Raw genomic sequence first — 72,089 nt, forward strand, 5'->3', positions numbered from 1 at the left:
ACAAGCAATTGCATCATGCTGGTATTCACAAACAACATATAGCTATTTACAAAATTCCAGATAGCTGGGCTGGCTGTGTCTCCTTTTGTTACATTTCTATATAAATCATATTAATATTCTCAAGTGACATTTAATTATTTACAAAATTCCAGCTAGCTGGGTTGGCAGTATTTCCCCTTGTGTCACACAGTGTATCACCAAAATTCAAAGTGGTGAAGTTCATTTGGTATCCCAGGCTGAGCTTCTGATCCTCTAGATAAGAGCTCAGCCAAGTAAGCTAAAACTGTTCTGTTTACTGTCTTTTACTAATGCAGTTTATTTCAATAAATAACTGATTGGTTTGGAAAAATGTGCAGTTAAAATACTGCAAAAATTGGCTATTTGTATTGTACCTTACCTGTAATTTTTTCAGTACTTCATAGGTTCATAGGTGTGTACTAGGCTAATGGCCCTGGAGCCTTTACAAGCCTAGCCCATAGGATTACACTGGCATCATGCCACCCGACCTTAGTTCCTAGTGCCTCTGTTGAGTAGAACCACTGGAGTGATCCCCGGGGTGAATTTTCTATTTCCCATCCACTCATCAAGATTTCTGTTGAAGAGGGCCAGTGAGGTGCTCTGCTTGACATGTATGGGAAGTCTATGCCATAGCATGGGCAGTCTCTGGGTTATGAACCTGTCCCTCCAGCATGTTCTGTCGATTATGGTAATGAGGTTGCAATCTCTGGAGTGTGTGGTGAGGAGGGATTGGGATTTCTTTAGATGTAGCATTTCAGACAGAGCTGGGTCAGACATGGCTTTGTAAGTCAAGCAGAGATCACCTCTAAGTAGGCGATATGAGACAGAGAATAGTTGGAGTTTTTTTAGTTTGTCCATATAGGACAAGTGTTTAAGGCCTAGGATCCTCTTTGTGAGGTACTTTTGCAGCCTCTACAGTTGTTGCAGGTGTGTGAGGTCCATGTCAAATGGGGCATTGTACTCGATGATTGGCCTAATGAGGGAAGAGTAGAGGGAGACAATGACATCTTTCTTCCTGGATGTAAAATCCTTAGTAATGAGATTTGCCACATAGAAGGACTGTCTGACCACAGTGGCAATGTGGTGGCCAAAAGAGAGGTTGCTGTCAACCTGTGTTTCCAGATCTCTTATAACTTCTTCTGTGTTAAGTGGACTACCATCAATGTGGTAATTCGAGGGAACCAGGTTTTTCCCATGGGGGATGATGACACATTTTTTGGCATTGAGCTTAAGGCCATGGTTCTGACACCAGTCGTTGGTCTCATTGAGTTCTTTCTGTAGGATGTCAACATCACTTGGGGAGTTAATAATAGATCCCAACTTGCAATTGTCTGTGAACTTTGTCAGCCAGAGTCCCTTTGTGTTGGCCTGGACTTCAGAGAAGTAGATACCAAACAGGAGAGGACCCAGAATCGAACCCTGTGGGACTCCATACTTCACTAGTTGGCAGTCTGACTTGGAGTCAGCTACTTTCATACTGTGGGTTCTATCTGTGAGCCAGTTTGCAACCCACCTAGTGATATAGGGGTTGATGCCTAGCTTAGTGAGTTTTTCTATGATTTCTGAGTGAGGAATGGTATCAAAGGCCTTGGCCAGCTCAAGGTAGGCTGTATGAACCACCTTGCCTTCATCCACAGCTCTGGTGACTGACTCAATGAAGTCGACCAAGTTGAGCAGGCATGATCTACCCTGCGCAAAACCAAACTGTGTAGGATCCAGAGTTTGGAGATTCCCTATATCCTTGTTTATTAGGCCCATGATGATGCGTTCCATAACTTTGCATATCAGACTCATCATGCTAATGGGACGATAATTCCCGGGATCTGTAGTCACTCCTCCTTTGTGGAGAGGGATGACTGTAGCAGTGCACCATTTGTTAGGGACAAAGCCTGAGGTGAGGTTGTGATTGAACAGGGCACACAGATGAGGTGCTGGTTCACTCTGTAGTTCATGTAGAACACAGCCAGGGATATTGCCAGGACCCATAGAAGCTGTATTCTTGGCCTTGGTATATTGGCAATATCTGCTGGCTCAGTATAGGAGGTACCATTGTGCAGTAGCTCATAGCAGATCTGGGCATTGCTGTGGAGATTCTTTACATAACTTTAGAAGGCCTTGTGGTTGTCTTTACTATCTGCTGCAATTCTGTTTTCATAGCTAGCTTTAGAGGATTTGATGAGGGATCTCAACCTTTTGTTGAGGCTGATAATGGAGTTTTTCCAATCTTGGGACTTCACCTTATTCCACATCAGATTCTTCCTTCTGTTGTAGAGTTTGTTTATGGCAGGTGACCACCAGATTGGCTTCCTTTTTTTGAGGAGAGCGTCTTGGTTCTATTGGGTATGGCGAGATCCATGCATTTGTGTACGTGTTCATACAGTGCACTGGTGTATCGGCAGTCATGCAAGTATTCTGCATTTGCATGGGTACCATGAAGTTAGCCACCTCTGTTTTTAGGAGCCCAAAGTTAGCTTTGGGGAAGTTTTTCCATGGTGGTTACCTTTGTGGGGTGGGGGTGGGGGGTAGGAAGTATGTGGATTTCCAAGGTGATTAATTTGTGGTCGGCTCTAACCAGGGAGGAGCTGACTATTGGTATAAAGCAACGGTCGCCCATGTTAGTAATGGCCAGGTCAAGGATGTTGCTACCTCTAATGGGGGTAAGAATGAGCTGGTCCAGGGCATTGGAATTAATGAATTCCAGAAAGTATTGGGCAAGTGTATTGGTACATGAGTAGTTTTCCCAGTTAATGGAGGGGTAGTTGTAGTCACCCAGTATGTGAGTGTTAGGTTGGACCCTAATATTATCCAGGGTGCTTAGGAACATAGAGTTTGAGTCTAGGGACATGGTTGGGGACCTATAGCAGGCTACGACCTGAATCACTGTCTTACCCAATGTTAGCTGCACCTGAAGTATCTCAGATGCATTATGTTGGGCTACCAGTCTAGAGGTGTGTGCATCCTTTATGAATATGGAAACACCACTGCCTTTGGAGCTTCAGTCCAAGTTCTGGGGCCGAAAAGTCTGGAATGAGTTATAGCCTGGTAGTGCAGGCAAGGGAGCCCACAGGATTTTTTGCAGGGGGGTGCAAACCCAAAGCCCCACCCTTGCAGCCCCACCCCCTCTGTCCACCCCCCACCACACCCCCACCTCACCCATGCAGCCCCCACCCCCACCCCACCCATGCAGTCATTCCAGTGTCCCATTACTTGGATATTTCTCCCCATTTGTCATAGACACTGTTCAAATCTCTCAGTGTGCATACTCTGTTTTATGCTTTACTTCTACAATGATTACACATATTTGGATTTCATTAAAAGCTTTTATTTCAAATTTTATAGCGCAAACACTGATAGACATTTACTAAACCTAAACAAAGCAATAGTCTTACAATGAAAACAATCTTAGCATTAAAACTTCTCTACCTTTGAAACCCACATTCACCAAAACAGCATTGAAACCCACATTCAAAGAAATTGCATCTGGCCAGTGGCAGGGTAAGATTACCTTTGGGCTGTTTTCAAATCATAGGCTCCTTGCACAACTTTTTAGAACCATGCAAAAGTTCTTTGACTCACCTTCCTGACTGTATTAATTATACTATATAATAATTGAATTATATCCCTTGTATAATACAGCACCACTTGTTAGAGCATGTTTTAAATTTATAGTTCTGAACATTTTTTATTTAAGCAATGAAACAAATTATATGAACCAATAATGACAACCTGCCCAATTCAGAACATTTCAACCATAAAGAGCCACTCAAACTTCTGTCATACAATCCACCAATATCAATCAATATGCAGAATCTCTGCAGAAGTAAAAGTCATCTGAATAATTCCACATTAAAGAGATCTGAAACCAATGACGAGGTTGTTGCTAGAAAACAACTTTATATTTCAGTGTTTCATTTACAAATTCAGTGCCTGTTGCCCTTGAAGAATAAATTGCCTATGTTACATTAAAAGAAATAGTAAGCTGGCATATTGCAACAGAGAATGGGTGGCAAGCTGAAAAACAGGTTCATAGTTATTAGGTGTCTCATCCGAAGGAGGACATACTAAGGACTGCAGTACCATACCCCCTTAAAATGCAAATTTACATGCTGTAGGAATATAACCTACAGCTCTTAGCATCAAGATGCAAGTACGCTACCTGCTGTACTAACACTGCTTTAAAATTCTATACCACAATAATGATGCCATTTGCTAAACAAAACAGTTGCACATTTTAAGCAGACTTAGCATGAGCAGCGTAACATTTGCTTCCCTTGAAGCTCAAAATTCCTTAAAAATGCACTTGAAAAAAAAACTCCACCTGCTAGATATAACTAGGGCATTTTTTCTCTCTCTCTTTCACTCTGTCTGTTTGTCTCTCTCTCTCACTCACACACACACGCACACACACACACACACACACACACACACACACACACACACCCCAAACTAGGTACACATTTAGAAAATTGCTAGAGCAGGATTTGTGTTAGAATATATTTTCTGAAGGATATCAAGTCTGAAACTCAAATGCATGTCATTTATTTAGTAACTTTAATCCTTAGCTCATCCCAGTGATTTGTCAAAAACAGAATTTTTATGAGGAACAGACCAAAAATATAATGCAAAAATCTGGACATTCTGTGAAAATCTGTACAGTTGAGAGGTATGAGTCACACACATTCGTCCCCCTACCTCCTTAAAGTGGATAGAACAACATGTTTTGCATTAGTATGCATTTTCTGAACGATATGAAGTCTAAAGCTCAAATGTCTGCTATTATTTTCTGAGGTCAGTCCTCAATGATTTGCCAGAAAAACACAATTTTATGAGAAAGAAACTGAAAATATGAGGCAAAAATCTGGATAACTGCACAAAATGTTACAAGCACAAACATTTAAAACATTGTACCACACATTAATGAAATGTATAACACTGAATCCAAAGGCTACAGAATACACTGCAGCTGAACTAAATCAATCACCATTGCATAAAGGTGGAAAATCAACTGAACTGTCCAACTACCATCCTATTGCAATCTTATCACCCTTGTTCAAAATATTCAAGAGATGCATTCACTCCCAGTTGCTAAACTATCTCTTAACTAATTTATTTATTTATTATTTATTTATTTATTTAAATTTGTTGACCGGGAGTGTCCGACTGGACGTGGGTCCATTTTCAGTGGAGGCCCGGGGAGAAAAGCTCCACAGTAAAATAAACAGACAGTAGTTACATTGGATTACATAGTGATTAACAATTTAACATAGAAATTACTTACAACATATTTACAGATGAAGAACATAGTACATCAGTAGACAACTAGAATCTTTATCTGTGAAGTACATAACAGGCATTAACAAATGTAACAATGAGAAGTTCCTGCTGTATAATAAGTACTAGGCTTATGAGCATCTGAGCTTGCTATCATCAAGGTAGTTAGTGAAGGTGAAAGAAAGGCAGTAGTTGGATGGGGTGGATGATATTAGAGTGGGAGTTGCAAGGGCGTAGCCAGCATGTTTTTAGGTGCGCTTTAAATAAAGTTTTAAAGTTGGTGCATGATGGTACGGAGGTAATTGTGGGTGGGAGTGAGTTCCATAATTTGGCTATGGCGCAAGAGAATAGTGCTTCACCAGCAGAGTTAATGGCTTTAGTGATCTGCAAGTGATTTTTGTTGCTGGATCTTAGTGGTCTGGTGGTGCGATAGGGTTGGAGTAGATTCTGGAGGGATGGGACATTTAGTGGATGGTTTACTAGTTTGTGGGCGAGTGAGAGTTGATACCACTGAAGGAGGTGAGGGAGTTCAAGCCAGCCCAGTTCAGCAAGTGAGAGACAGTGGTGACTATGGTAGGATGCCCCTGTGGTGAATTTTGCGATTTTGTTGTAGCAGGTTTCTAGCTTGTTTAGATCACATTGCCTTAGGTTGGTATATACTGGAGAGGCATAAAGTAGGGTGGAGATAAGGTGGGAATTTGCTATTGAAATCTTTGCTGCTTTGGTGAGAAATTGTTTATTTCTGTATAATGCTCCTAGTTTTTTGTGGACTTTTTTATGGTTATGGATATGTGAATGTCAAATTTTAGTTTATTGTCTATTTCCACTCCTAGCAATGTGGTGTGTTCAGTTGGGTATATAGTGGTGTTGTCTTTTGCTGTGATGTTAAAGTGAGAGTTGTTTTGAGTATGTTTGATGGGTTGGAAGATGAGTAGTTTAGTTTTGTTTGGGTTGAGTATTAATTGGGCATCGGATAACCATGTTTCAACAGAGGAAAAGGCTTCCTGTGTGACTTTTTGCAGTTTGGGTAGGGACTGGGCTGAGTAGATGATGGTAGAGTCATCTGCGTATTGGATGAGTGTGCCATGTTTGGTGGCAGAGGCTAGATTATTGGTGTAAACAGAGAAATGTAGGGGTCCAAGGATGGATCCTTGGGGAACCCCTATGGAGACAGGTAGTTGGGGAGATATGTCATTCTGCCATACAATGGATTGTTGGCGGTCAGACAGGTAACTCTGAAACCAGTTGGTGACTGATTGTGAGAAGGATAGGTTATTGAGGACAGAGATAAGTTGTTTGTGTGGGACCATGTCAAATGCTTTAGATAGGTCTAGGAAAGTAGCAGAGGAGAGATAGCCATTGTTTTTATGCTGAAGGATAGTGTTTGTAAAGGAGAGTAAGGCAGTGGTGGTGCTATGGTTTGGTCGGAAACCATGCTGAGTACTGGAAAGGAGGTTGTTAGTAAGGAGATAGTGTGAGACCTGAGAGTGTATGCATCTCTCTAGTATTTTGGAGAGTGGAGAGAGAATAGCTATGGGACGGTAATTGGTTAGTTCTGCAGAGGGTCCGCCTTTGTGGAGGGGAATTATATGTGAGACTTTCCACAATGTGGGAACGGAACTTTCTGACAGAGATCGGTTGATCAAGATGGATACTGGGTAGGCCAGAGCATCAGCTGCGATTTGTAGGTATTCACTTGGGAGGTTGTCTGCTGCTAATTTGGTGGGTTTAAGTTTAGTTAAGAGTATTTTATGTTGGAGGTAGGTACAGGAGAAAAAGAGAAAGCAGTGGGGAGATTACTAGTTGAAGGTGTGGGTTGGAGGGGAGGGGGGTTGTGTTGTTTAGCTAGTGATAGTATGGTTTGGGTGAAGTGTGTGTTGAATGAGGTAGCAATATTTTCTGAGGAGTGAGGGATGTTAGGAGGAGTGGTACTGACTTTACCTGGGTGGAGTATGGAGTTTATGAAGGACCAGAATTGTTTGGGGCTGTGTTGTGAGGAGTCTAGGGCAGACTGGTAGTATTGGAATTTGTCCCATTTTATTAGCTTTTTGACTCTATTGCGTAGTTCTAGGAATTTTTGTCTAGCTGCGGGGGTTTTGGTTTTGCGCCAGTGCTCCCAGGCTTTATCCCTGTTTTTCATTTCTGACTTAGTGGTTTTCTGTAGCCATGGGGAGGGTTGTGCTTTGGTTCTGGAAAATCTTATGGGGGCATGGTAATTAAGGATGTTCAGGAAGGTAGTATTAAAAGATTCAACTGTGTCATCTAGATTGAGGTACTTTAGAGCATGCCAGTTACATTCTTTGAGGGATGAGATGAATGTGAGTGGGTTAAAGTTTATTTTGTTACGTATTTGACGACAGATGACAGGTTAGCTTAGTACAGGTAGTTTTTGAGTAGGAATGTTGGGGAGTGATCACTGAGGCTATCTGATAAGCAGCCTGTTATATATGACTGGGGGTTCTTACTGACTAGTATCCAATCCAGGGTAGAGTGCTTGCTGGAGTTTTTATTTATCCTTGTTGGTGACTGGACTAGTTGGGTGAAGCCATGAAGGTGTACATGATGGGTTGGATTGTTGCCAGAACAGGATTGCCAGTCAATATTGAAATCACCTAAGATGATAGTTTCTTGGGGGAGATGGTGGGTAGAACAGCTGAGGAGGTTTTCTAGTGGAGGGATGTTTTGGCCAGGTGGGAAGTAGCATCCAATTATGTTGATGGTTTTGTTTCGGTTAATTTTGAGGTTGGTATATATTATTTCTTCATTGCCTATTTGTGGAGCTGATGATTTTAAGATCTGGATGTTTAGATGTTGTTTAAATATTATAGCTACACCACCTCCTTTTTTGTTTAGGCGGTCTACTCTTAGTATGCCGTAACCTGTAGGGAGTATTTGCTCACTGGGAGTGTGAGGTTTTAGCCAGGTTTCTGTCAGGATGACTATATCTGGGGAGTATAAGTCTATGGTGGCATGGAGTTCATGGACTTTGTTGGATATACTTCTAATATTTAGGCTTAGTAGAAGGAAGTCACTTGGCTTTCTATTGGCTGTAATATGGGAGAAGTTGTGATTTCTAGTCTGATTATGAGGATTGGGGGTGGAGATGGTAGGGCCAGGGTTGGGGTGGATGTCTCCACTTATGGCTAGTTTTGATATGCATGAGTTTATTAGTTTTCTCAGTTTTTGAATGTGTTTGTTTATAAGGGAAATTTTATGATTGTTCTCTGTGGGTAATGGGTATGGTGGGAGGGTTACTATGTTAAGTTGTAGGGATGCTTTATGTTTGAGTAATATAGTTGGTAGAATATGTGGGGGGTGCATAGGGATGGTTCTTGAGCTGGTGGGAGGGGAGCTGAGTATGGGTGAGACATGGGTGGTGGTGTGAGTAGTAGTACAGTGGTTGTGGTTGAGTGGGGAATGATGGAGCTTTGGTAGGATGTAAGATATGCAAGGAGAGTGCATGTAGTGAGCAAAGGAAAGGTATGCTTGTACATGTCAGTTGAGGAGGTGTGATAGTAGAGGGAATATGGAGGAGGTAGTGTTGGGTTAGCGCTGTGGTTGGATATTGGAAAGATGGGAGGGGTTTGAGTGCAATAAAGGTGGGACCACTGGGGGCAGGAGGGAATAGGGGGCAGGGTGGGGAGCAAAGCGGGTAGAGACCCTGTTAGGTTCTTGTATGAGGGGCTGGAAACAATCACAAAGCAAGACAAGTATGTGTTAAGAACAATCACAATTGACCAAGGACTGCTCTGAAACTGTAAGTCTTGTCTTAATTTCTGAGGTGGAAAACCAGGATAACCTTGTATCAGTAGGCTACTGTGGTATAGTTTAAATAAACAAACACACAGTATTGATCAGTTATGGATACTATTTGCTAACAGAAGGGAATAAGAGAAAGTGGAAGATGTGTGTGGTGGTGGTGGTGGTGGGGGGGGGCTGCTTACAGCCAAAGCACAGTGCTCTCCAGGGGAAAATGAAGATTGGCTCAAACAGTTAGACACATACTCAAAGTTAACTGTAGCTGTTTGCAGACAGTTCAGACCCGGACTGCACTTTTCTTATAGGAATGTTAAAGGTGGTACCGCAGTTGAATACTTAAGAGTGGTGTTAGGTCTAGAAAAGAAGAGTACAGAGAGGAGTAAGCACTTTTGAGATGGTAAATATATATTATAAAGATTATAAAAAACACACTGAGCAAATAGCTACCACATGCAATGTCCAGAACCACTACTTTGTATATGCAGATACTGAGCCAATTGGAAGAACATTAGAAAACAAAAAACAGACAGTTATGCAGCCACAGATAAAAATATAGCGAGCAGCAATCTGTCGTGGTTCTCTAATGTGATTCTATCCACCAGTAACAGCACAAACTTATAGAAATAATTTAGACACTAGTATGAGCTGTCTACACACAACACTGTTACATGAATAACTTTAGTGAACAAGGTGCAGCTATGCAAATAGACCATACATACTATTATACTAGTAACAACTTCGTGCATGCCATAGTAACATAAAAAAATAAAGCATACAACATATTAGATGTCTAACACAATTCAACATAAACATATACAGTTGTAAAATGTCTAATACAATTCAACATAAATAGGCATTTACAGTTGTAAAACACTTACTGGAGAGACACTGAGCCTTCATGGGGCCTGTAGCAGAGTGGATTGTAGTTTTACAAATGGTGCCTGCCACAGGTAATATTTATTAACTCTGGGATTGTCTTAAGGTAATAAACAGGGAAGGGGAGGGGAGAACAAGGGTGTGAAGAGGCAGTTCTTTGTACTGCTGCTAATGAGCCAATGAAGATTTGCTCAAACAGTTAGACACATACTCAAAGTTAACTGTAGCTGTTTGCAGACAGTTCAGACCCGGACTGCACTTTTCTTATAGGAATGTTAAAGGTGGTACCGCAGTTGAATACTTAAGAGTGGTGTTAGGTTCAAAGTTAACTGTAGCTGTTTGCAGACAGTTCAGACCCGGACTGCACTTTTCTTATAGGAATGTTAAAGGTGGTACCGCAGTTGAATACCTAAGAGTGGTGTTAGGTTCAAAGTTAACTGTAGCTGTTTGCAGACAGTTCAGAGCCGGACTGCACTTTTCTTATAGGAATGTTAAAGGTGGTACCGCAGTTGAATACTTGAGTGGTGTTAGGTTCAAAGTTAACTGTAGCTGTTTGCAGACAATTCAGACCCGGACTGCACTTTTCTTATAGGAATGTTAAAGGTGGTACCGCAGTTGAATACTTGAGTGGTGTTAGGTTCAAAGTTAACTGTAGCTGTTTGCAGACAGTTCAGACCGGACTGCACTTTTCTTATAGGAATGTTAAAGGTGGTACCACAGTTGAATACTTAAGAGTGGTGTTAGGTTCAAAGTTAACTGTAGCTGTTTGCAGACAGTTCAGACCCGGACTGCACTTTTCTTATAGGAATGTTAAAGGTGGTACCGCAGTTGAATACTTAAGAGTGGTGTTAGGTTCAAAGTTAACTGTAGCTGTTTGCAGACAGTTCAAACCCGGACTGCACTTTTCTTATAGGAATGTTAAAGGTGGTACCTCAGTTGAATACTTAAGAGTGGTGTTAGGTTCAAAGTTAACTGTAGCTGTTTGCAGACAGTTCAGACCCGGACTGCACTTTTCTTATAGGAATGTTAAAGGTGGTACCGCAGTTGAATACCTAAGAGTGGTGTTAGGTTCAAAGTTAACTGTAGCTGTTTGCAGACAGTTCAGACCCGGACTGCACTTTTCTTATAGGAATGTTAAAGGTGGTACCGCAGTTGAATACTTGAGTGGTGTTAGGTTCAAAGTTAACTGTAGCTGTTTGCAGACAGTTCAGACCCGGACTGCACTTTTCTTATAGGAATGTTAAAGGTGGTACCGCAGTTGAATACTTAAGAGTGGTGTTAGGTTCAAAGTTAACTGTAGCTGTTTGCAGACAGTTCAGACCCGGACTGCACTTTTCTTATAGGAATCTTAAAGGTGGTACCGCAGTTGAATACTTAAGAGTGGTGTTAGGTTCAAAGTTAACTGTAGCTGTTTGCAGACAGTTCAGACCCGGACTGCACTTTTCTTATAGGAATGTTAAAGGTGGTACCGCAGTTGAATACTTAAGAGTGGTGTTAGGTTGGAGAGACACTGAAAAGTCACGGCCACAGACCAAGGTATTGTGAAGAAGTCTTTTTAATTTGACAATAAAATCCACAGATTCGTCTACAAACAGTATAAACTTCAAATCAAGCGCTTTCACCCAGGTCCTCCCGGGCTTTATCAAGATAAAGCCCGGGAGGTCCTGGGTGAAAGCGCTTGATTTGAAGTTTACACTGTTTGTAGATGAATCTGTGGATTTTATTGTCAAATTAAAAAGACTTCTTCACAATACCTTGGTCTGTGGCCGTGACTTTTCCTGTTTTTACCTAGTCGGGTTATTGTGCTTGGATTTATTTTTTGACTTGGAGAGACACTGAGCCTTCATGGGGCCTGTAGCAGAGTGGATTGTAGTTTTTCATGTTTGACATTCAGCATGGATTCTGACGAAAACATAGTACTACTACTGCCCTGATGTCCTTCACTAACACTGTTTATCAACATAGAAATGACTGCAAATTTGTATTCTCTATCTTTCTTGACTTATCCAAAGCTTTCACTACTGTCTCTCATAGTAAGCTTGTCACAGCGCTTTCTGATCTAAAACTTAGCCAGTCCTCACTTGCATGGTTCCAGGATTATCTGACAGGATGTCAGCAGGCAGGGAAATGGCAACACAATCTTTCTCCACTTCTACCAGTCACTCGGAGTACCACAGGGCTCTATCCTGGGTCCCCTCCTCTTCACCTTTTTTTACTAACAATCTCCATACCTCTACTCTGCTGCATCCTTTGTCCGGTGTGCAAATGACTCTGCTCTAAGATGTGCTGCCCCCACACTACAACTTCAAATAGCTACCCAGCAGTCATTCTCTTCTATTGAATCTTGGCTAACTACTGTTCAGCTCATTCTTAATCCCAATAAAACTAAACTTATGCTTTTTTCCCACAAGAATGCCTGACTCAACCTTCAAAATCTCATCAGCAAACAATACAAATATTATTCCAATATCCAACACTAAACTTCTCGGTGTGATTATTGATAGCCACTTCAGATTCGACAATCAAATAGACCAGTCAATAAAGAAAGTCCACAAAAAACTCAGACTTTTATACCAGAATAAACAATTTTTAGCAAGTGACACAAAAAAACACCATTGCTAGAACTCACCTTGTCTCTACCCTACTCTACGCATCTCCTATTTTCACCAATCTAAGGAAATCAGAAATAACTAAACTCGACACCTGCTACAATAAAATCGCAAAGTTTGCCACTGATTCTATGCATAAGTCTCATCACTGCCTGGCATTAAGACAACTCAGTTGGTTAGAACTGCCTAACCTGTTAGCCTACAACCAGCTGACAACAGCCTGTCAATTATTCTACCATCTAGACAAAACCCCTAGCCTTCACAATATTTTCCAACCCTACTCAGCTTAATGAGTCCTTCATTCCACAAACAAATCACTGTTAAAGAACTCTACAGCTAACAACACAGCTGGAGAATCCATGTACTCTAACTACATAGCTAAATTATGGAACTCTCTGCCCCTCAACATAAAAAACACAACGAGCACTGTCAAATTCAAAAGGTTCCTTAAAACCCATCTACCTAATACATGGATATGCTCTTGTGCTAACCCTGGATAATAACAAACTATCTTTAAATACTAGGTTCCCTAGGAACAGTACTACAAAACTGTTGTAATTTTTTTTAGCTCTGTTGTTTTAAACTGCTTTTCAACCTTAATTGAAGTCTGGTAATATCTGCTGTAAAGAAAATGATGTATAAATCTCTGCAAACTGTAAAAATGTTGTACTGTCTCAATTTAATAATCTGCTCTACTATATGTTCTATATCATTGTGCATAGGCATCCATTTTTTGTATGTATATATACACTGTCTCTGTTATATTACTGCAGCTTTGCATAATCTCTGGATTTATTCATGTGGAGCTTTTCTCCCTGGACTTCCACTGAAAAAGGACAGCTTGTCCAGTTGGACTTTCCCAGTAAACAAATGTAAAATAAAATAAAATAAATTTGCAGTGCTCTTGCACGTCACTACATGACTCCACCAATGGCAATAATGAATTACTAACATTTCTGTTCCTTTTTGGCTTCTTGCCAGTTTGTATGTTTTCTTACCAACTGGGAATGTGCATCCTAATGCCAGCATATTCCAGAGATCCCAGCAATGCTATATTGGTTTCTTTAATTAGTTCTACTTTTAATATTTCATTATTTTTGAATGTGTGGTTTGCACTGTGATCACTGGAATACATTGATGTTAGAAGATTAATTAAAAAAACAAAAAAAAAACAGATATTCAAACCCTGCACAGTAGAAATATTGTGAATATGTGCAGTATAAATAACGACAGGCTGTTTTGTATATTATATTAAAACTGTATAAGAATCAATTATTTTTAAAATAATCAAGATGTCACACATGGTAACCTTTAAAGCTACAGATGTAGCAATCTACCCCCATAAGGAAGAAGAGTTGTGAGAACTGTGTGATATTGCCTATCTTAGATGTCCAAACCAAACTCTGATGGTACCAAGCTCTATCTGGGTGAATACAGCTTCCATTAGGCTTTCCTGTACATCTGTAGCAACTATTTTAACAGTATGGCATAGTGTGAGACAAAAGTGGATACTACAGCACTTAAATAAATAATTGTTCTTGTCATGGGTTATTTCTGTACTGCAGTGAAATATATTCTTCATTTACATTGTGTACAAAATATTCTGTTTCCTTTGAAATGACAATCTTTAATCTAAAATCATTTCACTGTAGATTATGAAATTCAGCAAAATGATTGGCTATTGAGGTATCATAATAATTGTGTTTACTGTCATGCAGATACTGCATTATTTCAGGGTGGAGATTTCTACCTGTCTCACCAATATAAAAGTAACAGAAGAGCATGACTGAACCAAGCTTAAGTGATGCTAGTGAATTACCAGAATACTTAAACAAAGACTTAAATTCAGCTCCAGTTTTCATTCGCACAGCCTCGGTGCTAACAGAGAATAAGCCATGAAAAAAAAATCATTCAACTTTGCAAACATTACTTTGTCACTGGTTTCATGCTTTTAGCTCTTGTGCCTGAAATGTAGAATCAAGCTAATATGATTTTATAAACTGAGCTTTCTCACACAGTACAAGCTGTGATACTACTGCTAATGTGTCTAACTAAAACACATTGCACCCTCTCAGACTTGTCACATCCTCAGCAGTGTTATTTTATATAAAGAAAAAGTAAACCCTTTAATTTGATGCACTTAAGATATAAATTAATGATTCTTTTACAGCACTGTATCTCTGGACATATGTGTTGATCAACAGGAGGAGGGCCGGGTTTAGCAAAATTGTTAAGGTCTTTACCTCACAGGTACAACATACAGGGTTTGGTTCTGACCTCGGGTTATTAGCTAGGCTTAAAACTGTGCTTTAGAGCAGTTAGCCTAGTATTCACCTATGAAGCTTGTTAGAGCAGATACTACTACTGAAGAAATGTGTACTTCATACATGAAATGTGGTATAAGATATACTTTATAAAATAAAATTTCTCTTACGCTTTACTGGTTACTATACCTATAGATTTTAGAGACCCCCTCCTTACATTGTATTGTTTAAGCAGGGAGTGGGCTATTCAGCCATTAGCATGTTATACTGAAGAGATGCATAAAAACATAATTCTGAGCACTAATCATTATATTTCTGAGGTATATAAGTGCATAAATGCAAAACTGCCCACTGCAACTCATATTGAGTTCAGCTCATTAAAAACTCACCTTCATAAGATAAAATATGCATTTTTGCATAGGGTACAAGCCTTTATGCAATCCCCATGTGGGGTACTTAGCTCCAGCATCCCTCGTGCTCATATATATATATTAACTCCATGTATGCACATGTAGAAATAAAAAAAGGTCTCTTTTATACTGTATAGTGATCTCCTTTAAACAGTGGGTCTTGATAAGCACTTTAAGAAGCCATTATGAAAAGTACAAAGTAGGGAAGTCAGAATTAAATAAACAACTCAAGCTATACCACACAATTCATCATGCAAAAAATCCACAAAAACAAACAAAAATATAAAACATGTAACCAAAGCAATGATAAAATTAACAAAAACTAAAAGATCACATGCATTGCAAACACAAAACAAATCAGCAAAACAGCAAAATCTGGACACACAGCTGAAAACGGCAATGAAAACACTGGTAAAACAGCAACAAATACTTTAAAAAGTTTTAATATACGGGGCCAGATTCATGATGGCTTGCACAGAGTCTAAGAGTAGAGTAAGACTCCATGCAGCCGACATGTCTTCTGAGCGATCCAGGACCAGCCGGCAGGGGCGTTTGAGAGCTCCTAAAACTCCTCTTACACGGACAGGGCTAGGATATGCAAACTACCTCATTTGCTGCTGAAAGGCATGGAAATGAGGTAAAATTGTGATTCAGGAAACCCTAACCTGTCCGAGTAAGAGTAGTGTTATTTGCAGAAATGTACTCCGATGACAACTGAGTACGTTTCTGCAAATAGCAAAACGGAGCCGTGACAGCTTGAAAAAAAGGATGCATCCAGTCGAAGCATACCAATGGCCAAAAGTACGGCCATTGGCAATGTCCACTGATGCAAAAATAAAATAAATTAAAATAATTTTTTTTCCCGATTGCAGATATTTAAGCACAGCGCCGCGCAAATGCGGTGCGCTGTAAAAACCAGAAAACCAATAATTAAAATGCAGAAATGTGGATTTTACAGTAATCCCTAATTTACAATGCAAGGGAATGGCAGTCCAAAGACAACATGGCTACCGAGTAGAGGTTGCTAAGGAGGGAAGCTCAGTCTAAGAGTTGTAACCAAGCATTAGTAGGCAATCCTATGCAAATGAGGGTAAGGATAGTGAATCACAAGTTTACATAGCAAAAGAGCACAGTCAGTGTAATGTAGGAGTAGGATAAGGGGTGTAACAGAGTAGAAGATAGGTGACATCATAAGGGGGTATGTCTGATGGAAGTGAAGCTCATTGGAGTAGAGTGTCATGTGTCTGCTGTCAGATACTAATCACTGGAAGAGGTGTGTCAACAGATAACCTAGCTAAAGGCAAGAAATTGAAGGTGTATGCCGTGAACAACACCAAAGTTTTTTGTAGAAATGCCTGCACCGTGTATGCGCACGTGTGCGTGCCTGTAAAACTGAGTAATCCTGTATGCACCTGTGTGCGTGCGCGTTTAAGCCGGAGTAAGCAAGTGTAAGGATGTTGAAACCCGTGTAAGCGCGTTTGCACCTGTGTGCATGCGTGTTAGCAAGAATAAGCAAGTTGTAGTCCATGTAAGCACGTGTGCGAGCGTGTGAGCTTGTGTGCGCATGTTTGCGCGGTGCTGCCCCCCCTGAGGAAACAGAAAGGGAAAAGGAAGCACAAAAATAGTAGGAAGTTAACCAGGAAGTACTAGCAGAGCTAGCAGGTGAAAACAATCAGAATCAGGCAATTACACAGGCAGTACACTATCCCAGCCCAGCACTTAAAACTCAGCAAACAACTTTCCACTATGTTTTTCTCAGAGACACTGCAACACTGCAGTAAGCTAATAGAAGTGAAAACTGAAAAAGCTTTACTGAGACAAAGAAATGTTAGGGGCTGCCATTGCTGTTATAAGGCAACATATGCATCATGCTAAGGGTGGTGACAATGCGAATGCTGCTGAGCAACCCACAGTGAGGAGACGGAGAAGAGTGTACAGGCCTAGGGTAACCTACCAGGGGTTACATGAGCTGGAGATAGTGGAGCACTATAGAATGGATAGAGACCTCATGCAGCAAATTGTTGAGCTGTGCAGGCCACGCCTCACACACAGAACCAATAGAGGGGAACCCATCCCAGTAGAAACCAAGGTATGTGTTGGCCTAAGAATATTAGCAACAGGTACCTTCCAGAGATCAATTGGCGATATGATGGGGATTTCACAGGCATCAGCATCCAGGGTACTGTACCAGTTCCTGAATGCCATGTCAGCACATGTCGGTGATCATGTATATTTCCCCAATTCCCGTGAGGTATTGGCCAGCAATATGCGTCTCTTCCAGCAAATAGCGGAATACCCAGAGGTAGTGGGTGCAATAGACTGCATGCACATTCGCATCAAAGCACCAGCCGATTAGCGGGATAGGGTCTACTATAACCGCAAGGGTTACCCCTCCATCAACTGCCAGGTCATGTGTGATGCCCAGGGCATAATAATGAATGTGTGTGCTGGCTGCCCTGGAAGCTACCATGACCCCCATATCTGGCATCTGACACAGCTGTACCATACATTTGCCAATGGGACATCCCTCATGGTCACCTAGTGGGGGATGCTGGATATGCACTTGAGCCGTGGCTGATGACACCCATCAGAAATGCACACACACCTGGACAGGAATGCCATAATGAGGCACATGCACAAACACAAAATGTAATTGAGTGTGTGTTTGGGCTGCTCAAGTCACGTTTCCGGTGCCTGGACACATCTGGTGGAGCCTTGCAGTACTCACCAACTACATGTACCCAAATAGTCATGGTATGTGCTATGCTACACAATATGATCCTGCGAAAACAGCTGCATAAGGAGCAGCATAGGGCCGGGCACAACAGCCCCCCACCATTGCCAAGGCCATCACAGGCAGAGCGTGACTCGGAGGAGGAACAACCTGAGCCTGCCCCAGTAGGCAGAAGGAGGCGTGCCCAGTATGCTTTGTCCTTGGCAAAGAGGCAACACATAGCATATACACTGGCTCAGTAGGAACTCTGGATATGATACCACTCTGCGACTCGCACATATAGTAAAAGGGATGCCTAACTTGACACTACCTGTTAACAAACATGTATAGGGAGTGTAAAATGTGCATCCAACATAGGCAGCCCTGCAGCACCACCTGAGGCATGATTGCTATGTGTTAAGCAATATAAAGCACTGCTAAACAGCTCTCACCACTATTTAGTATATGTAAACAAAATTGCACACACTAAGTAGCACAACTACAGGCAGTGTTGAGCAATAGTGTGCACTGTTCAGCAATGTTGATCAACATTGAGCAATGTTGTGCAAGTCTGGTCAAATGTGGGCATAGTTCAGCAAAAGCAGGTTAACATGTTCATATTTGCTTCACTTTTCTTGAAGCAGTCTGTTCTGCCATGTATGAAAATATGAAGCAGTGACAGTCCTTGAACCCAGGATGCAGTGCACTATAGTCATAGTTCAGAACCACTAAACCATGACAGTATGTCAGTGGTCAGCTTGTATGAAAAAATGTTGATAAGTCAATGCAAAGTATCTCATAGAAACCTTGCAGGCATAGCATAATCCCTGTCGAGTTAAGACACAAAGGTGAGGCCTGCAGTAAGAATAGAACCTGATACTCAACACACATATAGTATAAATGTTAATATTGGTAATGTTCACACACATCAACAAATGTAGTGGACCTCAGACAGCAACATATACTGCAAGGTCACAGTGGGCATGCTCACACACTTGAATATATGAGACAAATGCCAGGCAACAAAACACTGAAAGTCTGAACTGGGCATGCTCACACACTTAGGGCAAGTTTGAGTACAGCAGTGGGCCACACATATCCGTCATTTGCATGTGTCAACCCAGGAACCTCGCACTATTCACCAATCCGCCATGTGCACACAGTGATATGAGAACAGACACATATATAATATAGTGAAATCCTGTCATAATCAAATATGTTATGCAGATACCTAGGTTGTTCATAGAAAGTGGTAAAGCAAAGAAGAAACAAAACCTGGAATCAGTACCATCACTGAACGATGTGCATCCCAAACATTAGCATAGGTTCAGAGGTTGACACTAGGCTATCTTCCCTAGGGTATGTAGAGGCCTAGCCACAGTGTGTTTGTATTTTGCAACCCCGCTAAATCAGTAGACTGTGCCTGTGAATAGTAGGTCACACAAGATATCTCACATATGTTCATTTCATTCTGCCTCTGTCTAGCAGGGACCCATAACATATCCCAGGGCTAAACATACGATCACCCGTCCACCTGTGAAGATGTCACCTGTAGGTGGTCAGTGTGGGTCTGTGTTTATGTGGGACTGTGATCACATTCCCAAGTGAGTGGAGCCTCTGTGATGGGAATCTGCCCCTCCAGCATGTCCTATTAACATCATTGCTGACGTACCTGTCCCTGGAGCATGTAGCTGTAAGGGACTTTGATATCCTGATGTGGAGCCTGTCCATCAATGCTGTGATGGACATGGCTTCAAACAAAAGGCACAGACTGCATCCAAGTAGGCAGTAAGCAACTGAGGAGAGCTGGGGTCACCATAGCCAAACTGTGCATACCATCTGTGTGAGACCCTAGATCCACTTGGTTATGTACATTTGTGTACATTCCAGTTGCTGCAGGTGTTGGGAAAGGTACATCCGAAATGGGGCATTGTATCCAAACATGTGCCTGATGAGTATAGGGTCACAATGACCCCACCTGATCTGGATGTAAAACCCAATGGGATAAGGTTGGCTAAATAGAAGATGTGTCCAACAACATTGGCAACGTGAATGTCAAAGGCAAGAGTACTAAGTATTCATGTCCCCAAATCACAAACCACACACACTATACATGATGTATCATCACCTATGTGGTAATGTGTGGGCACGATGTTACTACCAAAGGTGATGACTATGCATCTAAAGGAAGGTAGCTGTAGGCCATGGCTCTGGCACCAGTCATCCATGCTTGTGTCAGCTGGGGAGTCGATTATGGCACACAGTTTGGAGTCATCTGCAAACATGGTCAGCCATATTCCTCCTGTGTTAGCCAGTACATCTCAGAAATATATACAGAACAAGAGAGGTCCCAGGACTGAGCCCTGTGGGATGCCACATGTAACTGGTGTATAGTCAGACATGGCACCTGCACTACTGACCATGTGGGTGCTATCCATGATCCAGTTAGCAATCCATCTTGTGACATATGTGTAGATATTGAATCCGGTGATCTAATGTATAAAGGCCGAGTGGGGTATTGTGTTGAACTGGTGTGCGAGCTCCAGGTAAGCTGTGTGGACAACCCTTTGTACTTCTATGGACTTGTTAACTGTTTAAAGACATCGAACAGGTGCAAGAGCCAAGATCTGCCCACAACAAACCCAAATTGTGTAGGATCCAGTGTCTGTGAGTTCACAATGTCTATGTGTAAGTGTTTCATGATGATACACTCCATAGCTTAGCAGACAAGGATAGTTAGGCATATAGTGCGATATTGTCCTGGGTCCCTTGTGGCACCAGCACTGTGGAGCGGGTACACCGTAGCTGTACGCCATTCCATGGGTACATATCCTGTAGTAACTCTGATATTGAACAGTGACATAATGTGAGTGTGAAGTTTGTCATGAATCTCGTGTAAGCCGCAGTCCGGGACACCATCTGGTCCCATTGATGCTGTGTTGTCTGCTATGGAGAGGGCAGCACTCACCTGTTCATCTGTGATGTAAGGGAGGCTACACCCTGTTGGGATGGACATGTGCACTGCAGGGGGGATGGTGGGGAAACATTTCCACTGAACCTGTTGTCCAGGATGTTTGCAATGTCAGTGGGTTCACTGTATCTTTTGTAATTATGCAGTAACTCACAGCATATCTGTGAGTTCCCACCCAGGTCCCTGACATAACTAAATAAGGCCTTGTGATTGTCCATAGTGTCTGTTGCAAGTGTCCGTTAGAAGTGGGCCTTAGATGAATCAACAAGTGATCATAGCTATACCATAGTACTGATCAGAGATGCCTTCCTGATTGTGATTGTGCTCTATCATGTAGTAGCCTCCTCCTGTCCTTGTATAGCTCATTAATGGCTGTGGTCCACCAGACAGGTCCCCTCCCTTTGGAGGAGTGAGTCTTGTAGTTATCTGGGATACCACGATCCATGCATTCCAGTAGTTGTCCATAGAATGGGCTTGTAAAGGATTAAGTGGTCTGAGCCGTAATTAACACTGTCCCTGGGTCTTTGAAGGATACCACCTCGGTTTGTATAAGTGTGATGTTTGCTCATGAGAAGTACGTCACTGAGATCACCTAGGATGTGTGTGTGTGAATGGGATATGTATGTCCAGTGAGATGAATGTATATTCTGACCTTAACAATGAGGGGTGTACCTCTGGTGTGGAACACAGAGTCCCCATGTTTTAACCCCCTGTGGTTGTGGTGACCAGGTCTGCCATAGCATTTGAGTGTAACAATCCTAGCAATTGTTGTGCGAGGGTGTCAGTGCTTGAGTAGTATTCCCAGTCAATGTTTGTGTATTTGAAGTCACACAATATAATGGGGTTTGGAGAGACCTTCACATTCCCCAGTGTTCCCAGGAATAACGAGTGTTGTTCCCGAGTTTGGGAGTGTGGTCTGTAGCAGTCTACAAACTGAAATGCAGTTTGGCCCACTGTCAGTTGCACATGTACGTTCCCCAATGCTTTGTGCAGTGCTACCAACCCGGAGGTGTGTGTATGAATGATGCATATGGATACCCCCCCCCTATTGTTGTCGTCCGGTCCAAGTCTTGTGTCCGAAAACCATGGTATGAAGTAAAACCTGGTAGTGCTGGTGTGCTTTTGTGAGCCTGAACCAGGTGTCTATTACTGCACATATATCGACAGACTCCATACTGATGTGAGTCCTGAGTGAATGCATTCTGAGGGTTAGACATCAGTTGTTGAGCAGCATCACTCTCTGTTTCCTTTACCCTGTAACATCTATGGCTGTGGTTTTGTCTTCTGAGCCTCACTTCAAACAGCCACTATGGGTGTGGCAAGAGCCTAAGTCAGTCTGTGAAAGCCTAGGGGTGACAGGTGCATGGCGTCCATAGCGAATGTACGTATCATGTTGAGCATGTCATCCCAGGCTGACGGACACTGGATCCCGTTTGAATGACAACAATATGTTAGGCAACTGTTAAAAGTGATAAGTTTGTCTGTATACTGTGGCATAGTACTTGGTGAGGGTAAGATGCTACACAAGGTCAGGGCCATACTGGCCTGGGCTACATGATCAGAGAGCTCCTCTATGTCTCTTGTCATGTAGTCCAGGGAGGAATGTCTGAGGGTTTACACACCAGCATGGTCAATGATGGAGCCATATTTGTACTTGCAGTGGAATGACAAGAGTGCATGTGTCATGTGGCAGATCCTGGCACTTGACACACAGCACATAGTGACCTTCTCCTTGTTCAGTCTGGTGAGTGGGATGTTAGTGTGACCGACAATTACAGTCACCTAATACAAGTGTATGAGGTGTGTTGTGTAGGCCTAAGGGCAGTGACTGTGTGGCACAATGACTTTGTGAACTATGTGATATGTGTGTATGGTTGTGGGTTAGCAGTTGTTTGTGTGTCTGCTTTGGATGTCTCTGCTGCTTAGGCAGAGTATATTTAGATGCTCCGAGTATGTCTTTGTGTGTCAGTGTATATGGTTTGCTGTTGTCATAGGTCCATGTGAGACTGGATTTGTGGTGTGTGTGGTTACCTTCACCACCTGATAGACTGTGCCAGTCATGGCTTGGGAGAGCTCAGCCTCCTGTCTGTCTATACAGTTGCACATCTCACATATATCTGAGTTTGTTGGTAGGAGGACAGTGTTCTCTGTGTACATAAGGCAGTTGTAACAATGCGTCAAAATTCCAATATGCACCAGCTGGACTGGAGAGTACACACAAAACCGACCTTTGGACATGCCAGGATATAATGATGACATACACTGTTGACTGATCACAAAGGATCAGTAGTGTGTGAAGTGTGTAAAAGAGTATAACAGGGGTTTAGTGTTCAGCTTTGTTGTTGCTTTGGAAAGATAATCTGCGAAGGAGTACAGACAGAAACATTACACCTCCTTCAGCTATGTCAGAAATAGCAATGTACAGTCATATATGTCCTAAGTCAGGGTCACCTGTACCTGACTGACAATGTCGACATCCTGTCAGACAGGCCCATACATACATACCCACCTCCCAGTGACAAAAGGCCCTATCATCATACCAGGAGATATCACATGTAGAATGTGTAAACTGCTCCTCCCAAAGCCAAATGCATCCCATCACGTGGATAACGTTGTTTCCCCATATGTGTCATAAGTGAACAACAGAACAAACAGATCTGCACCTGAACAGTCTGTTGAGCCTCACACTCTCTACAGGATCTTACACTGCTGAATGTGTTACAGCAACATGTGGCAGACCCCACAAGTGTTGGTGCACAACAGACCATGGGAACTATAGTCCTATAAGCCTATGAAGTCCGAACTGCTAGTCCATGGAGTCCATCATGACTACAGTCAGGAACAGAGCTATTGTAATCTGACAAACACACAACCCAAACGTCTGTGGTATGTTAATGAGCACATTATGTTCCCCAAACCTGCTAGATTTCTTGCAAGGCAGCCACCCAGGACATACATCACTGAAAGGAGCAACACAGGTCCCACATAGACTTTGAATAGCCCTTTACCAACATCACAGACACATGTTGTATCCATAAAACCAACAATCCGTGTATGAATATGTATTGTCATATGAAGGAATGGTAATTTGCCCACAGATAGATCACACAAGCTATGAATTCTGGATTCCTGTTCAAGATTGCATAACACTAAGTGCCCACACATTACCATGTCCAGTCTGATGATGTCAGCATCCTACAAATATAGCATGAGAATAGCAACCACACAGTACAGCATATAGTGCGTTGTGTTAATGCATATCTCACTAGTATCATAATATAGTTAGATAGGGGTTTGAATCCTAATAACTGCCCTTGCAGCCCATTTTAAGCCTAGCCAATTATCCATATGAGACTCAAACCCTGCACACCTTGTGTTTGTAAAAAAAAACCTTAACTATTTAGCCTGCCCCTCCAGCCCTTAGGGCAATTGCTGTGCGTGTGTGTGTGTGTGATCCCCTTTGGGAGGAGTGCCCTTTTTGTAGACATTCACAACACATTCAAAGAGGTGAACACCTCTTTGCCAAGTGTGATGATGTCAGTATCCCACAAATACAGCAGTGGAGATTAAAACACTCAGTAAAGCATATAGTGCGTTGTGTTAATGCGTATCTCATTAGCATCATAATATAGTTAGGTAGGGGTTTGAATCCTGCAATTGCTGAGTGTGTGTGTGTGTGTGTGTGTGTGTGTGTGTGTGTGTGTGTGTGTGAGAGATTGCCTTTGAGAGGAGTGGCCTTTTTGGAGACTGTGGAAACACATTAGGAGAGGTGAATACCCTTTGCCAAGTGTGATGATGTCAGCATCCCACAAATACAGCTATGGAAATAAATACTCCCAGTAAAGCATATAGCATGTCGTGTTAGTGCATATCTCCCTAGTGTCATAACATAGTTAGGTAGGGGTATGAATCCTGTGAATGTGTGTGTATGAGATTCCCTTTGAGAGGAGTGGCCTTTTTGGAGACTGTGGAAACACATTAGGAGAGGTGAATACCCTTTGCCAGGTGTGATGATGTCAGCATCCCACAAATACAGCTATGGAAATAAATACTCCCAGCAAAGCATATAGCATGTCGTGTTAGTGCATATCTCCCTAGTGTCATAACATAGTTAGGTAGGGGTTTGAATCCTGTGAATGTGTGTGTATGAGATTCCCTTTGAGAGGAGTGGCCTTTTTGGAGACTGTGGAAACACATTAGAAGAGGTGAATACCCTTTGCCAAGTGTGATGATGTCAGCATCCCACAAATACAGCTATGGAAATGAATGCTCCCAGTAAAGCATATAACGCGTCGTCTTAATGTGTATCTCCCTAGTGTCATAACATAGTTAGGTAGGGGTTTGAATCCTGCAAATGCTGAGTGTGAATGTGTGTGTGTGAGATTTCCTTTGAGAAGAGTGGCCTTTCTGGAGACTGTGGAAACACATTAGAAGAGGTGAATACCCTTTGCCAAGTGTGATGATGTTAGCATCCCACAAATACAGCTATGGAAATGAATACTCCCAATAAAGCATATAGCACATCGTGTTAATGCATATCTCCCTAGTGTCATAACATAGTTAGGTAGGGGGTTGAAACCTGTGAATGTGTGTGTGGGGGGGTGTATGTGTGTGTGTCTAATCCTATGAGAGGAGTGGCCTTTTTTGAGACTGTGAAAACACATTGAAAGAGGTGAATACCCCTTTGGCCGGTTTGATGATGTCAGTATCCCACAAATACAACAGTGGAAATGAAAACTCCCATTAAAGCGTATGGCGCATCATGGTAATGCGTATGTGTCTAGTACCATGACATAGGTAGGTAGGGTTTTGAATCCTGCAATTGTTGAGTGTGTGTGTGTGACACTGTTGAGCAGTGTGTTGTGTGTTTTGCTTCTACTACTGTATGACATATCAGCAAAACAACAGTATGTGCATTGCACACTGCAGGTATCTGTGTGGCAAATACACATATGTACATGTGACCTAAATTGGTAACTGTGTGGACAAGACATATATGTACATGTGACCTCATTCACATCATAGGTGTGAAGCCTGCTGTCAACACAACTACATCTGTTACCATTGACAGTTTTTGCTGCTGCTTCTTGGACCGTAGCTCACATATGTATGTATGTGACAAGTCCAGCCACTGTAGTGAGCTGTGCCCTAGGTCATCTGTGTCACACACATACATGACAGTTGTTATAGAATAGTGTGAGTGTGGGTGTATGCCTGTGGCATATGACAGACATGCCCAAACACAACACAGTCTGTCAATAATGGCCATTCATGGTAGGTATACAACAACCCCGTGTATATGCATACAGACACCTTATTATTTATGTGATACACTGAGGGACATCAGCATAGCTTTGGGGATGTGGATATCAAAGGAGAGATGAAATCACATGTGGCTGTCTGTACACATTGGTACCCCTGCTACACATTGTGTGCTACTACCAATGTGGTACAATCAGGATACTATGTGTAGCAAATGTGGATGACTATGCTAATGGGTTTGTCAACAGGTATGTGTCTGTATGATACCCTTGTGGAGGATAGGTGTCTAATCCGGGGAATGCTTTGTAAGCCACTGTATGCATCACCAGATGTGGATGTACATATACCTAGTGTGTCTGCTTGTACCTAGGATGGACACATGCCAAACAGGAGTGGCCATGGGAATGTGTGGTAGTCATTACCACTGGTAACTGGTAGAGTACACCAATAGGAAATATGAAGTGTTAACACTGTGTAATACAGGGCATGTCACCCTTCACATGTGCCCACCATGCACTGTTGTACTGGTTGGCCAGGAGCCACCATGCTGAGGAGCAGCTCTTCCACTCTGGTGAGGGGGGGATGTGTAGCAGCACCACCACCTGTGGCAAGCTGTTGTCTGCGGACATCAGAGGCATGCTGCTGGACATGTCTGATTAAATCACTGCAGTGATGGCGTACGTGCTCATACGTCCGGTTATGCATGCCTACATCATTCACCCAAGGGACAACATCCTGCCACAGTGCAGTGTGACTGTGCTGGTCCTGGCAGGATCTTAAAAACAGAAGATTATAATGTTGGATGAGTGCATCTGTGATAACTTCCTCCTCCTCAGGGGTATAGGATGGCTTTCTGTTGTGTGCCATAACCCTGGAAGACAATTAAACAGTAATTGTGAAAAAGCCATGTTGCACACTCAACATTCTAATGTACAGACATCATTGAAATGCCATATATAGCAACGTATTGGCTGTCAGCAGATACACACTTTTAATAACACATATGACTGCTAAGACCACAACTCCCTGACAGTGCCTGGCACATTCTATATACCAAACCATGTTCTGCACAGCCACAAAGTGAAACCAGTATGTAGTACTATACAACAGTACATGGCACACTGTATGTGACACAATGCAACACCTAGCCACAGGAGGTGTATATGAAGCTAATGCATACAGACATTTGTCATCCATTTAAATCTATGTGCAGTACGGTTACGGTACTAGCAGTATACCACACTACTTGTTGATAGCAAACCCCTCAGTAACATATGTGCACATTCACCACTATAGGTGGCATACTGTTGTACTACACTATACATGTTGCTAGATACGCACCTATATCCTGTGGCACACATACCACCGAGGCCATGTTACAGGCATACCCACACACACATCAGACATACCTACAAGACACAAGGGTATGGCAACCCAGATTACAGTTACCTGTGTACCATACATTACTGTGTGTCAGCACATACATAACCTCATGCCTGAGGTATGTGATGTGTGAGGACTACAGGTAACAAACAAAAGTGTGTTACCAAGCCATGTGGATATAAACCATACTGTGCAGACCTATATCTGACACAGTAACTGTCCAAGATGCAGATGTTACTGCTACATACTTGTATTATATTTACTTGTTTATGCATCTGCACATCTGGATGTGTTCATGTGCCTTTTTTACTTGATTTTCTACACAACCCTAGTTTTCAGGAAGCACACTAACATTTCTTTGGAACACCTTGACAGGCTACTCGTGTGCCAGATTTACCTATGTATGTCAGCCATTTCACAACTGTTGAGGATTGTTACATACTTCACAGCTACTGGCACTTCCTTCATCCACTTTATATGGGACTGCACTACTGGGGGTTGTCAGCACTTAATACAACAGTAACATTTCTTCAATGCAAGGGTACAACAACATTTCTGAGTAACTGGCACATACACACTGCAAGTATTATACCTTTCTTATTTACATTAAAACTCTTTTCTACAGGCTGTTTCCTTTATTTGACATTGCATTGCATACATTAGACCTATTCAGGACATACTATACCTTTATTGATAGGTTACAATACTGTTTTTCAGGCTCACTCACTTATTTTCTATGACAGTGTATGCAGAGATAGTATTCCAGACATGTTTTTGCTTTATTCATGGGTTACTACACTCTATTCCTGACTATCTGACTTATGATATGTAACAGTACATGCAGAGGATTTATTCAGGGAATGAATGTTTTATGCTTCACAGCTGCTGCCACTTCCTTCATCCACTTCCTATGGAACTGCACAACTGTGGGTTGACAGCACCTAATACAACAGTACTATTTATTTATTGCAAGGGTACAACAACATTTCAAAGTAAGTGACACAGACACACTCCAAGTTTTATACCTTTATTAATTACATTGAACACTCTTTTCTACAGGCTCTCTCCTTTACTTTATATTACAGTGCATACGGAAGACATATTCAGGACATATTATACCTTTCTTGATAGGTTACAACACTCTCTTTCAGGCCTGCTCACTTATATGTTATGACAGTATATGCAGGGATAGTATTCCAGACTTATTTTACATTGATTGGTGGGTTAGTACACTCTGTTTCTGGCTCACTGACATTTGTTATATAACAGTACATGCAGAGGATTTATTCAGGACATGTTATTGCTGTATTATTGGGCTAAAACACTTTTGTCATGCTCACTCACATATATCATGTAACAATACATGCAGAATATTTACTAACCTGGCTGGTGGCACAGCCTTAGCAGCCTATCTGCATAGGCTTGCTGATTCATAGCACAAACACCTGCAGCTGTGGAGTAAATGAAGGGATATTGAGACATACCTATCCATTATTTAGACTATATTAGCTTGTCTTACATACTGCATTCCATGGCTACCTACTTAGTAGTGGGGCATCATGCATATGATGGGCCTCCTGGATCCACTGGTTCAGAAGGTCCTGCTTCCGTCTCTTCAGGTAGGCATGGTGGTGACGGACCTGATCACCAGTCCGAGGGACGCCTGTGGCACTGGTGAGTTCATGAGCCAACTGGTTCCAAGCCTCTGCCTTATACTCCGTTCCTTAGAACTGGCCCTGCAGGAGTCGAGTCTCATGCCGATGGACTAGGAGCCAAACCATGTATCTTGACTCCTCAATGCCCCAGTGTTGCGCTCAAAAGCATGTACCCTCTCCAGCACCAGACATTCTAACTGCAGATGGGAGCTACAATCAGTTATGGCGAGTATTCCCTCCTATGCAGCTTAAGTATGCCACATTTCCCGCACTTTTCTGTGATTGACCATTTTTGAATATTCTCGGCTGATTGCAGACCTGCTTAGCAATGTTATTACTATATATATGTTAACAGTGGATGTTTATCCTAAGCTGTCGTGGCTTAGTGGTTCAGTACTTTGATTATGGTGCACAGTGCCCTTGGTTCAAACCTTATCATTGCTTTTTATTTTACTACTGTCCAGACAGGTTAGGGGGCATGGCTGTGTTTAAGCAACTTTGCTCTACGTTGCTCCACGTTGCCCGATGGTGCACTGGATGGCGTGGCGCGCACCTCTGCGCAAACTGATTGCGCTGGGTAAAGTGCTATTTAGCTATGGGCAACTATATTGTGCTGGGTAAAGTGTGATTTAGCTATGGGCAACTACATTGCGCTGGGTAAAGTGCGATTTAGCTATGGGCAACTACATTGCACTGGGTAAAGCGCAATTTAGCTATGGGCAACTATATTGCGCTGGGTTAAGCGTTGCTTAACTGCAGGCAATTATATGTCAGGTTCCTTTATAAATATACATTTTGTTCACTGATACATATGCCATTTCAATGATTTTTAGTAAAAGTTTAATCATATAGGTCAGGAATTATTTCATATACTAATTTGGAACATAAAATAGGAAGGGGAGTGGTGGGACTCGAACCGTGAATGCCTCCTCTTTGTGCGAATGCTGTACCACTACGCTATTACTATTTGGCGTAATTTGCATAAACATTCCTTATTATGCTCTTCCATGTCGTGATTGCTAACTGCAGCTAATCCATGGGCACACCCGCACACACACACGCGCAAATACAGGCAGCTATATTGGGAATTAGAAAAAAAAAATAATGCTTTACTTTTTATAACTGTGCTGGGGGTTTACAATGTCAAGGAGTGTGGTGTTGGGTACATGGACATTTGAGAGGACTCGCTCTTGTGTGTTGACATTTTGCATTTCACACACTTGCAGGGGCGTAGATCTTTACACTGCTCGGCAGTCGGACATGCCCCCCTGCTTGCCTGCACAGTCTATGTTGGACTTGGGGTTGAGTCAGCATGCCCTCGTGAATATTCATGGCACACTGACGTCATACCGTTCAACTGCAGCCTCCGAGTAAGACTTATTTAGTGTTTAATGGAGGATTCGTGAATCCAGGGGACAGAGTAAGCGCTTTCACAGTAAAATTCCAAGAACTGCTTCCATATCGTACAGAGAACAAAAGAAGCACAATCCATTACAAAATAAACATGTTGTTTTTACTGATGTGTCACATAAGGACACCTACAAGGATTAGAACATTTTCTATGGCACCCATCTCTAATAACAGGAACCTCATCAGAAGCCTTGCTGAAAAAGATTGTATACCACATAATGAAAGAAACACTGTCCATCTATTTTATGAGAAAGTTCATTGGCAACTGTTTGAGGTCCAGACAACCAATAAGCTTGATGCTCTTTGAGTGATGAAAATGTATGTTATGAACATTCAGTCTAATCTACTAGATGGCCTCAGGCAAGCGTGCAGCTAAATCAGCATTTTGTTTCTCCTTTCTAGCCTTGCTACTAAGAAGAATGGATACTCAAGCAGCAAGCATTACTAACTGAAAGTACCTCTGAATGAAGCATGACTCTGATCTTTTTTTAAATAGTTATCTCCGACTCCATTGATTTCTTTATGGTAATGCCCCTAACTATTTCTCACACAGACACATACCTCTTAATCTCGTAAACATTTTAACACACACAGACACTTACCTCTCACTTGTACCTTCATCCGTGTAGTCCACACGTCTTTTGGAATTCAAATTGCACGGGAGCGGAAAATGAAGATGTAAACCGGCAGTCGCACAATAGCAGAAGCATCTGTGCGACTGGATGAAAAGGATGTTCCTAAAGTAGAACACCCTTTAAAACATTTTTTTTAATTTAAAAGAAAATGAATCTCCTGGTCAGCCGGTTCCAGGGGGGTGCAAATGCACCCCCTTGCACCTGCCTGTGGGCACCCTTGAGTGCAGGGGTGCATTCTGCTGCCTTGAACCAGGTCTCTCTTACAGCACAAATGTCAATGTTCTCTATTTTAAGGAGTGCTTCGATTGAGTGCATTTTGAGATTTAGATTTCTAGCGTTGAGCAGTATGACTCTCAGATTACATTTGTTTGTAGCTGTTATGGTGGTAATTTGATCTTTGGAACACTGCCTAAAAAAGGTACTATAGGGGTGGCAAGAGCCTTGGCCAATCTCCGGAAACCTAGGGGTGACAGACGCAGGCCATCTCTGGCAAAGCATCGAAGTCTGTCAATCATGTCATTCCAGGCAGACAGATACTGGATCCCCTTAGAATGGCACCAGAAACTTAGGCAATTGTTGTAATCAATCATTTTTTGCTTGTACGTGGTATAATTCTGGGTGAGGGTAGGATGCTGCTCAGGGCTAGGGGCATACCTGCCTGGGCTACATAATTGAGAGCTCCTCCATGTCTCTTTTCAATGTAGTCCAGGGAGGTATGTCTCAGGTCATTCACACCCACATGTACAATTAGCAATAATCAACTGGAATCTAACAGCTGCTTCCCCTTATTATGTTCAGCGTCAGGTTTTCATTATATTTTCACAATAAAACATTAGTATGAATCAGCAAAGTTTAAAATGAGGAAAATGTTATTGCACGTTACCTTGCAACTGCAGCACGAATACCATTTCTGTCTATCTGTTGAGGAACTAAGATCAGTTTCCAGTGTGAAAAAGCATATAGATGTAGAAAATACTGTCTGCTATTCTGAACTTAAAACAAACTCATAGATATTTGAAAAGTATATCAAACACAGCAAAGATTAAAAAAAAATCTATGCTTATGGGTAATCTCAGTTTAAATTAGATTCAAGCCAGTGCTAACAGAAGTACTCATATTTCTCAAACAAGCCAGTGCTAACAGAAGTACTCATATTTCTCAAACTATTCATTTGTTTAAGCCATAAAACCCACTACTCTTATTTATGTACTTACTTAGGTTTTTTATTGTGGTGGTGGACTGATCCATAAAGGGCCTCTTTCAGCAGCAGCCTAAGAGTTACAGATGAAAGCAGACACATTCTACAATCTACATAATGACTTTAACAGTAATTAAATGTACATTAAAGCTACAGAAAGTGAAATAGTGTATAATTGGAGAATTACAAAAACAGGTCAGTACACTGTCTTGTCTCCATTTAGTTTTATATGGAAGGCTTACCCTTCATGATGAATGTGTAAATGTGTAACTAAGAGCTCACTGTCACAATTCCTGGCCATTACTTGAATTAAACCTATTTTTGCCTCTGTACATTAAAAGATATTAGACGGAATTCCATCCTTCAACAAGTGGAAGATCAGTGTTTCCCGTTTTACTCCATTTGATTTTTCCCACCATTACTACCACTAAAGACAGAAGAGCTGAAGATCATCTTTTCAAAGCTGTCAGTCATGTTGTTTTTATCTTGCAACAGCAGAATTATTCTATTAGAATAAGACAGATAAAAGTGGAATGTATGCTGCATTTGTACATAAATGTTTGTACAAGTATTGTCTGAGACAATGGGCTGTACATAGTCTATCATCATATTTTGGCAATAAAAATAAGAATCACAATATTGGTTCAGCAACAAAAATATAAAAAACAATGGAATACAGACACAATGTAATACCTTTTACTGGACCAAAATAGGTGTTGTAATTAGTTGAGCTTTCAGTCTAACAAAAGCCCTGTAACTCCCCTCAAAGAATTTTTGTTAGCATGAAAGCTTAAGTAATTGTGAAACTTATGTTAGTCCACTAAAAGTTATTATATCACATCTGTGATCCAGTGCCTTTGTGTATCCTTTTCTGGGATGAGGGGCTAGAATGTTTCATGTTAGGAGCATTGTTTACAGAGTTTACTGTTACACTGATATGTCTCTAAACACAAGATCTCACATATTTAGCATAAATCTTTTTACTTCATTTCCAAATAAGCTTTACACATATGCAGTGAATGGTGTCAATAATATATTGTAATGTGCAAACACTGAAAAATATTTTTTTGCAGTGAGGCATGCCTCCTGTAGTTATATATTCTCACTCAAAAGTTAATTCCATTTTGAGAAAAAAACATGATTATTAAAGCAAACAAATAATTATTGCCATTTTTCAACTTCTCTCACAGAAGACTAAATTACACGTCTTTGAGCCTTTACTAATCACTGTTAAGAAGTAACACATGATCAGGTGCAAAGCAAACAACATAGATTTCACAAGTCATGATAAACCTTGTTTGTAGCCTTAGTCACATCTTAAAAGGAATGCAGTAAAGGTTGGTTAGGCTGTGCTCTGGGGTCATCTCATATTAATATCTTAAGCTATCTCTGTTTAGAGGAAGAAAACTCCTTAGATTTATAACAATAAAATTCTCATAATAATCTGTTTCACCAAATGCTGCTTCCTCAGTGGGAGAGCTAGAGGATAGAAACTACTGGCCATTTATTTCATTTTCTAAGCCCATGGGAAAAGAAAAATATTTCATATAAACATCTTCCTATTCAGAAGATGCTAATAGGGATAGGGTTCTTTCTTCACCTGGTGGAAGACATGGCTATGAGGCCTGAAGAAGTTATTCTGGGGGACCAAGATACATTTTGGACTAGACTTCAAAACAGTTTAAGCCCTCATCAAGACCAGGTAATGGTTTTACAAATGTTTTTGGAATATCTGTGGCTCCTAAAGAATGCCTACATTGATCAAATACAAACAACAGCCAGAGGCACCATATGCATAATTCTGAAAAAACAGCACTGGCGAATTTAAAAAGTAGAATTGTCAGTGGACATCAGGTAGTACAGCTATAGTAATACTGGCATTTATTTGTAAATGTGAATAAATGGGTTGGTTTCACAGACCATTTCAGCCATTATCTAGTTCACAGGACACAATGACATGAAACTTTGAATTTGTATTTTGAATACAATGATCATGAGAAACGGCAATGGAATTTCATAAAAAAAAAAATTACAAACATTATCATCACATTCTATTTTTTGGAAAATGTAGTAAATAAGGTAATGTTGTAAATAAGGTGAATGAGTAATATTCCTTAAATTATCAGTTTGTCAGCCAGATGGTATCACACATATATCCAACCAAAATGCATAATGCACACATCTGATAAATATGATGACTATAGTAATGATGACTTATACCATGCTGTACCATGTTTTGTGTGCCATTGGCTATGACTTGTGTATTCAGCACAGAATTAATGACAATGCACTCCAGCTGTGCACCTTCAGAAAAAAGTGTCTAGAATATTAGCTGCTGCTATCACCATGTTAGAAATCTTTGGTGCAACACTGACACTAGTGGTGTCGGAGTATCTCATGAGGACTTAAATCAGATAAATGCAAAAAAACAAAACAAAAAACATAAAAGTTTAGAAAATATAACATGGAAACTCTTGCAGTTTTATCTACCTCTTTATGAAACCACCAGTTACAGTATGCTAGATTATGTTGTACCAAATGCACAGGTACAATTATCCCTACACAGTGACACTTACTACAGTAATCTTATATCTTCATAGGTGTATACCAGGCTAAAGGCCAAATGCAGCATTCTTAAGCCTTGAAATTCATCTGAAGCATATCTGACAAGTTTAGGGGCCTTAAGATTATTCTAAAGGGTATATTTAGGCTGGGGCTTGGGTGGTCAAGAATTTACTGGCTGCCTCTGTCCATTAGCAACATAGGTGTCAGACCAGGTGTGAATTTCCAATTCCCCATCAACTGGATTAAATTATGTTTGAATTGGTTTGCGGAAGAACTCTGCTTCACATGGATGGGAAGTCCGTTCCAGAGAAGGAATATTCTCTGAGCTAGATACAAGTCCTTCCATGTCCTATTTATGTCACAAGCATGGTTAAAGTCCTTAGATAAGATGCTTCATTTGCTGTTTGTTTTTGGATATGCAGAAAGTCCATCAGAGTTGGATCTAACAATACCTTGTATACTAGGCATGGATCACCTCCTCAACAGTCTGTAGGAGATCAAATACATGGATAGGGCTTTGAGATGATCTGCATATGACATGTTGTTTATACTCTGTATCCTTTTTGAAAAGAACCTCTGTGGACATTCCAGTTTTTGCAAGTGCCTGATCGGGTACATACTGAACGGGGCATTGTACTCAATGATTGCTCTAATGAGGGCCAAATACAATGGAACAATGACCTCCTTGCACCTACATGTTATACCCTTGCTTATAAGTTGTGCAACATAGAATGATTTCCTTATTACAGTAGACACAAGATGGTCAAAAGCCAGATTACTGCCTACCAGCATCTACAAATTGCTGACTACTGGATCTTCTCTTAGGGGCATGTTATCAATGAGGCATTTTCCAGTGGTAGCCAACTTCCCAAAGGATACTGATATGCATTTCTTGGGAATAAGTTTCAGAACATGGCTATGATGCCAGTTATTTGTTGGAGTCAGCCCTTCTTGGAAAATATTTGTATCATGGGAAGAGTCTATGACTGCACCTAGTTTGCAGTCTTCAACAAAGTTAGTCGACAGAGGCCCATAAGGTTGTCCTTGACTTCAGAGAAGCAGATGCCAGAAAGTAGTGGATCCAGCAGAGAGCCCTGAGGGACTCTGCTAGTCACTGGCTTCCCCACCCTAACTTCTTGGGTCCTATCAGACAGACACCTGGCTATCCACTGTGTGACATAGGGGTTTATACCTTAATTCCACGAGTTTGTCTGCAATGCCTGAGTCAGGTACTGAAAAAGAATCAGAACTTATTCTATGAGGGAAAAAGTGGTTACATAAGAAATAACTTACTTCAGTTGGGTCAGTACAGTTTATTAATTGATGTTAGACTGCCAAAGATTACAGTTGAGCATCTCAGTATTTTTATACATAGTCCTAATTTACATAAGTGCTTGCTCTTAAAAGATATTTTAGTTTCTATCCCTTAATGGGTACTATTTCTTCTATTTTGGTCACAGAGCTAATGCTGCCTGAAGCATTTTATTTTCATACTACATGCAAGCACAAGTACATCTTATTTAATAATACATTGACTACTCTAATTACTCATTTTATTTGTGTTATTTGGGGAGGAAAATTAGATTATTATTACTATATTTGATATCTGTCCGGCTGTGTTACATAACTGAGAATTAATAAAAATTAATTCCCACGATATAAAAGTAATGCAACAGTAATAACAGCTGATGTAGAGTTTAATATAATGAGACAGAAACGTGTCAGAGGCAGGAAATGTGCCTCTATTCTTCATATTTAGATAGTTTATTTTCACATCTCTAAGAATGTTTCTGATAGAAAGTTACAGCATTAACACATATTTTACAATATTTCCTTAACACAATATTCACTGTACTACAGCTGAATATAATGTCAGTTTGTGAGTTAGTGGCTGACCTTTATTCCATTCTACTGACTCTTAGCTAACAGATTTTCCTGCTAATTTTATCATAGTAACTGACAGTGTACTTTCTGAGAGTTACTGCTACATCTCATAACAGGTTTACATCTGCCTTTTTAGAGAAATTAATTCTAAATCAGTTAGATGTTCATTTATATTGATAGTTATGATTTTGATAGAGGCCCTTTTAGCCAGGTAATGCATTTTCTTGCTTTTTATCATTTTATTAATTATTTACATATTTCCAGCCATCACTTTCATTTAATTTGCAACAGGTATTATGTCAAATATCTTGACCAGATCAAGGTAGCAAGTATGTACCATCTCGGTACTCATCATCATGAATGGTACCTAACTGTAACCTCACTGACATGGAGAACTATTATGGCTGTCCCTACAAAGTGGCATAAACATGCTACAGCTGTCTCTATATACATTAACATTCATGATGCATAACTACAACCTCACTGACATAGAGAAATATAATTATCCCTACATAGTAGCACATTCTTGATTTAGCTGGAACTACATACAAACATACATTTGTATGTCCACATACATTGTGGATGGTGCATTGGTGCAGCGGTTGCATTGTTGCCTCACAGCAAGAGGTCCTCTGGTTTGATTCTCAGCTGGGGTGCTTTCTGTGCAGAGTCTGCATGTTCTCCTGGGTTTATGTGGATTTTCTCCAGGTACTCCAGTTTTCTCCCATGTTACAAAGACATGTGTCTGGATCATTTCTCTCTGGGCCTCTGCTGAAAATTGGCTTTGTTCCAAGTTGGACTTTCATGGTAAACAAATGTTGAATAAATAAATAAATAAATAAATAAATAAATGACACATAACTACAGCCTTAGTGAGATGGAGACATACAACTAATATTCCTACAGAGAGGTACCTCCTTGCTACAACTGTATGAAACACATTAACGTACACAATACATAACTGCAGCCTCCATGACTTCTGAGTAGTCATCACAACATTGAACCCCTAATATAGCATTTTTTGTACAAATTGTTACCATTATTACAATATGAACTGATGGCTGACATGGCATAACCACTTTATCTTTAAACTACAACAAAAAGAAAAAAAAAAATCTTGCTTTTTTCCCACTTTCTGAAAGTTAAGAAAGTTCAGTTACAGATTTGCTGTTCTGAACTGTTTGGAAGTTTCTAGAAGGCCAGTGCTTGCTTGGGCTAAAGGGAAGTCTCTGTGTTCACCAGTGGGAGTGGTTAACACTGAACAGCCTGCCTGTCCCTGGAGGAGAGGTTACTACCTAGAAGCTGTAGTTTTATTGGCCATTTTGGGTCAATTCTAAACTCCTTGATCTCTCTCTCTCTTAAAACCCTACAACTCTCTTTTTGCGCGGTTTTGCACACTGAGCAGCGTTGGGCAGCGCCACCTAAACAGGTTTAAACTATTCCAGGCTCCACAAAGTCTGCTCTTCACTTTTTCCCTTAGAACTGTTCAAACTCTCAAAGTAATCACTCTATTCTCTTTCTAAAGCCCTGCACTTGCTCAGCTCTTATAAGGAAACACTAACTAACTAAAGCACTACACCCTCCTTGACTTCTCATAAGTATTAGACTCCCAATTGGTCCTTCCTGATCAAGTGAAAAATCAGTTCCCTTCCCTAATCTGATCAGTAAAAAGACAGTTCCCTATACTAATCTGGTATGTCCAAGGGTCAGTTTCAAGGTTACTCTCCAGTCCAGCTGGTGAATCTGGGAATTTTGAGGCAAAGTTACAATTGCCTTATGTACACAGACAACCCTCTCCTCCTTCCAACAAACTCTAATACATGTGAGAGATGCAGTTACACAGCCAAACTGGAGGCAGAGCTCTCTCAACCCAAGACTGGAACAGTCATTCAGGAGGAAAAGGTAACCACCCACACCACAAATCCAGTCTCACACAGACCTATTGCATCTGCATACCCGACACATAAACACACAAAAACATACTCGGAGGCTCTAAATAAAAATCTGCCTAAACAGCAAAGACCTTCTAAGAAGATATCCAAGCAACAGCCACCCCTCAACAATACCCACGAATCACATATCTCACAAAATAAGTGTGCCTCACAGTCACAGCCCTTAAGGCCAAACAACACACCAAATACACTTGTTATAGGGAACTCTATTGTCCGGCACACTGACGTCCTGCTCACCAGACTGAACAAGGAGAAGGTCACTGTAAGCTGCCTGTCGGGTGCCAGGATCCACCACATAACGCAAGGACTCAGGTCACTCCAAAGCAAGTACAAGTATGACTCCGTCATTGTCCATGCTGGTGTGAATGACCTGAGATGTACCTCCCTGGACTACATGAAAAGAGACATAGAAGAGCTCTCTGACCATGTAGCCCAGGCTGGTATGACCCTGACCTTGAGTAGCATCTTGCCCTCACCAAGAATGATGCCACAGTATAAAAACAAAATGATCAGTTTCAACAATTGGCTAAAGTATTGGTGGTCATTCAAAGGGGATCCAGTATCTGTCAGCCTGGAATGACATGCTCGACAAGCCACATTGCTTCACTAGGGACGGCTTGCACCCGTCACCCTTAGGCTTTCGTATACTGGCCAAGGCTCTTGCCACCCCCATAGTGCCTTTTTTAGGCAAGGCTCAAAGGACAAACCCACCTCCATAGACAACCCAAGGATAAAAAAACTAAAGGTAATGCTACTCAATGCCAGAAGTCTAAACCTCAAGATGCATGCACTCGAGGCTCTCCTCAGTATGGAGAAAATCAATGTCTGTGCAGTAACAGAAACCTGGTTCAAGGGTCCTGAGAGCACCGCAGCATTACCAGGTTATAACTCATACCATGCGTTTCGGCCCCAAAACTCGGACCGAAGCACAAAAGGAGGGGGAGTATCTATATTCATCAAAGATACCTACACCTCCAGGTTAGTGGCACTGCATGAAGCATTGGAAACCATCCATGTGCAACTAACAGCGGGCAAAACTGCCTTTCAGTTTGTAGCCTGCTACAGAACACCCTCCCTATTACAGGAACCCCACTTAGCATTCCTGAGAACACTGGAGAATATAAAGGTCTCTCGAAACACTATGTTATTGGGTGACTTCAACTACCCAAACATTGACTGGGAAAACTACTCAAGCCCAAACACCCTCGCCCAACGGTTCCTTGAATTTATAAACTCTAATGCAATGGAACAACTGGTCACCACTCCCACAAGAGGGAACAACATATTGGACCTGGTCATCACCAACATGGGGACTCTATGTTCCACACCAGAGGTAAACCCCTCATTGGTAAGATCAGACCATAAACAAATTTCCCTGGACATCCATATCCCGTCCCCACCACCAGCCAAGGAAATCACTGTAAAGAATTTCTCAAAAGCCAACTTTGCACTTCTCAAGACTGAGGTGGAATCCTTCAAAGCACCTGGGCCAGAGGATAATACAGCCCAATCCGCAGAATCCTTTACAAATGCATTTTATGAGCACCTGCAGGAATGCATGGATCGTGCTATCCCAAATAAAACCAAGACTCACTCCTCCAAAAACAGGAGACCGGTCTGGAGGACCCCGGCCATAAATAAGCTATACAACAGAAGGAGGAAGCTACTACATGACAGAGCAAAATACCAAAAAGGGAAGGCATCTCTGATCAGTATTAGTAAGAAACTTCGATCCCTCATAAAATCATCAAAGGCCAGTTTCGAAAGAAAAATTGCCCTAGACACTAAAGATAATCACAAGGCCTTCTTTAGTTATGTCAGGAACATGGGCGGAAACTCCCAGATATGCTCTGAATTGTTGCATAACGGTACAAAATATACCGAACCTACAGACATAGCCAACATCCTGGCAGACAGATTCAGCGCAAACTTCTCCCCTCCTTCCCCCCCAAAGGAGCAAATGCCTATCCCAACTGAATGTAACCTCCCTGACATCACAGATGCACAGGTGAAAGCTGCCCATTCCAAAGCAAAAAACACAGCATCTATGGGACCGGACGGTGTCCCAGGCTGTGTCTTACACGAGCTCCAAGAAGAACTGAACCCTCACATTAAGTCACTGTTCAAACAGCCTTACTACAGGATATGTACCCAAAGAATGGTGTACAGCTACAGTGGTCCCACTCCACAAAGGTGGTGCCACAACGGACCCCGGAAACTATCACCCCATAAGCCTGACTAGTCTGGTCTGTAAAGCTATGGAGCGTATTATCATGGAACTCATAAACAAAGACATTGGGAGCCTCCAGACACTGGACCCTACCCAATTTGGCTTTGTTAAGGGCAGATCTTGCCTCTTAAACCTAGTTGATTTCTTTGAAACAGTTACCAAAGCCATAGATGAGGGCAAGGTAGTCCACACAGCCTACCTGGACCTCGCAAAAGCCTTCGACACAATACTCCACTCAGGCATCATAAATAAGCTTACCAGCTTAAATATCAACCCCTATATCACAAGATGGGTTTCAAACTGGCTCAGAGATAGAATCCACATGGTCAGAATCGCAGGTGCCATGTCCGAATCCAAACCAGTTACAAGTGGTGTCCCACAGGGCTCAGTTCTGGGACCTGTCTTGTTTGGTATATACTTCTCTGAGGTTCTGGCTAACATGGGGGGATTATAGCTGACAAAGTTCGCAGATGACTGCAAACTGGGGGCCATAATCGAATCTCCAGCTGACAGAAGCATCCTCCAAAAGGGTCTCACAGAGATGGATGCTTGGTGCCAGAGCCACGGCCTCAAGCTAAATGCTAAAAAGTGCATAGTCGTCCCCTTTGGGAAAAACAAGGTGCCCACAAATTACCACATAGGTGGTAATCCATTAAGTACGGAAGAAATAATTAGAGATTTGGGGACCAACGTAGATAGTAATCTCTCCTTTGATAATCACGTTGTCAAAGTGGGTAGAAAGACCTTCTATTATAGCCCACCATATCACGAAAGGGTTCGCATCTAGATCAAGAGAGGGCATTGTGCCCCTCTACTCGTCACTCATCAGGCCCATAATTGAATACAATGCCCCTTTTGGGATGTACCTTACCCGACACCTGCAGCAACTGGAGAGACCCCAAAAGTACCTCACCAAGAGGATCATGGGCTACAAACAGATGTCCTATGCAGCTCGACTAAAGAAACTCCAGCCCTACTCAGTTGCTTACCGCCTACTCAGAGGCGATCTATGCCTGATGTACAAAGTCATGTCAAACCCAGAATTAATGGGCATGCTCCACCTCAAAAAATCCAAGTCCCTTAGAGATACATGCTCCAGGGACCTAAACCTCAGCACAAAAATAAATAGGACATGCTGGAGGGACAGATTCATTTCCCAGAGGCTCCCCTCACTCTGGAATAGAATCCCAATTTCGCTGACCCTCTTCAAGCGAAATTTGGATGCGTGGATGGGAAATCGCAAATTCACCCCCTGGGATCTCTCCTGTGTCCCTGCTAGACAGAGGCACAGTAAACTAATCTTAAAAGGGTACCTTCTGTGACCTACTTTACAGAGGCACAGTAGGCTAATCTAATAGGGAGGCGGAAGCCAAATACACTCTGGCTAGGCTTATAAATGCCCTAGGGCAGATAGCCTAGTATCTACCTATGAACCTATGAACCTATGTCTGAAAGGCATATTGAAAAATGAAGGCATATATGAAAATGTACAGCTGTAATAACATTTGTACAGCATCCCACAGGTGGACACTTTAGAACATGAGCACTGATGCAACAAATCCCTTACTCTCTCTGAAAATATCCACCCATCTCTCTTCCCCTGGTGTCTTAAACTATTCTGGCCAATGCAGCATTCCTGCCTTAGTAAGGATGTCATGCTCCATGACTGTATGATTTGTGATGTCGCACCTGCTTGCTAGGTACAGACATCCTAATAAAATATTACTAAATGTCACACATAAACAGTTTCTAAATTGCAGTGTTTAATAACAAAATCTCCTTAGACATATTATTATGGCAGTGTAACTTTTGTTATATTTCTGCAGTACACATAAGGTGAAGTTCTCAGACATATATCTGACCAATTGAGCTGTATTAAACACAAAGTAGTCACACAGCTCACAGTATACTCAGTATAGTGTACTCTTTTAGCAGAGTTGTTAAAAATATGACAACATTTGGGGCCTGATTTCAAAAGACTTGCTCTCGGTGTAAGTGACTTACTCTGGTGTAAGCCAACCCCAATTCCAAAAGATGTGGTCTTGGTGTAAGTGACTTACACCAGCGTAAGTCTGCCCTAATTCCAAAAAACATACTCTTGGTGTAAGTGATGTACTTTGGCATAAGCCTTGCCTAATTCCAAAATACTTGTTTTCAGTGTAAGTGACTTACTGCAGTGTAAAAGCCTATGTTATTTCCTTAACCGAAGGCTCCTTAGATGCCTTCATAAACAATGAGGGCAATGATTATTTTCTACACCGGAAACAAATGTCATTGGTGTTTCTGTGCTATCCTTTTTGAAAAATCTGTATTATCCTGGTGGTGATTCATTAGGGGATGTGTCACCATTTCAGCCAGAGGATGAAGATAATTTATTTAACTTTCCTTTATAACTTTTTTATGCCCATGATGCTTGCCAGACATTCTACAAAAAAAACAGTCTAAACTTTTCTAGATTATTAATGTCTATCTGATTCTTCTATACCCTTTTCTTGCCTTTCCAACTTTCTTAATATTATCCAACTTCTTTAATTTTATCAGGAATATTTTAAATATAAAAATCACTGTAAATGAAAATGTTTAAGAGCTGTTTGCAGGTGCTAAGTGCATGTGTCACTGGCCTCCAAAATTTCTCAGAAAAAAAATCAACATAGCTTCTGCCTCATTTTATGCTTACTGAATGGAAGTGAAGCTAAAATGGGTGATGAAACTACCCAGAAAATGCTGTTGAGCAGCTCAGTTTTGAACAAATAAGAACTGAAGATGGTGTAAGATAATAATGCTACTTATACACATAAGAAATACACACAAAATCAGCTTGGCAATAACTAATATTTGCAAGCAGACATCCAAAAGATACAGTGTTGCAAGAGTCCATTTAAAGTAAGATATCCAATGTATGATATGTTTTTCTAACATCTTCTAAAATGTAAGAGACTGAATTTTGCAAATACTTTTCCCCTGCAAGCACAGAAGATTACAGTCTTGTCTCTTACACTAACCAGCTTGTAATATAGTTGTTGCATATACCAAAGGCAGTATTGTACTCTATGACTGATCTAATGTAGGATGAGTATAGTGGGATAATGACATCTTTGGAACTGGATGCTATACTGTTGCTGATGAGTTGCACAACACAGAATGATTTACTTAAGAGCAGACAAATAGTGGTCAAAGGCCAGGTCAGAGTCTACATATGTTCTCATGTCCCTAACCACTGGGTCTAGTCTTAAGGGTGTATTTTCTATGAGGTAATTCCCTGGGGAGGCCAACTTTCCAAAAGATACTATTATGCATTTTTGCCAAGTAGTTTTACATCATGGTTCTGGCAGCAAATATTAGTTTGCGACAAGTCCTCTTGGAGGACATGTTTGTCTTCGAGGGATTCAGTAATCGCACATTTTGCAGTCATCTACAAATTTGGCCATACAGAGGCATTTAACATTAGTTTTAACTTCCAAAAAGTAGATGCCAAGAAGGAGCATCACAACAATGAGCCCCGAGGATCTCTGCTAGTGACCGGCCTTTTTGTGGAGGTAGAGTCCCCTAGCGTGATTTCCTGTGTCCTATTTGTGAGCCAGTTGTTTTTCACAAGTGCAGCACTTATAAAGTTTCCAGTGTGGTATTTCCTTTCTATATTCATGGTGACTTGGTTTATGTCTAGAAAGATTATATCCATTTTTAAAACTGTTTTGGAAAATAGGGCATTTAAAGGGCCTATAATCAGAATGTCTTAGCATATGTGGCTTTTAAAAGTGAGGGCCACTTAAAACGTTTTTTACAGAAAGTGCATTTTATGGGCTTCTCCTTTGCATGTTTTGCATAGTGGCTTTCAAGTTGAAATTGGCTTTCAAAGAACTCCTCACACTCTGTGCATCTGATCTGTTTTTTACTGTTTGACTCTTCTCCATTTGGCGTCTCATTTTTACCATCATTCACACAGAAAATATAAGGCACGCCCTAAGTATCAATCAGCAAGTACTTAACATGTTCATTAATATTTTCAGTGCACATTCTGTGCTGGGAATGATTTGTGCTTCTCTATTAGATGGTTCAAAAGAGAACTCTTTTCCTTTAAGCCTAAAAATAAATACAAAAAAGAAAAAGTGAAAATTTTTTAAAAGCGTACAGCTTTACAAATGAGATGGCCTCAGTTACATTCCATTCACTTCCTTGCCGGATTACACCCTTGAAATATTGGCCATTTAAATAAAGAGTTTATAATTTTATGGCATAAATATGAAACAAGCATAAGAATGAGACTACTATTAACTCATCAAAGCCCAGGTGATGTGATAGGGTGTGTATATGGAAATGCTATTCCTGCTTGCTACACAGGCAGGGTGCTGAAGGATAGTGCAAGGAAAAATACAAGCACAAGCAGAGATGGCAGTGCAAAATAGTCCCTATATTAAATTAGTGCAGGACACGCACTTAGCATTTACCACCAAACTGACACTAACTACCAGATATTTTGCATTTATATATGTATATATGCATGATAAAATGATTATCAAACTTTTACAGTCATACTTTGGTTAAGTACTCTGTGTTGCTGACTTTATATCATCTTGCCATGTATTTTTCTTTTAAGACAATGTGGGTGCTAGGGTGCTATTCATAAATAATGTGCACCATTGAATATTCACTTCATAAAAGACACTGTGCTACTAGGCATAGAGTCTGGTCCAGCTCTGTTGCACAGTAACAGTCTATCCAGTACCAGTCTCACATGTAAATAAATCCATCCCTGATTGTCTGGATTTCATAAACAGAACACCACCATTGTACATGCTGGTCCCAGTTGAAGAACTGTATGCAAACAGGTGGTGAACCATTTTTGAGTGCAACAATCTCCTGGTCTCCATACCCTCATAGTATATTGCCCAGCAGACATTACTGAATAAACTAGCACTGTCAGACTGTTAGACTTCAAATGCCCCCCACACCTCTAACTGCATGGCAATAAAATCCCTACCAGCAATAGAGTCTCTTACATTGCAGGCAAATCTGCTACCACACATAGCCTTGTCCCATTTCCATATTGTGGTGCTGGCAAGCTTCCACAAATATGAGTTCACACAGCACCAGATACCCTCATTATCATATTAACATATTATGGTAATGGATCTCAGTCCATTGCCATGCCTAATGACTAGGATTTCTTAATGAATTAAGAGCCATGCAAGATAGTGGACCACAATGCAGAAATATAAAGCAGCGTCTGTAATTCCAGTATACCTTTAACAAGTAGCTACACATAGCTACTTGGGCAAGGTATATTCAACTACAAAGGATGCATTACATCACTGTGCTGTGTAGTTTTGCCATGTAACTCAGTACTACTTCCATTTCTGAGAACATGAGTGCCTTAGTACACGTTGGTGTACTAGACACCGGTGTGCACCATTCATATAAAAATGGGACTGGAATTGTATGTTACAGGAAACCACAGATATTAATGACTTTGAATGTGGCACACCTCATCACTAAGGGCTTTTCATCCAGAAAAAAGGAGGTCATTGTCCCACTGTACTCATCCCTCATTAGACCCATTATAGAATACAATGCCCCATTTGGTATGTACCTCTCAAGACATCTGCAACAACTGGAAAGGCCGCAGAAATACCTCACTAAAAGAATCACAGGCCTAAAGCAGATGCCCTACGCTGACCGCCTTAAAAAACTCCAGCTATACTCTGTCGCATATCGTCTACTCAGAGGCGATCTCTGCTTAACATACAAGGCCATGTCAAACCCATAGCTGTTGACATGCTACACTTAAAGAAATCCAAATCCCTCAGAGCCACACACTCCAGGGATCTAAACCTTGTCATCACAATAAACAAAGCATGCTGGAGGGATAGGTTCATGACCCAGAGACTCCCCAGACTCTGGAATAATCTGCCCATGCATGTCAAGCAGAGTACCTCTTTGGCACTTTTCAAAAGGAACCTTGATGATTGGATGGGAGAAAGGAAATTCACCCCGGGGATCATGTCAGTCGCCCTGCTAGACAGGGGTCCAGGGGAGTAAATAGTGTGGGAAGAAATAGCCAGGGAATTGTTATGGCTAGGCATGTATAGGTCCTAGGGCTGATAGCCTAGTACCAATCTATGAACCTATGAATTACAGCAGTTCTTGGTGGCACAATGAATGTACTACATACACAAGATACATTTATGCATGTGGACACCATGTGTATTGTGATTATCAAACACTTTTCTTCTCAGAACTCTGCTGAAAATGGAATTCCCAGGCAGGGATTCCAGATTAAATATTATCTTTAATTTCTAACAATCATTAACACTAATTCCACTGGGAAATGCACACGGAAATGAGTTCGCTCTCATAAGCAATGCTGTGTGACAAGGAAAGAGAGAGACAGATGCATGGTACTGTTAGGGAAATGTATTTCTCATGAATATTCTTCACAAAATGCATATTAACTTACTGTTTCTTCACAAATGAGTTAAACAAAATATTTATTTTTGGTTTATGATAAAAATAATATATAGTATAGATGCATAGTTATGCAAACCAGATATACTTATTGTAGTTTTTAAGTTTCATAACTGCATTGTAATATCAAGCTATAAGTGTATTAACATATGACTGAAGGTAAGGAAAGTGCACAGGGGTTAAGGGATGTCACTATGATCAACAAAGTCTGGTTCCTGAAGGGAGGAAAGAACACAGTGTGAAAGAGATTTTGTTTTATGTGAGCTCTGACCTTCATGGGCTGGGATGAATAGTTACAAGGAATATTGGGGAGATAGCATGTACTGGTACTGAAAGATACAAGGTTGAAAAATAAGATAGGTTGCCAGGCCAGATGGCTTGTGTTTTTAAAAGATTATTGTTACTAAAAACATGGTTGTTAAGTGTTCATGTGCATCACTAAGTGAGAAGCATGAGGGTCATGCAGAGACCCTATTTGTTAACTAATATGAAACGTCACAATTCTGCATACATGTTACTGATAAGAAATGCTATATAAACTGTATGTTTTTGCTGCTTGGTGAGACTGATCTGAAAACTTTGTGAAGGCAGTCTCTCAGTGCTGACATCTGGTTGATTTAAATAAAAGAGGAAATGTTTTACACAAACTGAAGAGTTACTCTTGACCATACCTGTCAACCGTACTGAAATGTTAGGTAAATATTGGTTTTGAGGGCAAAATATTGGGGTGCCATGAATTCCTGCATGGCCCCTTTAATTTTCGAATTTCCTGTGTTTTTTTATTTTTTATTCCTGACATCATCACGTGCAGGGGTGATGACCTCAGCTTCTGCAGACCGCACAACTTTCCTCCAGCTTGGCTTCTCCTCTTCCTCCAGGTAAAACATCTTCGACTTTAACAGCTGCTGCAGCCTGCAGAAATATTGTGTGTAAATGGCACTTTAATATTTACTTTTGGATTCATGTGCTGCAGGCACTTATTTAATGAAATGTTCATGTTCTTAGGTAATCTAACCTAACGGCTCCCTCCCTCTGTCCTTGCTAATACTCACCCTCAGGCCTTACTTCATTTCTCAAGGAGGAAGAAGTCAGTTAGTCCCAGTATAAATTTGAGAGTACACATCCATTTGTCCAGGTTTAGTTTGAAGGAAGATGTTGAACTGCATTGCTTAATCTGCAGGGGAGGTTTATTCTACAGATGAGGGATGCACTGGGTGATGAATTTATTTCATCATGTTCTGTTTACCCACTGATGAAGGTTCAGGTCTCTGATTCTAGTGTTAATAAAGCTAAAGTTTTCACTACCTTAAACCTCCTGTAGTGGAGGCCCATGGCATATATGTAAATGATCCCTTAAGGACATACCAGTATTTCAGCCACACAGATCCTGAATGCCCATGACCTAGTTTCACTTTTTTAGGTCTTTGCTAGTGACTTTAGGCCAATAAATGTCAAACCTCAATAGCTGAAGGCATGCTATGTTTTGCCCTTGCAGTCACCCTAATGTTATAGACATCTATGAACCAACACCTGTGCTTTTGAAATATGGCCAAACAATCTGTTTATGCTACACTGACAAGCTCATGAAAAGGGTGAACCATGGCGTGTCTATAGCTGGTGGGATTTTGCTTTATTGGCTTGAATACACCTGTAAATTTTCTCTTAAAAGAGAAGCCTTGTGTTACCTGATATTGTGTCCTGAGATAAATCCTGTTTGGTCTATATGCTGTGATACTAATGTATTAATGGCTGTTTCAGTAGTTGCAAGACTGTATTGTAGTCCTGTAAGTAGTCAATAGTTAGTGCTTTGTGACAAGTAATTGGGATTCCTAAAAAACAAAAAAGTTCCTAAGTGGTACACAGTAACCATCATTAAGAAGTCTATATGTTGAGTGTTCACTAAGTAAGAGGCTCTACTATCAACTGCGAACCAGTTACATTTATCTAGAGTTAATCAGTGGTGTTCACAGGAGGGAGGAAGGTGTATAAATGTTAATATTATATTTTTTGTCCTCTGTAAACATTGTAAATTGTAATGGGAGTGTAGTACCAGTAGAGGGAGGCAATACTCTAACCTGGGCAATTGACATTAATGGCAAGAGATTTTCTATCTTCTAACATAAGTAGGTGGGACATTCTGTAAGAAATCTGAAGCTGGATGATTACTTTCTTAGTCTGCATTTCAATGTGGGATTGAAAGCTTAGTGTGTGGTCTAGCAGCAGTCCCAGATATTATGATAGGTGTTAAATGTCTGGATCTGAGAGGCACAGTGGGACTTCTCAGCTGTGCCTGCATTGGAAAAAGTTTCGTATTTTCAGGCCTGATTTACCCTTGAACACACTGTCCTTATTTTTGGAGATATGCCTCTATTTTCAGGTTTAATTTACCGCTTGACACAATTTTCTAAATCCCCCTTATCACAGGTGATTATTGAAGCTGTCTAATACACAGAAAAACACACTACATGACCAACATACTAGTGGCAACAATAATTTAGAGAAAGATGAAATATATCTTACATCTCCCCTTTTCAGAAGTAAAAATAAATGTCATTGTGTGGCAGAATTTTACAATACAGTTCATTAAAGTCTACAGATTTTGCACGGTCTCTTTGATAATGCATATTTTTCATTATTTTTATCATTTTTTTGTTTCTTAAATGTGTGTTTTTGAGTACTATTAAGTAAAAATAAGCCAAAAATCCAACCAATAAAACTGAACACTACCAGTCCGCAGAGACACTAACTGCAGCTCATAACTCGATTAATGTTGTTGTAAATGACACCAACCAATGGTAAATAAAAGAAAGTGCTGAATTTATTAATATACTGTTGGTTAGTATAATTTACAATAACATTAATCGAGTCATGAGCTGTAATTGGAGTCTCTGTGGACAGGTAGTGTTCAGTTTTATTTATGAGTAGTATCCCACATTGCTATTGGAAGTGGGAAGAGTTATGTACAATTTGGTGTTCAAATTTTATGTTAGATATGCAGACTTTTGGTTGGATGTGCCTTCTTTTCAAGGGTGTTTGTACCCATTTTCAATGTGTGCAGGCTGAACAGTATTAAGGAAGATAATAATCTGTTATTGCCAAATAACATGGCTGTTGATTTTTTGATATTAAAAATGAGACACTAGTTCCATAACATCATAGAGTAATTCTGTAAGGAGTCTGAAAGCTCTTGCAGTACTGCTGATGATCTGGTAATAACAATGTTGTCTGCATAAAGAATAATATTTCTTGCTCTTGAATGACTATTTCCTCATGACTGATTACTACACATCAACCGAGCTGAGGATAAAAAGCAGCAATGTAAGAGTACAGGTTTACTGATGCATTACTATCAGTCTAGACAGTGAAATAATCAGTTTACTGACTAATAAGATAGTTTCTGCTGACAGTGTTACTAACTCTGTGAGACAAAGCTACTGCAGTGAAAGCACATCCTGTATAAAAGCAACATAGGCAACTTTAATTCCAGGAAATAAACAAAAAATTACACAGGTTTGCAGCAGTATATTGTCCACTGATCACACTCAGATACCAGTTCCTCTACCAGTCTCATGATACCACTGTATAGAATGATGAAGCCACACCAAACTAATCCAGCACTACCTTAAGTTCATTATGCTGCTAGTCACCCTCTCTTTTCCACTTTTTCTTCTCCTAAAAAATGATAATGGCTCTGTTGTTTTCTCATGTGATTTCTGTGCAAGGCCTCTGGGGAATGAAAAGATTTTCTTTCTGGTCTTCATTGATAAGAGGTCATGGGCTTAATCTGCTGGAGAGCATCTTCCAGACAAAAAAAATGTAAACGGTTTACTAGGAAGGCTGATCCCAAACTGTGGAGAATATGATAACTTACATCTCTACTCTCACTCTGCCTGCCTACAATGGTTGATCCCTGGTTGAAATTTTGATCTTTTAGACTAAGTATCCACTGAATAATCTGCCACATGGCCACAAACATTCCTCTATTCTGACCACACACCCAGAGGCCTATGTAGAGATAGTATTGTCTCCTTCAGGGCATACAAACATACAGGTACTGCAGGATGAATACCCTGTGGCCTCTTTCAATTATGATTCCTTCAAAAGGAATTTCTATCCACTCTACAATTATACTTAACATGCATTTTGTGCAGTCAGCTCCCTCTTCTCTTTCAGGGACACTCATGAACCGCAACTTCTTCCCAAGTTTCCTAACTTGCAAATCAACTAAAAAGTAATCCCATTTCCAAATGGGCTTCAGTAAAGCCCTTAGTTGTGTGTCTACTTCTATGAAATGCTCCAAGTACTTAGACAGGGTTTCTTCAATTACCATAACCTTTCTATCAACTATTTCAATGTAGTATGTCAGTCTGGTATTAGTCTTCTGCAATTCAAACATTATCTAATCAAGTCATGAGTAACTACTGGTTCCATCCAGCTTCTTAGCAATACCGGCAGATTGAATTCTCAGTACCTGGTCTATATCAATATGCTAGTTTACCCGGCACAGTGGTGCAGCAGTAGCATTGTCGCCTCCCAGCAAGAGGTTCTCTGGTTTGATTCTTGGCTGGGGTGCCTTCTGTGTGGAGTCTGCATGTCCTCCCTGCATTTGTGTGGGTTTCTTCCTGGTGCTCTGGTTTCCTCCCACATTACAAAGACATGTGTCTGGAGCATTTCTCCCCAGGCCTCCGCTGAAAATTGGCTTTGTTCCAAGTTGAACTTCCCCGGTTAACAAATGCTAAATAAAAATAAATAGTGGTCCAGATATTGTGACTCAAGAGTAACCACTGATCCTTATTTCACTTAGCAAAAGGCTTCTTTATTTGGCATGCACTAATTTATAAGTAATGGCACGTACAGTGCAATTGCAACACCAACTAAGGTAAAAAATAAGTAAATAATAAAATAAAATGATAAAAAAATTAGAAATTAACCAACTCTATATGGGGGGCAAAGTGGAGCCCAGCTAATTATGTGGTACTTAATCTTCATCTTATCTGGCAGTCTCTTCCTTTATTTAGCTGTCATATAGGAATGCTTACAAACCTTCAGTAAGCATCTCCCCAAACCCCTTTCATCTAAACACTGGCCCCATATCCATTTCAGCCCTCTTTTATGTATCCCTTTGCCATACTTACCAGGTTTAACCCCAGAATGCATCTCTGTAAATATGGCAGTCCCCAGCCCCCTTCCCTCCTATATCCCTGATCACCTTGTATTTTGTTTTTGCCAGTTCACCTTCTTTTGCTTCTCCATACAACATTTTCCACACAGAGACTGTAACTTCCTCACACTCTCCACTTTAGGCAAAGTACCCAAGTGATCTGCCATCTTATTACACATTCAAGGGACATCTTGCTTAATATTCCTATGCAACCTACCCAAATTTCCACTTTACCACTCTCTTTCTTTGTTTACCTACCTCTTTTCATAGGTTTCTCCAATTCCATTGGGAATTCCCACCTTAAAGTAGGAAAGATGTTTATACACACATACTTAATTCTGATCCTCAATATGGTTAGCTGCAACTGCATCAAATTCCTCAATCATATAACAATAGGCTTATTAAAAATGATACCCTAACCCTGAAATTCTGTGTAACTATACAAGCCCTTTATCATTTTTGGTAATTTACCATCTATGCACAAGGCAGTAACCATAAAATCAACAAAAAGACTAATTTCTATTAATGGATCCTCTCCTCTTCTTTCTTTAACATTTTACAAATTATTTGCAAAAGTGTGTTAATAACCAACAAAAAACAGAGGGCAACCTTGTTGTCTCCTTTTACACACATCCAGTATCACAGAAAGTCAACCAATAACTGCAACCCATAATGCCACATTCTTATAGAAAAAGCCTCAGTCACCAAATAAGCTTACTCAATAATTCTGTTTCCTTCTTAACCTTGAACGTACATCCCCAGTCTACTGTTTGACATGATTTCCTAATACCAGTGAGTATTAAAAATGCAAACCCTTTCCCCCCTGTGTTAGTCGTCTCTGTCAGTAAAGTTCACAAGCAACCTGCAGCAGTCTTACAATTGCCTACCTTTCAAAAAGTCCACCTGTATAGGTTATATATTCTAAGAAAGCACCCTCTCAAGTCTGGCAGCCAAAATCCTAGCATATAACTTACTTGTTTATTAAGGCTATTAATTTATTTACTTACTGGGATTTCCCATCTGGACATAAGTTGCCCCTTTTCAGCAGAGACCCAGGAGAAAATCTCCAAGTATGAATACGTGTACAAAAGATTCAAAAAGCAGATAAGAAAAATTACAATGAATTTAAACAATTTAACATAAGGAAGGGAAACAGAACATGCAGTAAAACATAAACAGAGTTTTACAAAAGACAACAGAACATATCAAATCAGTAAAAATGCTGTAAGCCATGAATAACATGTAATGAATGAGTACAACAATGGTTCAAAACAAGGAAAGCAGAAGTAAAGAAAAGCAAAAGTCATTTGTGAGAACAAGCTTTTGAAAAGCTAGTCTAGAGGGAGAAAGTATTTAAGTGATGTGTTGTTGGAGCAAGGTAAGGACAAGTCTGAGAAGCAACACCAGGGGAAACAGGCAGAAGTGTCAGTACAGAAAGTGGTTGGGTCATGCATTGGATGTGGCAGAGGTTGAAATAGATGGTTTGTAGATAACCTGAGTGAGGTTAAGATTGGGGAAGGTTGAGTAAGCGGATGCAGGTTAATTTTCCTGAAGTGAGGCTGTAAGGTACCATTCAACAGTTTTGGCTGGCTAGAGGCAAATGCAGAAGGGATGTGATGTGAAAGGGATGAAATCAATATAGTGAGCTAAGAGATAATGAAGGGGAATAACAGGGTGTAATAAAAATAAGCAGGGGGTGTGAGGAGAAGAGTAGGAAGTGGTAAGGAAAGGGAAAAGGAAAGCAAGTGGTTTAGGGACAGAGACACAGGCCGTAGATGGAATATAGCATAGTGACATTGTGATCTGTAGTGAGAGTAGGGAACAGGTGGAGAAGACCCTGGAGAGGTGGAGATGTGCTCTAGAGAGAAGAGGAATGAAGGTCAGCAGGACTAAGACAGAATATATGTGTGTGAATGAGAAGGAGGATAGAGGAATGGTGAGGATGCAGGGAGTAGAAGTGGCGAAGATGGATGAGTTTAAATACTTGGGATCAACAGTTCAGAGTAATGGTGGGTGTGGAAGAGAGTACAGGCAGGATGGAGTGGGTGGAGAAGAGTGTCAGGAGTGATTTGTGACAGACGAGTACCTGTAAGGGTGAAAGGGAAGATCTACAAGTGGGTAGTGAGACCAGCTACGTTATATGGGTTGGAGACAGTGGCATTGACAAAAAGGCAGGAGTTAGAGCTTGACGTGGCAGAATTAAAGATGTTAAGATTTGCACTTGGTGTGACGAGGGTGGACAGGATTAGGAATAAGTATATTAGAGGGTCAGCGCAGGTTGGAAGGTTTGGAGACAAAGCCAGAGAGGCAAGGTTACGTTGGTTTGGACATGTGCTGAGGAGGGATGCTGAGTATATTGGGAAAAAGATGCTAAAGATGAAGCTACCAGGTAACAGGAAAAGAGGAAGGCCTAAGATAAGGTTTATGGATGTGATGAGAGAGGACATGCAGGTGGTTGGTGTGACAGAGCAAGATGCAGAGGACAGGAAGAAATGGAAACAGATGATCCACTGTGGCGACCCCTAACGGGAACAGCCGAAAGAAGATGATGATGATGAGTGTCCTCAGATAAGGTAAGGATAGCACAGTTTAGAAAACACTGTGTGGATGGATAGGAATTTATCTCTAGTTAGGAGACAAACAGGAGCACAGACATGCTAATTAGGTGGTGTTTTAATTGAGACTTGAAATATTTCACCTGAGGTATATATTTAAGGGAAAGGGGGTGGAGTACCAGATTTTAGAGATGTAAGTGATATAGGGAGAGTCACTAGCAGAGTAGTTTGATTTAGTTATTAGGAATAGTTTTTCTTTTTTTTTTAATCCGTTGAGCAAAGGGGCCTGTTTGTTGAGTAGTGCTGAAAGATGTAAGTTAGGCTAGGGCATTTTTCAGGTTTGCGAATGTATTTATATGTGATAAGTAATTGAGATATCAGTCAGGGAGTGAGGCAGTTCTAGCCAGTTTAGCCACTTTAGTGCTATCCAGTGGAGAGATGTATACATCACGTTATATGGCTGCTTTATTTTAATATTGCTCAAGGGGATTGGTCTGGGTGCCTGAAGGTTAATGAGAAAAGGAGTTGTACAGAGGTGCTTTGGAAGGAGGAAAGCTGAAACAAAGTATTTCCTATTATTGTATATTACATAAGGGTTTTACCTGGCAGAGGGTGAGACTGTGAGACATTTTGATGATTTTTTATTACATCTTTTACATGGCAGTCAGATTTTAAATTGTCATCAATTATTATACCTAGTAGCTTAGTATGGGTTAGTAATTAAATTTTTATGTTGTTTGTGGAGGTTAGAGTGAAGAAGGATTTCTGGGTAGAGAGGTGCTTTGGGGTGAATAAGATCAACTTGAATTTTGGGGGATTTATAGGAATTTTGGAATCAGATGGTCATGCTTCAGTAGAGGTAAAGCTGTTGCAATGTATCCAATTTTAGCAGCACAGATCAAAGAAGGGCATCCATGTATTGGATGATTTTTGTATGTTTGCTTGTTGAGTGGAGGTCATTTACAAATAAATTGAATAAGAAAAAGCCAAGAATAGAGACCTGGAGGGCTCCAACTGCTCTGGAAAGGAACAAAGATGTTATTTTGCCAATTAACAACCTGTTGTTTACAGAACAGATAGCTGTCAAACCAAACAAGTGTGGTTGTATCTGTATCTACATCTAGGGAGGGCAAGTTTTGAAGTAGTTCTGTGTATGAAATAGTGTCAAAACCCTTTGATAGGTCAAAGAAGATGGCATCAACTAGGTATCCCTCATTTCTGTTTTGATTTATAATGGTTATGAAGTTAAGGAGGGCTGTAGTAGTGATATGGTTAGGATGGAAGCCATGCTATGTTGCAGATAGTAGATTATTGTCTGAAATTAATGAGAGTAATTGTTTATGGAAACATTTCTGAGAGTAATTGTTTATGGAATCATTTCTCACAGACATTTGAAAAAGGAGACAGAATGGATATTGGTCTATAGTTGATAAGATCTGTGGGAGAATCTCCCTTCTTATGGGAACATAGCTTTCCTTAATGGGTTGGTTAGTTAATGAAACTGGGTAGGCCACAGTATCTGCTGCCATTTTAATGTATTCTCCTGGAAGAATATCTTGGGCGGCAGTGTTAGGTTTCAGTTTTAGAAGTATTTTTTGTGGAAGTGGAGATGGGTGCCTGGGAGAATGTTTTATGGTGGATTGTTGGTTTAAACGAATTGTGGGGTAGTAGAGGTTGAGACATTTAGGAGAGAAGTTACCGAGTTGATGAAGTATGTATTGAACTAGGAGGCCAAATAGTTTGATTGAGCTGACTGAGGTACAGCAATGGGGTAGATTGGGTGATTTTTTTCCAGGATTTAATAGTTGGTCGAGGGAAGAACAAAAACATTTTGTGGTCTTTTGATGTAAAGGTATGATCTTTTGACTGGGCTATTTCTTGAGGTACTTATATTTTTGGTAGGTTAGACTCAGTCTTAGGTATTCTCTAGGCTTCCAGTGCTTTGGTCCTGTGGTTCATAAGTTGTTTGGTTTATCTGCAGAGCCAGGGTACTGGATTTGCTTTGATTTTTTTTTGCAATTAAATGGGGCATCTGCATTTAGAATATTGATGATAGTGTTGTCTACTTGAAGGGTTAGTAGTTGGTTCTAGTTTATTAATTTTAAATTTGAGATCAAGGCATCTTTTTGTAAGGAGGACAGACTGTGAGGGTGGCTGTTGCTGTGTAGTTTATGAATAGTGTGCTGGTTCCTTATAGCGATGGTAGGGAGTGGTATAAAGGAGAGCATCAAAGAACATAGGGGGAGTTAGTGAGGTCCAATCAAGGGTAGAGTTCCTGTCAAAATGCTTATTATACCTAGTTTGGGATAGTTCATATAACGTTATTGCAAAAGTAGAGTTGTCATTGTTTATGGCCTGGCACTCAGTATTTCAATTGCCCATTATGATAGTTTCCCACAGAATAGTTGACGAAGTACAAGAGAATATTTCTAATTCTGTGTTTGTATTGTTGCCTGGAGGAATGTAAATTCCTGTTACAAATAGAGACTTGTGTTTGTTTAGTTTTAGAAGCGACATGATGACTTCAATATTGTTTAATTCTGTGGGTTTTGAGGGATGAATAGTTGAATTAAGGGAATAGTTTTAAAGTATAGTAAAACTACCTACTTTTTTTTTGGTAAAGTCTTGGAATATTGTATCCCAGAGGCAGAATTTCAGAGTGTTTTATATTTTAGCTAAGTTTCAGTACCTACAATGACATATGGTGAGTAGCGTGCAATCCAGGCATGGAAGTCAGCTAGTGTATTTCCGATGCTTCTTAAATTTCTGTTACAAATATGTTACCTGGATGATTTTGTGGGTTAAGAAGGGTAAATGTGTTGGGAGGAGGTCAAAGATTTGGCGGACATAGTTTGATTGTCAGGACTGAACATAGGAAGGAGAAGGGCCATTTACATTTCTGTTTGATTTTAAGTCATAAATTTAGGAGTATCGGATTTGATGATGGATGAATGATCTTCAATAACTGAATGAATGTTGAGGGGAATTAGTCTGGAGATATAGTGAAGTTAGAATAGATAGTGCTTTGAGCTTGTAAAAAGGTGCCTGGAGGTGGTAGTGGGGTTTTGTAGAATGGTCGATGATAAGAAGATAGATGAGTTAGTAGCAGTGCAGGGATTATGATTACGTGGGAAAGGAGCATGATTAGATGAGGTGTTATGAAGAAACTGAGAAAGCATTGCTAGAAAAATTAGGGTGTGAGTGGAGTGATAGAGATGAGGAAGAAAATTAGTGAGGGTGTGGAGGTATATGAGGAAGTTTAGCTATCAGTAGTATAGAAATGATTATGAGAGTGACAGGATTAAAGAAAGGAAAGGAAAGGAAGTAAAGAGAATTTTTGGAGTGGTTTATTGTGTAAGGAAGGGGAGTATAGTGAAAACTGACTTATTGTGTATGGCTTTAGAGAGACTGGGGTAGAGAGGTGGAAGGAGTATAGTGATACGAGGGAAGGCTGAGTGATACTATAGAAGAGGAGACGAGAAATAAATATTTATGTGTGTGTAGTATATAAGAGGTGATTGACAAGATGAACAGTAGAGTGAGTTTTGCTAATGATTTGCTTAGAGGTTTGTTAGGGAAGGGTCTGAGAAAGAATGGATACAGTACAAAGGAGTATTGGAGGAAACAAAATTGCGATGAATAAACTGCAAGGATACACCACGAGAAGTCCAGGAAATGAATAAATAAAATCTTGCTTTATTCCAATAAATACATAAAAGGTAGGATAAGCGCTTTCGCATGCGCAGTGCACGCTTCATCAGATCAATTAAACTGTAATAAAACGCTTCTTATATAGTATGCATTGACCAATTAAAAACCAAAATCAATTAACAAAAAACTTAATCAATTAATCAAGGCCCTTTTGCAGCAATCAAATTTTAAAACTGAACTTAATTTTACTAGACATCCTACATTGTATGAATTCAAAATGAATGCTCGTTAGAAGAGCCTTTTCTAGCTCTGATACTTAAAGCCATTTAAGACTGCGTTCCGTAGACGCCATCAATTTTTTATCATTGTGACATGTTAACTTAAACAATAGTAATGACACTAGATGCTTAGATTGTATTAAACTCATCTATTGAGTATATAAGGCATCATGTCCCATTGGTCTCAATTGATCCAAAAACGGCACGCTGTCCAATGATAAACTGTGCCCATACAATCACTTCGATATACGTAAAGTGTCTTGTAGTATGGTAACATCTTGAAACCATATTACCAGAATGTGACACGTATTCAAATCTTTTCATACATATTGCCTAACAAAATAACAAAGGCATATGACTCGGCTATTAATGCGATGTAAAGTCATATTATTCTTCTGAGTATAAGAAATAAATCAAGCTGATTAAACATGCTGATCAAATAATAATAATGCAAATTGCTTGCATATCATATTTCAAAGCTCTTTGTTACCCATCTCATCTTTTGTGTATGTGATAAAATATCTAAAAAACATCTAAAAAACAGTCATGAAAAACACAATTAAAAATAAATATGAATAAAAATAAAAACTAACAAATATACAATGTACAATATAATATGAACAAATCATATCATATAAGACCATTGTCACCCTTATCCTACTATCTATTAATTCCTCACTATTATTTATTACTCATTAAAAAATTGATATATTTCTGCTTGGTTTAATTGTAATCCATGAAGATATTGGAACATTAACACTTAATAAGAGCAGCCTGTCTATGTGATAACCATAAAAACAACATTGTAAGCCATCCAAAATAAGAATAAAAGAAAAATGAAAAAGTGTATATATAAATGAGTGTCCTATGAAATCTCTACCTAATACTATATAATATTATTTACATCAGCTTATGTTGCTGTAACTAGTACTGAACTCATTTAAACTATAAGCAAAATCACATTATTATGCCCTTAAGAAATCTAAAAAAACTATATTGATGAAGTAAAATTAATAACATTATTTTTGTATGGTTCATCAAGCTTTTAATATTGCTGACTCTCATATAATATTGTAGATGTTCATATACCATAATTATACCTTTATGAGAGGCTAAAAACTATACAAACATGCTATAGATCCTGCTCTAATGCTATTTAATCAACTCTGTGGTGCTATCTTTTTTCAAGAATAGGTTTTAAAGAAACATAATTATTGATTCCTGGTTCGTTATGTGCTCCGGATCTAAAGATCCAGTCTAATTCTAGTTTCGCTAAGTGATTAATATTATCTCCCATTCTATTGCTCATTCTCACTACTTGCAATACCCTAAACTTGAATTCATGTGTGGGATTTGAGTTGACGTGCTTGGCCAACGCATTTAATTCATTTCTCTTACGAATATCATATATATGATTATAAATGCGTTCTTTCAGTTTTCTTTTTGTTAGCCCGATATAAAAAGCTGGACAGGATGTACAGTTTGCCATATAAATCAAATTTGTACTATTACAATCAGTATACCTTCTTGGTTTGAATTCAAAAAAACCATGTGGGTGTCGATAGTATTGTGTGGTAGTTATAAATTTACCCATATTGCAGCTCTTGCAAGGAAAAGTACCCCACGCTGCATGGTTACTATCTCCCATCATGTTACTAAAATTTCTCGAAAAAATGTCTTTCAGATTATCACATGTCCTGAACATAAAAACTGGTTTATGTCCCACTATAGCCCTAATGTCTTCCTTCATGGTCAATATATTCCAGTTCTTGATTATTATTTTTCTGATATCAGCATTGTCATTTGTATATTTCATAAAATAGGCAATTTTGTTACTATTGCTGCCCCAATCACTATGTTGTACTATACATTTAGAATTCTTATATTCTATTTCTTGTCTCTTCTCTGCAGTGTCTTCTTGAACCAAACTCTTCATATTAGTTCTTAAAAATGAAGATATGATGTCATCTCTTATTCCCTCTACTAAATTCTGATTATAACCTCTCTCTAAAAAGATTTGTACCATATTATCAGCTTCTTCCTTTAGTATAGATGGATCTTTACAAATCTTAGTCAATCTAGAGAATTGGCCTTTCATTATTCCTGTAAAAATATGCCTGGGATGCATACTGCACTGGTCTAACATATTATTCTTCCAACATCTCTTTCTAAAGATCTTCAAAGTTAAAGTACCTTCTTTATCAAAGTATAGGCTCACATCCAGGAAATTAATACTTTCTCTAGAATATTCAAAAGTGAACCTGAGAAATTCTGTTGTAGATTCTAAATATATGACGAATTCCTGCAGCTCATCTATTGTTCCAGTCCAAAATAACACCACATCGTCAACAAATCTTCTATAGAAACATATTTTTTTCATCCAGGTACTATTAAATAGACATGATTTTTCCCAGAAATATAAGACCAAGTTGGCATAGGAATTCGCACATGGGGTGCCCATGGCAACACCCCATGTTTGAAGATAATACTTGTTGTTAAATAAAAATACATTATTGTATAACACTATATCTAACAATTGGCTTATCAGTATCTGTCTGTCTGCAGAAAAATCACTTTCTTTCACCATCATTTCACGAATGGCTTGCAACCCATATTCATTGGGTATGCTAGTAAACAAGTTACAAACATCTAGTGTAACCAATATTAGTTTGCCTAAGCCCATCTGATCTTGTGGGATCAGCTCTATACCTTTCAGAAGATGTTGTGTGTCTCTCAGAATAGTGTCTACCTTATCAACGATTGGTCTTAACATTTTTTCTAAAAATATTGAGAGGTTATAAGTAGCCCAGTGCCTCCCAGAAACTATGGGTCGCATTGGTATCGGTCTGATCTCCTTGTGTATTTTGGGCAAACCTTTTAATATGGGAATAAGAGGTTCCTTTACATATAGAAAGTCATGCATTTCACTACTGATTTGGCGACACATGAGTAAATCATACAAATTATCTTTTATGTTGTTAATTATGCTTGTAACCTGCCCTATAACCAATTCTCTGTAAGTGTTGGTAGAGCTGAGAGATGTCTCAATATTTCTAATGTATTCAGCTCTATTCAATATTACCACTCCACCCCCTTTATCAGCGGAAGTGATTAAAATATTATTGTTTTTCCGTAATTCTTGAAGTGAATTGAATTCATTTTTATCTAAATTACAGAACTTATTGCTGACATGCTTCAAGGAATAAAATGTATACATATCATTCTCACAGGATTTTACAAAGCATTCTACCATGGGTGGTAGCTGAGGAGAAAAAGTGCTTTTACTTTTAAAATCATTCACTTTGACATTTTTGTCGCCTTCATGCAAGAATTTTTTATCACCAAAAAACAACTTTAATGCAATTTTCCTTGCAAACAGTCTCAAGTCAGTGAAGGTTTCTGCCAAAACACTCGGTTGTGACGGGATAAACTTTAACCCTTTATTTAGCAAAGACAAATCAGAGTCAGATAGAATATAGTCAGAATGATTAAACACCAAACCAGTCAATTTGAAGTTTTTTTCTGTTGCCCGTACCTGTCCTGCGAGTACTTTCGTTTTCTCGGTCCTCGGCTTGTTGATCTCCCTCTGTTGAAACGATCCATCCTGATCGGAAAAGGGCCATCAGTAGGTTTATTGGCAAGAGTAGTAATGCGTCTGATCGTGCCTGTCCTTTCCGGATCATCAGCGTGAACCAGTGCTTGCTGATTCGGAGGTGGAGTGCTGAGGTTCTGGGTCTCTGTGGTTGATTGCCCTCTCAGGTCGCTCGATTCAGTAGTGTAGGAAATGGCTCCAGTCAATGGCGCCAAATTCAAATCACTTGTTCTTCCTGTTTCCGGTTCTTTGACCTGCGCGTGAGTGTTACGATTGATTCGTGTATTATTAATCTCATTGGTTCTGGGCCAAACAAAAATATTGCCCATTTTAAAGTCTTGAAAGTCTCTAGCTAATTTTCGTTGTTTTGTATTCTTCAGTTTATCACTATAAGTGTTAATCTGTGCAGAAATATTGTTGAGTTTCCTTACACATGTCTCTGACTTGAAACGTTCAGTTATAGTTTTGTATAGCATATCTGTTCTTTTTTGCAACTCAGCTTCAATTGGTTCAAAATGCTCAAGTAATAAATTGATATACTTAAAGCCAAGTTCCAAATTCATCTCCTGCCATTTCTTTAGCAGCCCCGGGTATAATTAGCCATAAGTAGGCATGCAAAGCAGCATGCCTCTCGGTATGACTTTAAAATGAGTGCAGGCTTGTAGGTGTTTCCTTTGCTAAGAAAATCTCTGCAATTTATATAAATTGTTTTCTAGCTCTTTCGTTAAGTCATAAAACTCATTCATATTGTCATCATACCCATTAATTGCTGTTCTTGTGCTCACCGTTTCCGAAAAATTTAGTGTCAGCAGAGGATTGTTCTTCTGCGGTAAAAAAGCATCAATGTTAAGCATACTCAATCTCATTTCAGGGTTATAGTCCAATTCCAGTTCGATGTTCTCCATAGCGTGGAGATAACGATACAAACAATGAGTAACAAAAAGTAAAGTAATATTGTTAACTCCCAAAGTATCATTCAGCAAAAAGTACTGGAAACAAAATTGCGATGAATAAACTGCAAGGATACACCACGAGAAGTCCAGGAAATGAATAAATAAAATCTTGCTTTATTCCAATAAATACATAAAAGGTAGGATAAGCGCTTTCGCGTGCACGCTTCATCAGATCAATTAAACTGTAATAAAATGCTTCTTATATAGTATGCATTGACCAATTAAAAACCAAAATCAATTAACAAAAAACTTAATCAATTAATCAAGGCCCTTTTGCAGCAATCAAATTTTAAAACTGAACTTAATTTTACTAGACATCCTACATTGTATGAATTCAAAATGAATGCTCGTTAGAAGAGCCTTTTCTAGCTCTGATACTTAAAGCCATTTAAGACTGCGTTCCGTAGACGCCATCAATTTTTTATCATTGTGACATGTTAACTTAAACAATAGTAATGACACTAGATGCTTAGATTGTATTAAACTCATCTATTGAGTATATAAGGCATCATGTCCCATTGGTCTCAATTGATCCAAAAACGGCACGCTGTCCAATGATAAACTGTGCCCATACAATCACTTCGATATACGTAAAGTGTCTTGTAGTATGGTAACATCTTGAAACCATATTACCAGAACGTGACACGTATTCAAATCTTTTCATACATATTGCCTAACAAAATAACAAAGACATATGACTCGGCTATTAATGCGATGTAAAGTCATATTATTCTTCTGAGTATAAGAAATAAATCAAGCTGATTAAACATGCTGATCAAATAATAATAATGCAAATTGCTTGCATATCATATTTCAAAGCTCTTTGTTACCCATCTCATCTTTTGTGTATGTGATAAAATATCTAAAAAACATCTAAAAAACAGTCATGAAAAACACAATTAAAAATAAATATGAATAAAAATAAAAACTAACAAACATACAATGTACAATATAATATGAATATTATATTGTACATTGTATGTTTGTTAGTTTTTATTTTTATTCATATTTATTTTTAATTGTGTTTTTCATGACTGTTTTTTAGATGTTTTTTAGATATTTTATCACATACACAAAAGATGAGATGGGTAACAAAGAGCTTTGAAATATGATATGCAAGCAATTTGCATTATTATTATTTGATCAGCATGTTTAATCAGCTTGATTTATTTCTTATACTCAGAAGAATAATATGACTTTACATCGCATTAATAGCCGAGTCATATGCCTTTGTTATTTTGTTAGGCAATATGTATGAAAAGATTTGAATACGTCACATTCTGGTAATATGGTTTCAAGATGTTACCATACTACAAGACACTTTACGATATCAAGGATTGTAGGGGCACAGTTTATCATTGGACAGCGTGCCGTTTTTGGATCAATTGAGACCAATGGGACATGATGCCTTATATACTCAATAGATGAGTTTAATACAATCTAAGCATCTAGTGTCATTACTATTGTTTAAGTTAACATGTCACAATGATAAAAAATTGATGGCGTCTACGGAACGCAGTCTTAAATGGCTTTAAGTATCAGAGCTAGAAAAGGCTCTTCTAACGAGCATTCATTTTGAATTCATACAATGTAGGATGTCTAGTAAAATTAAGTTCAGTTTTAAAATTTGATTGCTGCAAAAGGGCCTTGATTAATTAATTAAGTTTTTTGTTAATTGATTTTGGTTTTTAATTGGTCAATGCATACTATATAAGAAGCATTTTATTACAGTTTAATTGATCTGATGAAGCGTGCACTGCGCACGCGAAAGCGCTTATCCTACCTTTTATGTATTTATTGGAATAAAGCAAGATTTTATTTATTCATTTCCTGGACTTCTCGTGGTGTATCCTTGCAGTTTATTCATCGCAATTTTGTTTCCAGTACTTTTTGCTGAAGGATACTTTGGGAGTTAACGATATTACTTTACTTTTTGTTACTCATTGTTTGTATCGTTATCTCCACGCTATGGAGAACATCGAACTAGAATTGGACTATAACCCTGAAATGAGATTGAGTATGCTTAACATTGATGCTTTTTTACCGCAGAAGAACAATCCTCTGCTGACACTAAATTTTTCGGAAATGGTGAGCACAAGAACAGCAATTAATGGGTATGATGACAATATGAATGAGTTTTATGACTTAACGAAAGAGCTAGAAAACAATTTATATAAATTGCAGAGATTTTCTTGGCAAAGGAAACACCTACAAGCCTGCACTCATTTTAAAGTCATACCGAGAGGCATGCGCGTTTTGTGCATGCCTACTTATGGCCAATTATACCCGGGGCTGCTAAAGAAATGGCAGGAGATGAATTTGGAACTTGGCTTTAAGTATATCAATTTATTACTTGAGCATTTTGAACCAATTGAAGCTGAGTTGCAAAAAAGAACAGATATGCTATACAAAACTATAACTGAACGTTTCAAGTCAGAGACATGTGTAAGGAAACTCAACAATATTTCTGCACAGATTAACACTTATAGTGATAAACTGAAGAATACAAAACAACGAAAATTAGCTAGAGACTTTCAAGACTTTAAAATGGGCAATATTTTTGTTTGGCCCAGAACCAATGAGATTAATAATACACGAATCAATCGTAACACTCACTCGCAGGTCGAAGAACCGGAAACAGGAAGAACAAGTGATTTGAATTTGGCGCCATTTCCTACACTACTGAATTGAGCGACCTGAGAGGGCAATCAACCACAGAGACCCAGAACCTCAGCACTCCACCTCCGAATCAGCAAGCGCTGGTTCACGCTGATGATCTGGAAAGGACAGGCACGATCAGACGCATTACTACTCTTGCCAATAAACCTACTGATGGCCCTTTTCCGATCAGGATGGATCGTTTCAACAGAGGGAGATCAACAAGCCGAGGACCGAGAAAACGAAAGTACTCGCAGGACAGGTACGGGCAACAGAAAAAAACTTCAAATTGACTGGTTTGGTGTTTAATCATTCTGACTATATTCTATCTGACTCTGATTTGTCTTTGCTAAATAAAGGGTTAAAGTTTATCCCGTCACAACCGAGTGTTTTGGCAGAAACCTTCACTGACTTGAGACTGTTTGCAAGGAAAATTGCATTAAAGTTGTTTTTTGGTGATAAAAAATTCTTGCATGAAGGCGACAAAAATGTCAAAGTGAATGATTTTAAAAGTAAAAGCACTTTTTCTCCTCAGCTACCACCCATGGTAGAATGCTTTGTAAAATCCTGTGAGAATGATATGTATACATTTTATTCCTTGAAGCATGTCAGCAATAAGTTCTGTAATTTAGATAAAAATGAATTCAATTCACTTCAAGAATTACGGAAAAACAATAATATTTTAATCACTTCCGCTGATAAAGGGGGTGGAGTGGTAATATTGAATAGAGCTGAATACATTAGAAATATTGAGACATCTCTCAGCTCTACCAACACTTACAGAGAATTGGTTATAGGGCAGGTTACAAGCATAATTAACAACATAAAAGATAATTTGTATGATTTACTCATGTGTCGCCAAATCAGTAGTGAAATGCATGACTTTCTATATGTAAAGGAACCTCTTATTCCCATATTAAAAGGTTTGCCCAAAATACACAAGGAGATCAGACCGATACCAATGCGACCCATAGTTTCTGGGAGGCACTGGGCTACTTATAACCTCTCAATATTTTTAGAAAAAATGTTAAGACCAATCGTTGATAAGGTAGACACTATTCTAAGAGACACACAACATCTTCTGAAAGGTATAGAGCTGATCCCACAAGATCAGATGGGCTTAGGCAAACTAATATTGGTTACACTAGATGTTTGTAACTTGTTTACTAGCATACCCATTGAATATGGGTTGCAAGCCATTCGTGAAATGATGGTGAAAGAAAGTGATTTTTCTGCAGACAGACAGATACTGATAAGCCAATTGTTAGATATAGTGTTATACAATAATGTATTTTTATTTAACAACAAGTATTATCTTCAAACATGGGGTGTTGCCATGGGCACCCCATGTGCGAATTCCTATGCCAACTTGGTCTTATATTTCTGGGAAAAATCATGTCTATTTAATAGTACCTGGATGAAAAAAATATGTTTCTATAGAAGATTTGTTGACGATGTGGTGTTATTTTGGACTGGAACAATAGATGAGCTGCAGGAATTCGTCATATATTTAGAATCTACAACAGAATTCCTCAGGTTCACTTTTGAATATTCTAGAGAAAGTATTAATTTCCTGGATGTGAGCCTATACTTTGATAAAGAAGGTACTTTAACTTCGAAGATCTTTAGAAAGAGATGTTGGAAAAATAATATGTTAGACCAGTGCAGTATGCATCCCAGGCATATTTTTACAGGAATAATGAAAGGCCAATTCTTTAGATTGACTAAGATTTGTAAAGATCCATCTATACTAAAGGAAGAAGCTGATAATATGGTACAAATCTTTTTAGAGAGAGGTTATAATCAGAATTTAGTAGAGGGAATAAGAGATGACATCATATCTTCATTTTTAAGAACTAATATGAAGAGTTTGGTTCAAGAAGACACTGCAGAGAAGAGACAAGAAATAGAATATAAGAATTCTAAATGTATAGTACAACATAGTGATTGGGGCAGCAATAGTAACAAAATTGCCTATTTTATGAAATATACAAATGACAATGCTGATATCAGAAAAATAATAATCAAGAACTGGAATATATTGACCATGAAGGAAGACATTAGGGCTATAGTGGGACATAAACCAGTTTTTATGTTCAGGACATGTGATAATCTGAAAGACATTTTTTTGAGAAATTTTAGTAACATGATGGGAGATAGTAACCATGCAGCGTGGGGTACTTTTCCTTGCAAGAGCTGCAATATGTGTAAATTTATAACTACCACACAATACTATCGACACCCACATGGTTTTTTTGAATTCAAACCAAGAAGGTATACTGATTGTAATAGTACAAATTTGATTTATATGGCAAACTGTACATCCTGTCCAGCTTTTTATATCAGGCTAACAAAAAGAAAACTGAAAGAACGCATTTATAATCATATATATGATATTCGTAAGAGAAATGAATTAAATGCGTTGGCCAAACACGTCAACTCAAATCCCACACATGAATTCAAGTTTAGGGTATTGCAAGTAGTGAGAATGAGCAATAGAATGGGAGATAATATTAATCACTTAGCGAAACTAGAATTAGACTGGATCTTTAGATCCGGAGCACATAACGAACCAGGAATCAATAATTATGTTTCTTTAAAACCTATTCTTGAAAAAAGATAGCACCACAGAGTTGATTAAATAGCATTAGGGCAGGATCTATAGCATGTTTGTATAGTTTTTAGCCTCTCATAAAGGTATAATTATGGTATATGAACATCTACAATATTATATGAGAGTCAGCAATATTAAAAGCTTGATGAACCATACAAAAATAATGTTATTAATTTTACTTCATCAATATAGTTTTTTTAGATTTCTTAAGGGCATAATAATGTGATTTCGCTTATAGTTTAAATGAGTTCAGTACTAGTTACAGCAACATAAGCTGATGTAAATAATATTATATAGTATTAGGTAGAGATTTCATAGGACACTCATTTATATATACACTTTTTCATTTTTCTTTTATTCTTATTTTGGATGGCTTACAATGTTGTTTTTATGGTTATCACATAGACAGGCTGCTCTTATTAAGTGTTAATGTTCCAATATCTTCATGGATTACAATTAAACCAAGCAGAAATATATCAATTTTTTAATGAGTAATAAATAATAGTGAGGAATTAATAGATAGTAGGATAAGGGTGACAATGGTCTTATATGATATGATTTGTTCATATTATATTGTACATTGTATATTTGTTAGTTTTTATTTTTATTCATATTTATTTTTAATTGTGTTTTTCATGACTGTTTTTTAGATGTTTTTTAGATATTTTATCACATACACAAAAGATGAGATGGGTAACAAAGAGCTTTGAAATATGATATGCAAGCAATTTGCATTATTATTATTTGATCAGCATGTTTAATCAGCTTGATTTATTTCTTATACTCAGAAGAATAATATGACTTTACATCGCATGAATAGCCGAGTCATATGCCTTTGTTATTTTGTTAGGCAATATGTATGAAAAGATTTGAATACGTGTCACATTCTGGTAATATGGTTTCAAGATGTTACCATACTACAAGACACTTTACGTATATTGAAGTGATTGTATGGGCACAGTTTATCATTGGACAGCGTGCCGTTTTTGGATCAATTGAGACCAATGGGACATGATGCCTTATATACTCAATAGATGAGTTTAATACAATCTAAGCATCTAGTGTCATTACTATTGTTTAAGTTAACATGTCACAATGATAAAAAATTGATGGCGTCTACGGAACGCAGTCTTAAATGGCTTTAAGTATCAAAGCTAGAAAAGGCTCTTCTAACGAGCATTCATTTTGAATTCATACAATGTAGGATGTCTAGTAAAATTAAGTTCAGTTTTAAAATTTGATTGCTGCAAAAGGGCCTTGATTAATTGATTAAGTTTTTTGTTAATTGATTTTGGTTTTTAATTGGTCAATGCATACTATATAAGAAGCGTTTTATTACAGTTTAATTGATCTGATGAAGCGTGCACTGCGCACGCGAAAGCGCTTATCCTACCTTTTATGTATTTATTGGAATAAAGCAAGATTTTATTTATTCATTTCCTGGACTTCTCGTGGTGTATCCTTGCAGTTTATTCATCGCAATTTTGTTTCCAGTACTTTTTGCTGAAGGATACTTTGGGAGTTAACGATATTACTTTACTTTTTGAGTATTGGAGGAAGAAAGGGAGTTGGGAATAATATTACAAGTTAGATGGCAGCTGGGAAGAGGTAAATAGAGAGAGGAGTGATTTTATCATCATAGTAAAGTTGATTGGGAAGGTATAGGGACTGGGTGTCACAGGTGATAAGAGTACAAGGATAGTGTAATGATAGAGTTGTACTGGTAAGGACTGAATACACCACTGGACATATTTTCCACAGCCACATTTTTTCTGAGATCAAGCATGGATGAAATAACTAAGCAAAATAAAAGGGAATTGTTAATTACAGCTAACAAGGGGACACTCCACTCTGGCAATGTAGTGGACTCACTGTACCTGGCTTCTCTTCCCCACAAATGTCGCAGCCTTAGAGGATGTTTATATTAGCTAAGTGTGTGGCAGGGCAGAACTCCATAACACCCAGAGGAGACCTGACAGATTCCTTTGAGAGACAGAGTAGTTATTCAGAAATATAAATTATGCTAATAAATTATGCTCAGTCTGTATAAGTAAGCAATACCAAAACTGACATGCTACCTATATATACATATATATATATATATATATATATATATATATATATATACAGGCTTGGTTCACACAGCCATGGAAATGGTAGAAGATGTGTCCTGAAATGGGACTATAAAAATCTCACCACTTGATGGAAAGGTGTTGAGATGCTAACATTTTAATTTGCAAGAGACACTGCAGAAAGGTAAGATAACCAGGTAGAACACCCTACACGGAGCAATACAGACAAACTGACTTTTCTTTCCAAAAAATACAGTATACATGGAAAAAAATGAACCTGTCCTTCTGAGAAAAAATCAAATACATGTCAAACTACTCAAATGTACAAGTCCTTAGATGTGGAAACATTGTTTAAAAGCTTAAGGCATGTCTCCAGTGATTGTAGTCTGCAAAAATATAATTACATCATATACTGTAGGAATACACTGTTTTGTACATACAAGGAAACAAAATTATTACAACTGTTCAGATCACACATTCTTAAGTTCATGAAGATTACACTTTAGCTACCAACAAGAAATGTGTTGAAAGTTATGTACTGATCTGAACGGAGGGTGTTTGTTTTTGTTAGCTAGTAAAAGATCATGAGAAACATCTGTCCATCTTCATGTGTGAGCCAGTATGAAAGGGAAGGTTAGGAATCTCAAAGTCACAGTGTGTGCATAACACACTGAGGGAATTGAACCCACATCACTATTACAGAAGTGCCAAGCTCGTCATTTAATTCTTTAACTATAATGTTTATAATGTCAATCCTAAAATAATAAATCATTTTAAGACACACAGAGCAAAGTTACAGATAGCAATGCATGCCTATGACAGCAAATTCAAAGCCTTTCAAGAAAGGATGCCTTCAATCCAAGTAAAAGTTACAGCTGAAAACACAAATAAATTTATTGAAAATGATTATTACTTTAAATAATGTTCACAGAAAATGAACTCATTATTACAAAAATTGCATTCTGGAACCTGTTTCACATTTTTATGATAAGTGAAACAAACACAAAGTAATATGTTATATATTTCAA

Source organism: Protopterus annectens, chromosome 5.part0, assembly GCF_019279795.1.
Source record: "Protopterus annectens isolate FY-2018-M chromosome 5.part0, PAN1.0, whole genome shotgun sequence".
In the NCBI taxonomy this organism is placed as follows: Eukaryota; Metazoa; Chordata; order Ceratodontiformes; family Protopteridae; genus Protopterus; species Protopterus annectens.